The sequence below is a fragment of the Psilocybe cubensis genome, chromosome 4 (genome assembly GCF_017499595.1).
Source record: "Psilocybe cubensis strain MGC-MH-2018 chromosome 4, whole genome shotgun sequence".
Classification (NCBI taxonomy): domain Eukaryota; kingdom Fungi; phylum Basidiomycota; class Agaricomycetes; order Agaricales; family Agrocybaceae; genus Psilocybe; species Psilocybe cubensis.
In genome coordinates, this window is record NC_063002.1 from 7712 (window position 1) to 78797 (window position 71086).

General features: G+C 48.0%; 11 protein-coding genes across 11 annotated transcripts; 4 read left to right on the forward strand and 7 right to left on the reverse strand.

Moving 5' to 3' along the window:
• Nucleotides 1-1720: 1720 nt before the first annotated feature.
• On the forward strand, nt 1721-2879 carry JR316_0004140 (uncharacterized protein; the record flags this gene model as incomplete). Its single annotated transcript, XM_047889909.1, has 2 exons — nt 1721-2602; nt 2676-2879. 2 exons carry the CDS (start codon nt 1721-1723, stop codon nt 2877-2879), a joined length of 1086 nt encoding a protein of 361 aa, XP_047749670.1.
• A 9120-nt stretch (nt 2880-11999) lies between these two features.
• On the forward strand, nt 12000-15530 carry JR316_0004141 (uncharacterized protein; the record flags this gene model as incomplete). Its single annotated transcript, XM_047889910.1, has 2 exons — nt 12000-13187; nt 13476-15530. The coding sequence occupies 2 exons, from the start codon at nt 12000-12002 to the stop codon at nt 15528-15530; spliced, it is 3243 nt and encodes a 1080-aa protein (XP_047749671.1).
• An 8315-nt stretch (nt 15531-23845) lies between these two features.
• JR316_0004142 (uncharacterized protein) lies at nt 23846-24754 on the reverse strand (the record flags this gene model as incomplete). The annotated part of the gene is made up of 1 exon (XM_047889911.1): nt 23846-24754. The coding sequence occupies one exon, from the start codon at nt 24752-24754 to the stop codon at nt 23846-23848; it is 909 nt and encodes a 302-aa protein (XP_047749672.1).
• Nucleotides 24755-30753: 5999 nt separating this feature from the next.
• Nucleotides 30754-32208, reverse strand: JR316_0004143 (putative electron transfer flavoprotein-ubiquinone oxidoreductase, mitochondrial; the record flags this gene model as incomplete). The annotated part of the gene is made up of 4 exons (XM_047889912.1): nt 30754-30993; nt 31046-31217; nt 31248-31543; nt 31600-32208. 4 exons carry the CDS (start codon nt 32206-32208, stop codon nt 30754-30756), a joined length of 1317 nt encoding a protein of 438 aa, XP_047749673.1.
• Nucleotides 32209-32221: 13 nt separating this feature from the next.
• JR316_0004144 (putative electron transfer flavoprotein-ubiquinone oxidoreductase, mitochondrial) lies at nt 32222-32635 on the reverse strand (the record flags this gene model as incomplete). The annotated part of the gene is made up of 2 exons (XM_047889913.1): nt 32222-32322; nt 32380-32635. The coding sequence occupies 2 exons, from the start codon at nt 32633-32635 to the stop codon at nt 32222-32224; spliced, it is 357 nt and encodes a 118-aa protein (XP_047749674.1).
• Nucleotides 32636-32856: 221 nt separating this feature from the next.
• Nucleotides 32857-33419, forward strand: JR316_0004145 (uncharacterized protein; the record flags this gene model as incomplete). The annotated part of the gene is made up of 2 exons (XM_047889914.1): nt 32857-33030; nt 33084-33419. The coding sequence occupies 2 exons, from the start codon at nt 32857-32859 to the stop codon at nt 33417-33419; spliced, it is 510 nt and encodes a 169-aa protein (XP_047749675.1).
• Nucleotides 33420-38958: 5539 nt separating this feature from the next.
• On the reverse strand, nt 38959-39988 carry JR316_0004146 (uncharacterized protein; the record flags this gene model as incomplete). Its single annotated transcript, XM_047889915.1, has 5 exons — nt 38959-38982; nt 39039-39307; nt 39339-39468; nt 39678-39860; nt 39914-39988. 5 exons carry the CDS (start codon nt 39986-39988, stop codon nt 38959-38961), a joined length of 681 nt encoding a protein of 226 aa, XP_047749676.1.
• A 17470-nt stretch (nt 39989-57458) lies between these two features.
• Nucleotides 57459-58367, reverse strand: JR316_0004147 (uncharacterized protein; the record flags this gene model as incomplete). Its single annotated transcript, XM_047889916.1, has 1 exon — nt 57459-58367. The coding sequence occupies one exon, from the start codon at nt 58365-58367 to the stop codon at nt 57459-57461; it is 909 nt and encodes a 302-aa protein (XP_047749677.1).
• A 5999-nt stretch (nt 58368-64366) lies between these two features.
• JR316_0004148 (putative electron transfer flavoprotein-ubiquinone oxidoreductase, mitochondrial) lies at nt 64367-65821 on the reverse strand (the record flags this gene model as incomplete). Its single annotated transcript, XM_047889917.1, has 4 exons — nt 64367-64606; nt 64659-64830; nt 64861-65156; nt 65213-65821. The coding sequence occupies 4 exons, from the start codon at nt 65819-65821 to the stop codon at nt 64367-64369; spliced, it is 1317 nt and encodes a 438-aa protein (XP_047749678.1).
• A 13-nt stretch (nt 65822-65834) lies between these two features.
• JR316_0004149 (putative electron transfer flavoprotein-ubiquinone oxidoreductase, mitochondrial) lies at nt 65835-66248 on the reverse strand (the record flags this gene model as incomplete). The annotated part of the gene is made up of 2 exons (XM_047889918.1): nt 65835-65935; nt 65993-66248. 2 exons carry the CDS (start codon nt 66246-66248, stop codon nt 65835-65837), a joined length of 357 nt encoding a protein of 118 aa, XP_047749679.1.
• Nucleotides 66249-66469: 221 nt separating this feature from the next.
• Nucleotides 66470-67032, forward strand: JR316_0004150 (uncharacterized protein; the record flags this gene model as incomplete). The annotated part of the gene is made up of 2 exons (XM_047889919.1): nt 66470-66643; nt 66697-67032. The coding sequence occupies 2 exons, from the start codon at nt 66470-66472 to the stop codon at nt 67030-67032; spliced, it is 510 nt and encodes a 169-aa protein (XP_047749680.1).
• Nucleotides 67033-71086: the final 4054 nt, after the last annotated feature.

Consider the following 71086-nt stretch of genomic DNA (forward strand, 5'->3'; position numbering starts at 1 on the left):
AACTTGACAATAAACATTGACAGATTTGTGATAGTCGGTAAGATACATGACAGCTGCGCAGCATCACTTCACGCGCTGTCATCGGATGTTCCAGAACATTCCTTCTAAGAATAGCCACTGAAGAGTCTATAAAGACGAAAGGGCTGGCTGCTGATAACAATCAACAGCCCTCTGGCCTTCTTTCCATTTAACTCACAGTTTAAACAAGTCGCTCGCACCTCGCTTCGCTCGGTGCTCGCTCCCCCCCTAAACCCTAAACCCTAAAACCTAAACCCTAAACCCTAAACCCTAAACCCTAAACCCAGGTAAGCTATTTATACTCTTGACATGAGAATATTCCCATGTCACGGTTACTCGGAGCCACGTAACCAGAGTATTTTATATCCATGTGATTCACATCACAGTCAATAACCCACGATGTCAAAGAACAAAAGTGTTGGATCCACTTTTGACAGGTTACCATGTGCCACATCGACCCGTGACACTCTGTTCATCAGAGACCTGTCTAACTTGACAATAAACATTGACAGATTTGTGATAGTCGGTAAGATACATGACAGCTGCGCAGCATCACTTCACGCGCTGTCATCGGATGTCTAGAACATTCCTTCTAAGAATAGCCACTGAAGAGTCTATAAAGACGAAAGGGCTGGTTGTTGGGATCCCCCAACAGCCCTCAAGTACTCGTCCTCTCCCAAACTCCTGCCGCTTGTGCCTTCCCAACTCATCCGGGAGCCCTTTCGTCACTGATCTTGCCCTTGACTCGGGGACGTTTCATCGACATGTTGGCTGCCTCACGGCAAGCGGGGCCCTTTTTCTTTCACTCGCTCACGCCTTCTATGTTGGGTTACGGAGGTCATACAAACTCGTTTTAGTCTAGCTGCGGGGATATCCAGCTATGATGACTTTGTAATTCGAGGGCGCGCAGTTCTTCAATGGGTATGGACATCAGGTGAGAGTACACTGGGGGTTGTCAGGACCAGCTCTGCTGGATACGCTCCTGGCAAGTCGGTTGCAGCCGGCGACACTACCGAATTGCTGGGACGTCCTAAAGCTTGTGGGTACCGCCGACCGCTGGAAACAGCCTAGGCACCGGTGGCGACCGGGTATGGTAACAATCCCCAAGATTCAGCGAAAGCTGGAATGGATAATCAGCAGCGAATCCGTAACGGTCACGCCGACGGAAGCGTTCAACGACTAGGTGGTAGTGGGGTCTTCGGATCTTAAGATATAGTCTTGGGAGTGGGGAAACCCACATCTGGTATCTAAACCGCGCCTCGCTGCTTACGAGGACGGCCCGAAGTCCAGAACCGCTTAAAACGCGGGTGACCCGGCCTCCCCTTAGTAAAGGGAGTTAACACAAGGATGGACAAATAGTTCGTCGCCGGAAATGAACCTGTGGCTGTAATGGCTGATGTGGCGCCCCTTGGTAAAGGGCTTAAAGGGTATTAGCCTGCCATGTCCAATGGCATGAGAGTGTCCCTTGGTAAAGGACTTAATAGGCAATAGCCTGCTCTTTTGTCATGAGCGGTATGTAGTGATCGTTTGCCTGTACGGTAGCGCCCATTGCTTGCACTGGTCCACGCCCGTAAAAAATCACGAGCCGCTGGCCTTCTTTCTATTTCAAACTCACAGTTTAAACTAGTCGCTCGCACCTCGCTTCGCTCGGTGCTCGCTCCCCCCCTAAACCCAACGACTTTGCTATCACCCATCAGTTACCATGTCATCCCAATACTCTGCTGCATTCTCTCGTGCCATGTCCCCTACCCTGGACGCACTCACCCAGGCCGTCGTCAACAACACTGTCTTCGGCGTCAACGATGAAGCAGGCCGCCATAACGCTCTTATCGACGAGCTGGCCACTGTGGTCATCAAAAAAATAGCTGAGTGCCGCTCCGTTGACCAAGTCATAGACTGCGTCTTTTTTGACTATCGTGCTGCCCTCAGGGAGTTTCTCCTCAACCTCGCATCGTGGTGCGACAAGAGGGAAACAGTCAAGGCTAGCCTCGAGCGCCTTGAATCTGCCGTTAGCGCAGGCAACACGCCCAATCGCCTTAAGGTGAAGGCACCCGAGTTCCAACTTACGAAGGAATTCGCGGATGCCGGGTCAGCGGAGGCTCTTCGAGTCTCCACTACGTTCTCTTCCGCTCGTGATGCCTTCCAAAAGGCAATTAACGACGGCGCCGTTCAGGCGAAAAAGGACGAGCTGGCTTTTTGGGATGATAAATGCGCGCTCAACTCTTGCTACGAAGCTGCTGCCCTCATCGTTAAGGCAACTTACGATGATCGCAAATCCAGCTACAAGCTCCCTGTTTTCTCTACAGACAACAAGGGAGTTCGACGTATAGCAGAGTGGGTAGTGTCTCCGCAAAAGAAAGCCGAATGCAGTGCGCTGCAAACTATACTGCCGGCGATCTTTTCTCATATCAAACAGATTGTCAACATGCGCCACCGCGCCTTGGCAATTAAGATTGAGAAAAAGCGGACGACTGCGGCAACAGCCGATGTCGAGATGGCCGATGCGACCAAACCAGGTCCATCGATTCAATCCCTTATTGATAAGGGCTTGAATGCACGTCTCAAAAAGCTCAACCTTGGATCTGTGGGCAAGAAGGCAAGTTTTCGTAACCCTTCACCCATAATTCTGGACACTAATTATTACTCTAATTACCCAGACTTTGTCTGGCCAGAATTCGTCCAAGGCTCCTCAACCTCAGGCCAGGAAAGCTGGCCCTTCGAAACCCAAGTCGTCGTCGACGCCTTCGCAGAGGAAGCCTCAAACCAAGGCTTCCAACAAGGTCGACAACAAGAAGAAAGGGAAGGGGAGAGCTCCCGTCAAGAACAACGATCCAAAGGGAAAGGGAAAGGCAAGAGCCTAGACGCGCGGTCTACTGTAGCATCATTTACGTCGGTGAGACCCGCCTTCCCCAACTCTATTCCTGACGATATACTCACCATGACTAAAACAGACGCAGTTTCTTTTGTACACCTCAATACCCCGATTTCATTCTTATTGGCTGGCCAGTATAGATCTAGTGTACACTGTAGTCCTGGTGTTTCGGTCCCTGTTGATGTAGCAAATGATTTATCTCTTGGACTCAATTATATGTTTTTTACACTGCCTTCTAAAAGTCTGATCATGCAAGCATGGAATGATTTTCAACGAAGAATAAGATGGCGTATCTATTTTTTGTTTAAAGAAGGCATGAATAAACCTTTCGATCCAGACTATGGAGTAAGCTCTAAAAAGAAAGAGAAACCTCCAATGTTACCCGCAATTTATGGAACTTGGCCTTTCAATGGGACGTCGGTACGTTATTAAAACGATCGCAAGTATCCCGGAAGAAGCCCTTAAAGAGATGCGAAAGCACGCGTTCTCTCCTAAAAGGGACAAGATCCAAAAGTTTCTTTTCGATAACAACTATGTTATTACGATGACAGATAAGAATCTTGGCCTCGCGGTGTCTGAACGCGACTGGATATTAAGGAATGAGCTCAATCTTCTTGAAGATGAACGCAACTACGAAGAGTTAGAATTCGAAGTTGCGCAAGAAGTTATGAAGAGCAAAATGATTCAGATGCAAACTCTCGCACGTACCGTCGAAGATGAACATCTGTTTCTATTTGAACTTGGGTTGTCTCGATTCTTTCTATCGAATGTACCGGAAGACGGATCATCGTTCAAGTATCCTCAATTTCATGGTATACCTAAAATCCACAAGAAACCTACTGGATTTAGGCCCATAATTCCGTGTCACTCTGTAGTATTTAATCCTGCAGCCAAGTTTGTATCAAAAGAGCTTAAGCCGATTATTAAATCGACTCCTTCAATCATTCACGGAACGAAGGATCTCTTTACGAGATTAAGCCAATTGCGTATAGACCCCAAACGACAATGGTATTTTGTCACCGGGGATGTAGTTGCTTTCTATCCCAATATTCCGTTGGACTTGTGCATCGAAATCGTTTGTAATATGTACGAGGAATGGTTACTCAACGCTTCGGAAGAAAACACTGCATTAGCCCATATTAATCCAAATTCGTTAGAGAATAACTTGGTTAAATTGGGCATCTTTAAACGTGCTATCGAGATTGGCAATACGCAATTGATAACACAACATGGGTCTAGATATTTTAGACAAAAAAATGGCCTCGCAATGGGCGTCGCGGATTCTCCGGACCTTGCTAACCTCTTTGGAGCCCATTTTGAAATAAAGTCAAAAATCTTAGACCACCCAAACGTGGCCTTCTATGGAAGGTACATCGACGATTGTTTCGCAATTGTTTACGCCGAGTCCGAAGCACTTGCACTTAATCTTATTAAAGAAACAATAAAGTTCGATGGTTGTGTTATCGAATGGGCTGTTTCCTCGTCGGGATGTCAATTTCTCGATGCTTTCATATTCAAGGAGTCTGGAAAACTTCATTGGAAGCCATTTGTCAAGACAGGAAACAACCGAGAACGAGTTCCATGGGTATCACATCATCCTTTGGACGTCAAACGTGGCGTCTACATTGGAGAGTTATCCAGGTTAGCCGTGCTATGTAGTACCAAGGAAATCTACATCGGAGCAATTAGAGACCTTAACGCTCTCTATTTGATGCGCGGTTATCCCGAAAACCTAGTCATGTCTTGGTGTAAGAAGAATATACAAGAACGTTGGGAAAAGCGATTCGCTTTACGAGTCGCAGAGCACGACGAATCCATTCTTGTACTTAAAACCAGATTTGATCAGGTATGGAATTGGTTTTCAGCTGCTGAACTTGGAAAGACTGTTACCGAGTACTGGTCGGCATGGTATGAACATGCCGAGAAAGGTCTGTATAGTGCAGACTCGTCCAGACCCCTTATCAAACCAGATCCAAATTACGTTCACGACCTCGATGATGTTCGCCCGGAGCTGTTCACACAGATCCTCGTGGACGGAGAAACTGAGTTCGTACCGGATTTGAGGAAGATAGGACTACTCGGAAGTCGTTGGATAGTATCGCGAAAGCGCAATACTAATCTTTTCGACCTTGCAAATGTGTGGAAGAAAACAGTCTTTCGTAAACTGGATGAAAACATCGCTGAAAAAGGTGGTGTTGTTCCCGAAACTCAAAACGTTAATGAAACTTATCATTCTGCTCTAGTTGAAGCTGCTGAACAGATAAGTATCGAAAGTGATAACGAGATAATACTTCATAGACGTTCAATCTCACAAGAGAGGGAACATCCAGAATTCGGCAGAATATCCAAATCTTACAACCGATGAAAAGAATACTAGCGCGTAAGGCGTAAAGCATTAGAAAAAAACCCTAACCGTAAGTATTCCTTGCTATAAAGTAACAAACATCTACTTACAAGCAACACTTTGGATTAAATAGCTAAACCTAAACCCTAAACCCTAAACCCTAAACCCTAACCTAACCCCAACCCTAAGCTAACTAAGTCTAACCTTAGTAGGAAGTAAGGTAGGCGTGTGAACTTCCGAACGGCATGTGATTGTGAAGGGCCGGATCTAATTTAGTACATGGGAAAAGTTACTTAGTACTTCGGGAAAAGTTCCTTAGTACCGTGGAAACATTTTTGATGGACCGGATCATGAACTGTCCAATTAAGATTCACAACAATCAATCATTCTATTGTTTGATTGTTAGGTAAGGACCCAGGTAAGCTATTTATACTCTAGACATGTGAATATTCCCATGTCGCGGTTACTCGGAGCCACGTAACCAGAGTAATCTATATCCATGTGATTCACATCACAGTCAATAACCCACGATGTCAAAGAACAAAAGTGTTGGATCCACTTTTGACAGGTTACCATGTGCCACATCGACCCGTGACACTCTGTTCATCAGAGACCTGTCTAACTTGACAATAAACATTGACAGATTTGTGATAGTCGGTAAGATACATGACAGCTGCGCAGCATCACTTCACGCGCTGTCATCGGATGTCTAGAACATTCCTTCTAAGAATAGCCACTGAAGAGTCTATAAAGACGAAAGGGCTGGTTGTTGGGATCCCCCAACAGCCCTCTGGCCTTCTTTCTATTTCAAACTCACAGTTTAAACTAGTCGCTCGCACCTCGCTTCGCTCGGTGCTCGCTCCCCCCCTAAACCCTAAACCCTAAACCTAAACCTAAACCCTAAACCCTAAACCCTAAGCCCTAACCTAACCCCAACCCTAAGCTAACTAAGTCTAACCTTAGTAGGAAGTAAGGTAGGCGTGTGAACTTCCGAAAGGCATGTGATTGTGAAGGGCCGGATCTAATTTAGTACATGGGAAAAGTTACTTAGTACCTCGGGAAAAGTTCCTTAGTACCGTGGAAACATTTTTGATGGACCGGATCATGAACTGTCCAATTAAGATTCACAACAATCAATCAATTGATTGTTAGGTAAGGACCCAGGTAAGCTATTTATACTCTTGACATGAGAATATTCCCATGTCACGGTTACTCGGAGCCACGTAACCAGAGTATTTTATATCCATGTGATTCACATCACAGTCAATAACCCACGATGTCAAAGAACAAAAGTGTTGGATCCACTTTTGACAGGTTACCATGTGCCACATCGACCCGTGACACTCTGTTCATCAGAGATCTATCTAACTTGACAATAAACATTGACAGATTTGTGATAGTCGGTAAGATACATGACAGCTGCGCAGCATCACTTCACGCGCTGTCATCGGATGTTCCAGAACATTCCTTCTAAGAATAGCCACTGAAGAGTCTATAAAGACGAAAGGGCTGGCTGCTGATAACAATCAACAGCTCTCTGGCTACTTTCCATTTAACTCACAGTTTAAATTAGTCGCTCGCACCTCGCTTCGCTCGGTGCTCGCTCCCCCCCTAAACCCAACGACTTTGCTATTATCCATCAGCCACTATGTCATCCCAATACTCTGCTGCTTTCTCTCGTGCCATGTCCCCCACCCTGGACGCACTCACCCAGGCCGTCGTCAACAACACCGTCTTCGGCGTCAACGATGAAGCAGGCCGCCATAACGCTCTGATCGACGAGCTGGCCACTGTGGTCATCAAAAAAATAGCTGAGTGCCGCTCCGTTGACCAAGTCATAGACTGCGTCTTTTTTGACTATCGTGCTGCCCTTAGGGAGTTTCTCCTCAACCTCGCATCGTGGTGCGATAAGAGGGAAACAGTCAAGGCTAGCCTCGAGCGCCTTGAATCTGCCGTTAGCGCAGGCAACACACCCAATCGCCTTAAGGTGAAGGCACCCGAGTTCCAACTTACGAAGGAATTCGCGGATGCCGGGTCAGCGGAGGCTCTTCGAGTCTCCACTACGTTCTCTACCGCTCGTGACGCCTTCCAAAAGGCAATTAACGACGGCGCCGTTCAGGCGAAAAAGGACGAGCTGGCTTTTTGGGATGATAAATGCGCGCTCAACTCTTGCTACGAAGCTGCTGCCCTCATCGTTAAGGCAACTTACGATGATCGCAAATCCAGCTACAAGCTCCCTGTTTTCTCTACAGACAACAAGGGAGTTCGACGTATAGCAGAGTGGGTAGTGTCTCCGCAAAAGAAAGCCGAATGCAGTGCGCTGCAAACTATACTGCCGGCGATCTTTTCTCATATCAAACAGATTGTCAACATGCGCCACCGCGCCTTGGCAATTAAGATTGAGAAAAAGCGGATGACTGCGGCAACAGCCGATGTCGAGATGGCCGACGCGACCAAACCAGGTCCGTCGATTCAATCCCTTATTGATAAGGGCTTGAATGCACGTCTCAAGAAGCTCAACCTTGGATCTGTGGGCAAGAAGGCAAGTTTTCGTAACCCTTCACCCATAATTCTGGATACTAATTATTACTCTAATTACCCAGACTTTGTCTGGCCAGAATTCGTCCAAGGCTCCTCAACCTCAGGCCAGGAAAGCTGGCCCTTCGAAACCCAAGTCGTCGTCGACGCCTTCGCAACGCAAGCCTCAAACCAAGGCTTCCAACAAGGTCGACAACAAGAAGAAAGGGAAGGGGAGAGCTCCCGTCAAGAACAACGATCCAAAGGGAAAGGGAAAGGCAAGAGCCTAGACGCGCGGTCTACTGTAGCATCATTTACGTCGGTGAGACCCGCTTTCCCCAACTCTATTCCTGACGATATACTCACCATGACTAAAACAGACGCAGTTTCTTTCGTACACTTACATACTCCAATATCATTCTTGTTGGCTGGCCAGTATCGTAGTAGTGTACATTGTAGTCCTGGTGTTTCTGTCCCTGTTGATGTAGCAAACGATCTCTCTCTCGGACTTAATTATATGTTTTTCACTCTGCCTTCTAAAAGTCTGATCATGCAAGCATGGAATGATTTTCAACGAAGAATAAGATGGCGTATCTATTTTTTGTTTAAAGAAGGCATGAATAAACCTTTTGATCCAGATTATGGAGTAAGTTCTAAGAAAAAAGAAAAACCTCCTGTATTACCGCAATACATGGAACTTGGCCTTTCGATGGGACGTCGGTACGTGCAACGCACGATCGCAAGTATCCCAGAAGAAGCCCTTACGGAGATGCGAAAGCACGCGTTCTCTCCTAAAAGGGACAAGATCCGTAAGTTTCTTATCGATAACAACTATGTTATTACGATGACAGATAAGAATCTTGGCCTCGCGGTGTCTGAACGCGACTGGATATTAAGGAATGAGCTCAATCTTCTTGAAGATGAACGTAATTACGAAGAGTTAGAATTCGAAGTTGCGCAAGAAGTGATGAAGAGCAAAATGATACAGATGCAAACGCTCGCACGTACTGTCGAAGATGAACATCTGTTTCTATTTGAACTTGGGTTGTCTCGATTCTTTCTATCGAATGTACCGGAAGACGGATCATCGTTCAAGTATCCTCAATTTCATGGTATACCTAAAATCCACAAGAAACCTACTGGATTTAGGCCCATAATTCCGTGTCACTCTGTAGTATTTAATCCTGCAGCCAAGTTTGTATCAAAAGAGCTTAAGCCGATTATTAAATCGACTCCTTCAATCATACACGGAACGAAGGATCTCTTTACGAGATTAAGCCAATTGCGTATAGACTCCAAAAGACAATGGTATTTTGTCACTGGAGATGTAGTTGCTTTCTATCCCAATATTCCGTTGGACTTGTGCATCGAAATCGTTTGTAGTATGTACGAGGAATGGTTACTCAACGCTTCGGAAGAAAACACTGCATTAGCCCATATTAATCCAAATTCGTTAGAGAATAACTTGGTTAAATTGGGCATCTTTAAACGTGCTATCGAGATTGGCAATACGCAATTGATAACACAACATGGGTCTAGATATTTTAGACAAAAAAATGGCCTCGCAATGGGCGTCGCGGATTCTCCGGACCTTGCTAACCTCTTTGGAGCCCATTTTGAAATAAAGTCAAAAATCTTAGACCACCCAAACGTGGCCTTCTATGGAAGGTACATCGACGATTGTTTCGCAATTGTTTACGCCGAGTCCGAAGCACTTGCACTTAATCATATTAAAGAAACAATAATGTTCGATGGTTGTGTTATCGAATGGGCTGTTTCCTCGTCGGGATGTCAATTTCTCGATGCTTTCATATTCAAGGAGTCTGGAAAACTTCATTGGAAGCCATTTGTCAAGACAGGAAACAACCGAGAACGAATTCCATGGGTATCACATCATCCTTTGGACGTCAAACGTGGCGTCTACATTGGAGAGTTATCCAGGTTAGCCGTGCTATGTAGTACCAAGGAAATCTACATTGGAGCAATTAGAGACCTTAACGCTCTCTATTTGATGCGCGGTTATCCCGAAAACCTAGTCATGTCTTGGTGTAAGAAGAATATACAAGAACGTTGGGAAAAGCGATTTGCTTTACGAGTCGCAGAGCACGACGAATCCATTCTTGTACTTAAAACCAGGTTTGATCAGGTATGGAATTGGTTTTCAGCTGCTGAACTTGGAAAGACTATTACCGAGTACTGGTCGGCATGGTATGAACATGCCGAGAAAGATCTGTATAGTGCAGACTCGTCCAGACCCCTTATCAAACCAGATCCAAATTACGTTCACGACCTCGATGATGTTCGCCCGGAGCTGTTCACACAGATCCTCGTGGACGGAGAAACTGAGTTCGTACCGGATTTGAGGAAGATAGGACTACTCGGAAGTCGTTGGATAGTATCGCGAAAGCGCAATACTAATCTTTTCGACCTTGCAAATGTGTGGAAGAAAACAGTCTTTCGTAAACTGGATGAAGACATCGCTGAAAAAGGTGGTGTTGTTCCCGAAACTCAAAACGTTAATGAAACTTATCATTCTGCTTTAGTTGAAGCTGCTGAACAGATAAGTATCGAAAGTGATAACGAGATAATACTTCATAGACGTTCAATCTCACAAGAGAGGGAACATCCAGAATTCGGCAGAATATCCAAATCTTACAACCGATGAAAAGAATACTAGCGCGTAAGGCGTAAAGCATTAGAAAAAAACCCTAACCGTAAGTATTCCTTGCTACAAAGTAACAAACATCTACTTACAAGCAACACATTGGATTAAATAGCTAAACCTAAACCTAAACCCTAAACCCTAAACCCTAAGCCCTAACCTAACCCCAACCCTAAGCTAACTAAGTCTAACCTTAGTAGGAAGTAAGGTAGGCGTGTGAACTTCCGAAAGGCATGTGATTGTGAAGGGCCGGATCTAATTTAGTACATGGGAAAAGTTACTTAGTACCTCGGGAAAAGTTCCTTAGTACCGTGGAAACATTTTTGATGGACCGGATCATGAACTGTCCAATTAAGATTCACAACAATCAATCAATTGATTGTTAGGTAAGGACCCAGGTAAGCTATTTATACTCTTGACATGAGAATATTCCCATGTCACGGTTACTCGGAGCCACGTAACCAGAGTATTTTATATCCATGTGATTCACATCACAGTCAATAACCCACGATGTCAAAGAACAAAAGTGTTGGATCCACTTTTGACAGGTTACCATGTGCCACATCGACCCGTGACACTCTGTTCATCAGAGATCTATCTAACTTGACAATAAACATTGACAGATTTGTGATAGTCGGTAAGATACATGACAGCTGCGCAGCATCACTTCACGCGCTGTCATCGGATGTTCCAGAACATTCCTTCTAAGAATAGCCACTGAAGAGTCTATAAAGACGAAAGGGCTGGCTGCTGATAACAATCAACAGCTCTCTGGCTACTTTCCATTTAACTCACAGTTTAAATTAGTCGCTCGCACCTCGCTTCGCTCGGTGCTCGCTCCCCCCCTAAACCCTAAGCCCTAACCTAACCCCAACCCTAAGCTAACTAAGTCTAACCTTAGTAGGAAGTAAGGTAGGCGTGTGAACTTCCGAACGGCATGTGATTGTGAAGGGCCGGATCTAATTTAGTACATGGGAAAAGTTACTTAGTACTTCGGGAAAAGTTCCTTAGTACCGTGGAAACATTTTTGATGGACCGGATCATGAACTGTCCAATTAAGATTCACAACAATCAATCAATTGATTGTTAGGTAAGGACCCAGGTAAGCTATTTATACTCTTGACATGTGAATATTCCCATGTCGCGGTTACTCGGAGCCACGTAACCAGAGTAATCTATATCCATGTGATTCACATCACAGTCAATAACCCACGATGTCAAAGAACAAAAGTGTTGGATCCACTTTTGACAGGTTACCATGTGCCACATTGACCCGTGACACTCTGTTCATCAGAGACCTGTCTAACTTGACAATAAACATTGACAGATTTGTGATAGTCGGTAAGATACATGACAGCTGCACAGCATCACTTCACGCGCTGTCATCGGATGTCTAGAACATTCCTTCTAAGAATAGCCACTGAAGAGTCTATAAAGACGAAAGGGCTGGTTGTTGGTACCCCCCAACAGCCCTCTGGCCTTCTTTCCATTTAACTCACAGTTTAAACAAGTCGCTCGCACCTCGCTTCGCTCGGTGCTCGCTCCCCCCCTAAACCCAACGACTTTGCTATTACCCAACAGCTACCATGTCTTCCACTTACTCTGCTGCCTTCTCTCGTGCCATGTCCCCCACCCTGGACGCACTCACCCAGGCTGTCGTCAACAACACAGTTTTTGGCGTCAACGACGAAGCTGGCCGCCACAACGCCCTCATCGACGAGTTGGCCACTGTCGTCATCAAGAAAATAGCTGAGTGCCGCTCCATTGACCAGATTGTAGACTGCGTCTTTTTTGACTATCGTGCTGCCCTTAGGGAGTTTCTCCTCAACCTCGCATCGTGGTGCGATAAGAGGGAAACAGTCAAGGCTAGCCTCGAGCGCCTTGAACTTGCCGTTAGCGCAGGCAACACCCCCAATCGCCTTCGGGTGAAGGCTCCCGAGTTCCAACTTACGAAGGAATTCGCGGATGCCGGGTCAGCGGAAGCTCTTCGAGTTTCCTCTACGTTCTCCACCGCTCGTGATGTCTTCCAAAAGGCAATCAACGACGGCGCCATTCAGGCGAAAAAGGACGAACTGGCCTTTTGGGATGATAAATGCGCACTCAATAACTGTTATGAAGCTGCTGCCCTCATCGTTAAGACAACTTACGATGATCGCAAATCCAGCTATAAGCTCCCCGTTTTCTCTACAGACAACAAGGGAGTTCGTCGAATAACAGATTGGGTAGTGTCACCGCAGAAGAAGGCTGAATGCAGCGCATTGCAAACCATTTTGCCAGCCATTTTCTCTCATATCAAACAGATTGTCAACTTGCGCCACCGCGCTTTGGCAATCAAGATTGAGAAAAAGCGGTCGACTGCGGCAACAGCCGATGTCGAGATGGCCGATGCGACCAAACCAGGTCCATCGATTCAATCCCTTATTGATAAGGGCTTGAATGCACGTCTCAAGAAGCTCAACCTTGGATCTGTGGGCAAGAAGGCAAGTTCTCGTAACCCTTCACCCATAATTCTGGATACTAATTACTATTCTAATTACCCAGACTTTGTCTGGCCAGAATTCGTCCAAGGCTCCTCAACCTCAGGCCAAGAAAGCTGGCCCTTCGAAATTCAAACCCTCGTCGACGCCTTCGCAGAAGAAGCCCCAAACCAAGGCTTCCAACAAGGTCGACAACAAGAAGAAAGGGAAGGGGAGAGCTCCCGTCAAGAACGATCCAAAGGGAAAGGGAAAGGCAAGAGCCTAGACGCGCGGTCTAATGTAGTACCTTTTACGTCGGTAAGACCCGCCTTCCCCAACTCTATTCCTGACGATATACTCACCATGACTAAAACAGACGCAGTTTCTTTTGTACACTTACATACGCCGATCTCATTCTTGTTGGCTGGCCAGTATCGTAGTAGTGTACACTGTAGTCCTGGTGTGGTGGTCCCTGTAGATATAACAAATGATTTGTCGCTCGGACTCAATTATATGTTTTTTACTCTGCCTTCTCAAAGTCTGATCATGCAAGCATGGAATGATTTTCAACGAAGAATAAGATGGCGTATCTATTTTTTGTTTAAGGAAGGCATGAACAAACCTTTTGATCCAGATTACGGAGTAAGCTCAAAAAAGAAAGAGAAACCTCCAGTATTACCGCAATACATGGAACTTGGCCTTTCGATGGGACGTCGGTACGTGCAACGCACGATCGCAAGTATCCCGGAAGAAGCCCTTACGGAGATGCGAAAGCACGCGTTCTCTCCTAAAAGGGACAAGATCCGTAAGTTTCTTATCGATAACAACTATGTTATTACGATGACAGATAAGAATCTTGGCCTCGCGGTGTCTGAACGCGACTGGATATTAAGGAATGAGCTCAATCTTCTTGAAGATGAACGTAACTATGAAGAGTTAGAATTCGAAGTTGCGCAAGAAGTAATGAAGAGCAAAATGATCCAGATGCAAACTCTTGCACGTACCGTCGAAGATGAACATCTGTTTCTATTTGAACTTGGGTTGTCTCGATTCTTTCTATCGAATGTACCGGAAGACGGATCATCGTTCAAGTATCCTCAATTTCATGGTATACCTAAAATCCACAAGAAACCTACTGGATTTAGGCCCATAATTCCGTGTCACTCTGTAATATTTAATCCTGCAGCCAAGTTTGTATCAAAAGAGCTTAAGCCGATTATTAAATCGACTCCTTCAATCATTCACGGAACGAAGGATCTCTTTACGAGATTAAGCCAATTGCGTATAGACCCCAAACGACAATGGTATTTTGTCACCGGGGATGTAGTTGCTTTCTATCCCAATATTCCGTTGGACTTGTGCATCGAAATCGTTTGTAGTATGTACGAGGAATGGTTACTCAATGCTTCGGAAGAAAACACTGCATTAGCCCATATTAATCCAAATTCGTTAGAGAATAACTTGGTTAAATTGGGCATCTTTAAACGTGCTATCGAGATTGGCAATACGCAATTGATAACACAACATGGGTCTAGATATTTTAGACAAAAAAATGGCCTCGCAATGGGCGTCGCGGATTCTCCGGACCTTGCTAACCTCTTTGGAGCCCATTTTGAAATAAAGTCAAAAATCTTGGACCACCCAAACGTGGCCTTCTATGGAAGGTACATCGACGATTGTTTCGCAATTGTTTACGCCGAGTCCGAAGCACTTGCACTTAATCTTATTAAAGAAACAATAAAGTTCGATGGTTGTGTTATCGAATGGGCTGTTTCCTCGTCGGGATGTCAATTTCTCGATGCTTTCATATTCAAGGAGTCTGGAAAACTTCATTGGAAGCCTTTTGTCAAGACAGGAAACAACCGAGAACGAGTTCCATGGGTATCACATCATCCTTTGGACGTCAAACGTGGCGTCTACATTGGAGAGTTATCCAGGTTAGCCGTGCTATGTAGTACCAAGGAAATCTACATCGGAGCAATTAGAGACCTTAACGCTCTCTATTTGATGCGCGGTTATCCCGAAAACCTAGTCATATCTTGGTGTAAGAAGAATATACAAGAACGTTGGGAAAAGCGATTCGCTTTACGAGTCGCAGAGCACGACGAATCCATTCTTGTACTTAAAACCAGATTTGATCAGGTATGGAATTGGTTTTCAGCTGCTGAACTTGGAAAAACTGTTACCGAGTACTGGTCGGCATGGTATGAACATGCCGAGAAAGGTTTGTATAGTGCAGACTCGTCCAGACCCCTTATCAAACCAGATCCAAATTACGTTCACGACCTCGATGATGTTCGCCCGGAGCTGTTCACACAGATCCTCGTGGACGGAGAAACTGAGTTCGTACCGGATTTGAGGAAGATAGGACTACTCGGAAGTCGTTGGATAGTATCGCGAAAACGCAATACTAATCTTTTCGACCTTGCAAATGTGTGGAAGAAAACAGTCTTTCGTAAACTGGATGAAGACATCGCTGAAAAAGGTGGTGTTGTTCCCGAAACTCAAAACGTTAATGAAACTTATCATTCTGCTTTAGTTGAAGCTGCTGAGCAGATAAGTATCGAAAGTGATAACGAGATAATACTTCATAGACGTTCAATCTCACAAGAGAGGGAACATCCAGAATTCGGCAGAATATCCAAATCTTACAACCGATGAAAAGAATACTAGCGCTTAAGGCGTAAAGCATTAGAAAAAAACCCTAACCGTAAGTATTCCTTGCTATAAAGTAACAAACATCTACTTACAAGCAACACATTGGATTGAATAGCTAAACCTAAACCTAAACCCTAAACCCTAAACCCTAAGCCCTAACCTAACCCCAACCCTAAGCTAACTAAGTCTAACCTTAGTAGGAAGTAAGGTAGGCGTGTGAATTTCCGAACGGATGTGATTGTGAAGGGCCGGATCTAATTTAGTACATGGGAAAAGTTACTTAGTACTTCGGGAAAAGTTCCTTAGTACCGTGGAAACATTTTTGATGGACCGGATCATGAACTGTCCAATTAAGATTCACAACAATCAATCAATTGATTGTTAGGTAAGGACCCAGGTAAGCTATTTATACTCTAGACATGTGAATATTCCCATGTCGCGGTTACTCGGAGCCACGTAACCAGAGTACTCTATATCCATGTGATTCACATCACAGTCAATAACCCACGATGTCAAAGAACAAAAGTGTTGGATCCATTTTTGACAGGTTACCATGTGCCACATTGACCCGTGACACTCTGTTCATCAGAAACCTGTCTAACTTGACAATAAACATTGACAGATTTGTGATAGTCGGTAAGATACATGACAGCTGCGCAGCATCACTTCACGCGCTGTCATCGGATGTCTAGAACATTCCTTCTAAGAATAGCCACTGAAGAGTCTATAAAGACGAAAGGGCTGGTTGTTGGGATCCCCCAACAGCCCTCTGGCTTCTTTCCATTTTAACTCCCAGTTTAAACTAGTCGCTCGCACCTCGCTTCGCTCGGTGCTCGCTCCCCCCCTAAACCCAACGACTTTGCTATCACCCATCAGCCACTATGTCATCCCAATACTCTGCTGCTTTCTCTCGTGCCATGTCCCCCACCCTGGACGCACTCACCCAGGCCGTCGTCAACAACACCGTCTTCGGCGTCAACGATGAAGCAGGCCGCCATAACGCTCTGATCGACGAGCTGGCCACTGTGGTCATCAAAAAAATAGCTGAGTGCCGCTCCGTTGACCAAGTCATAGACTGCGTCTTTTTTGACTATCGTGCTGCCCTCAGGGAGTTTCTTCTCAACCTCGCATCGTGGTGCGATAAGAGAGAAACAGTCAAGGCTAGCCTCGAGCGCCTTGAATCTGCCGTTAGCGCAGGCAACACGCCCAATCGCCTTAAGGTGAAGGCGCCCGAGTTCCAACTCACGAAGGAATTCGCGGATGCCGGGTCAGCGGAGGCTCTTCGAGTCTCCACTACGTTCTCTACCGCTCGTGACGTCTTCCAAAAGGCGATTAACGACGGCGCCATTCAGGCGAAAAAGGATGAGCTGGCCTTTTGGGATGATAAATGCGCACTGAACTCTTGCTACGAAGCTGCTGCCCTCATCGTTAAGGCAACTTACGATGATCGCAAATCCAGCTACAAGCTCCCTGTTTTCTCTACAGACAACAAGGGAGTCCGACGTATAGCAGAGTGGGTAGTGTCTCCGCAAAAGAAAGCCGAATGCAGTGCGCTGCAAACTATACTGCCGGCGATCTTTTCTCATATCAAACAAATTGTCAACATGCGCCACCGCGCCTTGGCAATTAAGATTGAGAAAAAGCGGACGACTGCGGCAACAGCCGATGTCGAGATGGCCGACGCGACCAAACCAGGTCCGTCGATTCAATCCCTTATTGATAAGGGCTTGAATGCACGTCTCAAAAAGCTCAACCTTGGATCTGTGGGCAAGAAGGCAAGTTTTCGTAACCCTTCACCCATAATTCTGGACACTAATTATTACTCTAATTACCCAGACTTTGTCTGGCCAGAATTCGTCCAAGGCTCCTCAACCTCAGGCCAGGAAAGCTGGCCCTTCGAAACCCAAGTCGTCGTCGATGCCTTCGCAGAGGAAGCCCCAAACCAAGGCTTCCAACAAGGTCGACAACAAGAAGAAAGGGAAGGGGAGAGCTCCCGTCAAGAACAACGATCCAAAGGGAAAGGGAAAGGCAAGAGCCTAGACGCGCGGTCTACTGTAGCATCATTTACGTCGGTGAGACCCGCCTTCCCCAACTCTATTCCTGACGATATACTCACCATGACTAAAACAGACGCGGTTTCTTTCGTACACTTACATACTCCAATTTCATTCTTGTTGGCTGGCCAGTATCGTAGTAGTGTACATTGTAGTCCTGGTGTTTCTGTCCCTGTTGATGTAGCAAACGATCTCTCTCTCGGACTAAATTATATGTTTTTCACACTGCCTTCTAAAAGTCTGATCATGCAAGCATGGAATGATTTTCAACGAAGAATAAGATGGCGTATCTATTTTTTGTTTAAGGAAGGCATGAATAAACCTTTTGATCCAGATTATGGAGTAAGCTCTAAGAAAAAAGAAAAACCTCCTGTATTACCGCAATATATGGAACTTGGCCTTTCGATGGGACGTCGGTACGTGCAACGCACGATCGCAAGTATCCCGGAAGAAGCCCTCACGGAGATGCGAAAGCACGCGTTCTCTCCTAAAAGGGACAAGATCCGTAAGTTTCTTATCGATAACAACTATGTTATTACGATGACAGATAAGAATCTTGGCCTCGCGGTGTCTGAACGCGACTGGATAATAAGGAATGAGCTCAATCTTCTTGAAGATGAACGCAACTACGAAGAGTTAGAATTCGAAGTTGCTCAAGAAGTTATGAAGAGCAAAATGATTCAGATGCAAACGCTCGCACGTACTGTCGAAGATGAACATCTGTTTCTATTTGAACTTGGGTTGTCTCGATTTTTTCTATCAAATGTACCGGAAGACGGATCATCGTTCAAGTATCCTCAATTTCATGGTATACCTAAAATCCATAAAAAACCTACTGGATTTAGGCCCATAATTCCGTGTCACTCTGTAGTATTTAATCCTGCAGCCAAGTTCGTATCAAAAGAGCTTAAGCCGATTATTAAATCGACTCCTTCAATCATACACGGAACGAAGGATCTCTTTACGAGATTAAGCCAATTGCGTATAGACTCCAATAGACAATGGTATTTTGTCACTGGAGATGTAGTTGCTTTCTATCCCAATATTCCGTTGGACTCGTGCATCGAAATCGTTTGTAGTATGTACGAGGAATGGTTACTCAACGCTTCGGAAGAAAACACTGCATTAGCCCATATTAATCCAAATTCGTTAGAAAATAACTTGGTTAAATTGGGCATCTTTAAACGTGCTATCGAGATTGGCAATACGCAATTGATAACACAACATGGGTCTAGATATTTTAGACAAAAAAATGGCCTCGCAATGGGCGTCGCGGATTCTCCGGACCTTGCTAACCTCTTTGGAGCCCATTTTGAAATAAAGTCAAAAATCTTGGACCACCCAAACGTGGCCTTCTATGGAAGGTACATCGACGATTGTTTCGCAATTGTTTACGCCGAGTCCGAAGCACTTGCACTTAATCTTATTAAAGAAACAATAAAGTTCGATGGTTGTGTTATCGAATGGGCTGTTTCCTCGTCGGGATGTCAATTTCTCGATGCTTTCATATTCAAGGAGTCTGGAAAACTTCATTGGAAGCCTTTTGTCAAGACAGGAAACAACCGAGAACGAGTTCCATGGGTATCACATCATCCTTTGGACGTCAAACGTGGCGTCTACATTGGAGAGTTATCCAGGTTAGCCGTGCTATGTAGTACCAAGGAAATCTACATCGGAGCAATTAGAGACCTTAACGCTCTCTATTTGATGCGCGGTTATCCCGAAAACCTAGTCATATCTTGGTGTAAGAAGAATATACAAGAACGTTGGGAAAAGCGATTCGCTTTACGAGTCGCAGAGCACGACGAATCCATTCTTGTACTTAAAACCAGATTTGATCAGGTATGGAATTGGTTTTCAGCTGCTGAACTTGGAAAAACTGTTACCGAGTACTGGTCGGCATGGTATGAACATGCCGAGAAAGGTTTGTATAGTGCAGACTCGTCCAGACCCCTTATCAAACCAGATCCAAATTACGTTCACGACCTCGATGATGTTCGCCCGGAGCTGTTCACACAGATCCTCGTGGACGGAGAAACTGAGTTCGTACCGGATTTGAGGAAGATAGGACTACTCGGAAGTCGTTGGATAGTATCGCGAAAACGCAATACTAATCTTTTCGACCTTGCAAATGTGTGGAAGAAAACAGTCTTTCGTAAACTGGATGAAGACATCGCTGAAAAAGGTGGTGTTGTTCCCGAAACTCAAAACGTTAATGAAACTTATCATTCTGCTTTAGTTGAAGCTGCTGAGCAGATAAGTATCGAAAGTGATAACGAGATAATACTTCATAGACGTTCAATCTCACAAGAGAGGGAACATCCAGAATTCGGCAGAATATCCAAATCTTACAACCGATGAAAAGAATACTAGCGCTTAAGGCGTAAAGCATTAGAAAAAAACCCTAACCGTAAGTATTCCTTGCTATAAAGTAACAAACATCTACTTACAAGCAACACATTGGATTGAATAGCTAAACCTAAACCTAAACCCTAAACCCTAAACCCTAAGCCCTAACCTAACCCCAACCCTAAGCTAACTAAGTCTAACCTTAGTAGGAAGTAAGGTAGGCGTGTGAATTTCCGAACGGATGTGATTGTGAAGGGCCGGATCTAATTTAGTACATGGGAAAAGTTACTTAGTACTTCGGGAAAAGTTCCTTAGTACCGTGGAAACATTTTTGATGGACCGGATCATGAACTGTCCAATTAAGATTCACAACAATCAATCAATTGATTGTTAGGTAAGGACCCAGGTAAGCTATTTATACTCTAGACATGTGAATATTCCCATGTCGCGGTTACTCGGAGCCACGTAACCAGAGTACTCTATATCCATGTGATTCACATCACAGTCAATAACCCACGATGTCAAAGAACAAAAGTGTTGGATCCATTTTTGACAGGTTACCATGTGCCACATTGACCCGTGACACTCTGTTCATCAGAAACCTGTCTAACTTGACAATAAACATTGACAGATTTGTGATAGTCGGTAAGATACATGACAGCTGCGCAGCATCACTTCACGCGCTGTCATCGGATGTCTAGAACATTCCTTCTAAGAATAGCCACTGAAGAGTCTATAAAGACGAAAGGGCTGGTTGTTGGGATCCCCCAACAGCCCTCTGGCTTCTTTCCATTTTAACTCCCAGTTTAAACTAGTCGCTCGCACCTCGCTTCGCTCGGTGCTCGCTCCCCCCCTAAACCCTAAACCCTAAACCCTAAACCCTAAACCCTAAACCCTAATAACAGACGGAGCGCATACTTTAATGCAAATGCAGTCTGTGATGTCATGCTATTGACTGCCATTTCAGAAGACTTTACGAGACGTGCTTACTCCAAGAGTCACAATCTCGATGCAGGTCAACACCAAACAAAAGTAGAACCATCGAAATCTGCACTGTTCAAATCTCAACATTTGTGCACACGGAGGGTTTGCCGCAGTTGCGTAACGGTTGCAAATTGCGAATCGGGACTAGCAAATTTTGGCCCGATGACAGTTATAGTGCGCTGTAAATTTGAAATTGAAGGAGTAATGCATACTTCTTGAACAATTAAACAGTTACATGATTAAATTGAACGAAAGCCATGCGAAAAAGATATTTCCAGTACACTCGTGTTAATGGGTGCTTCAGTTACCACCCCACAACACGCAACAAGCCCACGTCTGCACTCCGTAAGTTAAAGCATACATAGATCAAATACCCCGCCATGCGTGTCAGAGCGGAGTTTGAATGTCCTTGACAACAGCAAGGACAAACAACTGGACACTTGTCATCTTCCACCACCGTGAACTCTCTGTTCCCCCAGCCACTTAAACAACAGCATGAGAATTGTAGTACGTGACTGGGCAGATGTGATGCAGGATAGCAAGGTCAAGGCACAGAGGAGGGAAGAGGAGCGTCGAGGTGAGTGGTTTTTATTCAATGTTTGTTTTTTTGCCTGGAACGGACACACGGAAATCCCTGCAAGCCTCCGCCTCCATCTCTATTACCTCTATCCCCCTCTCTTTCACACACTACTGGAATACACTCTACATCGACGCCAGTGCAGCTAAACTGGGTCCATTTGACAGTTCGTGCGCTGCCTGCGTCGTGTCGGATGATCGAGTCTGTGCTCTCTGGTGCAGTGGAAATGTTGGTTTCGCTATCTCGCTTTCCCTATGTTGTTCCCTGTACAAGTCTATACAGATATTCATGCGTTATATGCTACCCTGTATGTACGACGTCGAGCTTGACATAGACGCCAGCACCTCTCATCCGGTTTCACCTGTTTGCTGTCATCTGTGGGTGTCTTAGTACTGGTCAGTCAGATTGTATCAGAACCATTGTACCTGCACAATCCGGTCCTCCTGAACACAGGCTCAAACAACGGACACTGCCCTTGGTGTCTCTACTACAATACTGTTGGCGTTTCCCCTGCAAGGTCTCGGTTGAGCACACCCTACACCGTTGTATGCCTCCCACATTTGCACTCTAATGAATGTACTCTCCGACCATTGTTTTCCTGATTGTGTCTTATGTGCTCTCCATTGCCTCTACCAGCACCACCTTTCCATCCCCGTCAGCGTCCCCATCCTCGTCTTTGTCTGCTTTGCCCTTCACACAATCTATACTGATCGTACATGCGTCGCATCGTCTTGAACAAGAAGAAGAACACAATACGGCTCGCAAAATCAATGAAAAGGCACATCTAGGGGTAAGATCACCAACAGTAACGCGCGGGGAGACGAGGGTACTGTTTGAAAGACTCGTTGACCTCGAAATGTGCGCATATATGCGCTTCAACATCAAGGGAAGTACATATACAATGATGCTTACGGGTTCAATAGATGTCGTTTGGGTTTAGATGGAGGTGAGGCTGATCGATCCTGTTTAGAAGCTGGGTATGCATCCAGGAGTGTTGCACAATGTCTTTGCAAGTGAGTGGTTCGACTCGCATGCACATCATGATGGGCCTTGAGACACCTTGCTCGCAATTTCATTCGCAGTTGTCACTTTCTGCGGTTCGATGTGTTTTTTGTAAGGGCTGAGCAACCAAAGGCCGCGAAGGAAGAGGATCGCACTTTTTGCAGTTCATTATCCTGCGTGCTTGTACATGTTTGCGAACCATTGTCCAATGTACCCTAAAGCTCAATTCTGGATTACCCACTACAACTCTACAAAATCTGGACTGCAGTGCTGTAACTATTTGACATGTAGCTTGCTCTGAGCGCCCAACCGCCGCTTTGTCAGGTCAGTTCCAGTGTGCGTTGCAACCTATTTGTCAAATATATGCGCAAATTGCTCATCTAGCGAATGGGTGAAACCGTCTGAGAGAGGGTTGCGAATGCTGGCAGGTTTGTGGCAAAGTTGTAAGATGTGTACTTTGGATGCGCAAGGACAGGCGGATTCGTCGTTGTCGTGCAGGGTTGTGAGGCCGTTGGTGCACTTGGCGTCCATTTAGAGTTATAAGTTGTACTCGGATGTGTGGGCATGCACTGACGGTGCATTCACATTCACTGACGTACACTAACCTTCAGTGATGGCACACTGACGATACCAGGGATAGTGTGAGCAAACACAAACAAACACGAAAGCTTCCTCTGCTGCGCGGCGGGGTGGGGGAGTCGGCGGCAGCGGCAGCGGCGGCGGAGGCGCGGGGGTGGCGGTGCAATGACATGCAGCAATGTGTGTGTCGTTGTGGGCGGCGAGCGAAGGTGGTGGGGGCAGCAACAGGCAGCGACGAGCAGTGAACAACAACGACACGCGTCCAGTCAGGTGACCTCTCTAGGTGGGACCGACGCTGGAGGCCGGCCTCCACTCGCGCGTATGACGCGCGTACGAATCGAGGCCGGCCTCAGGTGGCCTCGACGTGTTTATTTTTAGATGGAGGCCGGCCTCCAGTGCCTGTCAAAAATTATTTTTAGACGGAGGCCGGCCTCCAATGCCTGTCAAAGTTATTTTTAGACGGAGGCCGGCCTCCAGTGACCTCCATCTATTTGGAGGCCGGCCTCCAGTGACCTCCATCAATTTGGAGGCTGGCCTTGGTAAAATACACCTTTAATTGCATAGCACCTCCGTATGTACAAAATAAAATATTTTGAAAGTGTATTTGGGGGTTTTTGGGGTCCAGGAATCCGAATCTGCCATCAGATTTCTGGAATTCTGAACAGGAGGCCCAATGCAACAAAGGCCCCCCCTTCGGGGGGGAATAAGCCTAGGGTAAGATGACTAGTTATAAAAAATTTAACAAAATTACAGTACAGCAAGGCCGAGATGTATCAAAGACAAGACAGCAAAATGGCAGCGACAGGAGGCGAGTAGAGGCAGCGCGGCGGCAGCGACAGGCGGCGACGGCGGGACGACAGGCGGCGACGGCGGAATGACAGGCGGGGAGGGGAGGCGGCAGCGGCAGCGGCGGCCCGGTGTGGCGGCGCAACAACACGCAGCAGAGTGCGTGTCGTGGTGGGCGGCGAGTGGACGCGACGGCGGGACGACGCGCGGTGACGTCGTGACGACAGGCGGCGACGGCGGGACGACAGGCGTTGACAGCGGAATGACAGGCGGCGAGGCAGGCGGCAGCGGCAGCGGCGGCCCGGTGTGGCGGTGCAACAACACGCAGCAGAGTGCGTGTCGTGGTGGGCGGCGAGTGGACGCGACGGCGGGACGACGCGCGGTGACGTCGTGACGACAGGCGACGACGGCGGGATAACACGCGGTGACGGCTGAACGACATGCGGCAACGGCGGGACGACAGGCGGCGACGGCGGGACGACACGCGCTGACGGCGGAATGACAGGCGGCGAGGGAAGGCGGCAGCGGCATGACAGGGGACGAGGAGAGGCGGCAGCAGCAGCAGCGGCCCGGGTGTGGCGGCACAACAACACGCAGCAGAGTGCGTGTTGTGGTGGGCGGCGACTAGACGCGACGTCGGGACGACGCGCGGTGACGTCGTGACGACAGGCGGCGACGGCGGGATGACACGCGGTGACGGCTGAACGACAGGCGTCGAGTGGAGGTGGCGGCAGCAGCAGTGGCCCGGAGGTGGCAGCGCAACAACATGCAGTGGCAAGCGCAGGCGTCGGGCAGACGGCGAGCGCAAGCGTTGGGACGGCAAGCGCTGGCGTTGGGACGGCAAGCGCTGGCATCGGGACGGCGAGCGCTGGCATCGGGACGGCGAGCGCTGGCATCGGGAGACAGGCGGGAGGCCGGCCTCCAGTGCCTGTCAAAAATTTATTTTTAGACGGAGGCCGGCCTCCAGTGCCTGTCAAAAATTTATTTTTAGACGGAGGCCGGCCTCCAGTGCCTGTCAAAAGTTATTTTTAGACGGAGGCCGGCCTCCAGTGGCCTCCATCAATTTGGAGGCCGGCCTCCGTAAATTACACATTTAATTATGTAGCACCTCCGTATGTACAAAATAAAATATTTTGAAAGTGTATTTGGGGGTTTTTGGGGTCCAGGAATCCGAATCTGCCATCAGATTTCAGGATTTCTGAACAGGAGGCCCAATGCAATGAAGGCCCCCCCTTCGGGGGGGAATAAGCCTAGCCTCGACGATTGCTCAACGAATCCACACACCGTGTTGCAGGTGTTTTAAAGAGGTCAGTAACTACATTCTGAAGCCATTTTCATACTCACTCACATTTTGTTTGACGTGCCGCCACCTTTGGATGATACTTTGCACGGAAGGTCAATGTTGTTGAAAGCCCTTGAGAAGGTTAGCAACCCTGTCAATCTCGTTTTAACACCGTACTCACTGACGTGTCCAGCCTGAATGCCTCATCTCGCGTTGAACGTGGCCCACCGACGTGTCCTCCATCCATCCCAGCTCGCAAATGACGCGTTCAAGTGCTCGTCTCGTTCTGCAATTCACCTGTGTCTCGGAGGCTGTCCGCACCACCATCCATTCCCGCACGCCCGCATGCTGTGCCACCTCGTGAAGACTTGCTTGTAGAACATTGAAGGGGCTTCAAACGGTGAGTAACTATGTGCGCATCATATTAATATTCTACTCACCAATATGGCCAGCATACCCGGCTGATGTTGTGTTGGACACACTCCGCCAACACAGGCTGCATGCATCCCGCCACATCCGCATGCTGTTCCTCCTCGAAAACATGTCGAACGTTGAAGGACCTTGAGAAGGTCAGTGAGGTGTTAATGTTGTCATGATGCCGTACTCACCAACATAGCCAGCGTACTCGCACCATGCCGTGTTGTGTTCAACAAGGTCCGCCCACCCACTCATTCACCTGTGTCCCGCCTTGACAACAACATGATGGAATCACATTGAAGCTTCTCGCACGCCGTCCCGTCTTGACAACGATACATTTTCCAACATCCAAGAACGATGGAAAGTCTGTAAGCACTCACCAAACTTGACATCTGAATCTATTGACACCTCCCCAAAGTCAACTTGCATCGCTATCCACCATGTACCCTGCATTTTGCGAGTGTTTTGAGCTTCCGTTTCTTCCGAAAATTCCCATTTGCAAAGTGCAAATGAGACCGAGTGCTGCTCACCTAAAGCCGTCTGGTCTACATTGCATTGCAGTGTAGTTGTGATTAGTCAAACATATGTGTAATTTCATGAATATTTTGCCACCATTCAATGACGACCATGGTTAGATGTCTGGGACAATGGGAATATGGAGATGGGAGGAGGGGAGCGAGAGCGAGAGCAATGAAGTGGCGTAGGTGGGAGACAAAGGCACTGCGTATATGCATCATAGTACGCACATGCAAGGTGGTGGATGACGTGTCTCAACAGGTGGACTCAATGCGCGGAGGATGGACACTGAACTGCACTGACACCTTACAAAATGTACAGAGGAGCTGCAGGTTCGGAGTTTGAATGTCCTTGACAACAGCAAGGACAAACAACGCGACTCTTGGGCGGCGAGTGTCGGCGGTGGCGGGGGCTGCAACTGCGGCTGCGTGGGGGTGGCAGTGCAACGACACACAGCAGAGTGTGTGTCGTTGTGGGCGGCAAGTGGAGGCGGCGGCAGGACGAAAGGTGGCAAGTGGAGGCGGCGCGGCGGCAGCAACAGGCGACGAGTGGAGGCCGCGGTGGCAGAAGCGGCCCGGAGTGGCGGCACAATAACACGCAGCGGCAAGCAAAGGCGTCGGGACGGCGAGCGCAGGCGTCGGGCAGGCGGCGAGCGCAAGTGTTGGGACGGTGAGCGCAGGCGTTAGGAGACAGGCGGGAGGCCGGCCTCCACTCGTGCGTACGACGCGCGTACAAGTCGAGGCTGGTCTCAGGTGGCCTCGACACATTTATTTTTAGACGGAGGCCGGCCTCCAGTGCCTGTCAAAAAATATTTTTAGACGGAGGCCGGCCTCCAGTGACCTCCATCTATTTGGAGGCCGGCCTCCAGTGACCTCCATCAATTTGGAGGCCGGCCTCCAGTGGCCTCCATCAATTTGGAGGCCGGCCTCGGTAAAATACACATTTAATTACATAGCACCTCCGTATGTACAAAATAAAATATTTTGAAAATGTATTTGGGGGTTTTTGGGGTCCAGGAATCCGAATCTGGCATCAGATTTCAGCAATTCTGAATAGAATGCCCAATGCAACGAAGGCCCCCCCTTCGAGGGGGAATAAGCTTAGAACGCAGGTAAGCTACGCTGTCCAATACATAAAAAAGAGCTGACATACCCGAAATGCGATTGCATGGGCAGACACCGCCGCCGGAGCTCACCAATCGACTTTTCACACTCTCTATCAAAGCTTGCACGTCAATAAGGGACCCCGCCATGCAGAAAGATTTCTAAAGGCTGAATACGGATTGACATACCAACCAGTTGATACACGCTTGCCGCGGCGCTGACGGTGTGCTCGACATTGACAGAACAACTTCAAGGATGCACCATGGTGAGTTGCATTCCATGAACGACGTGCTGGATGCTCACCTCCCGCTCATTGCTGGGTCACATTTCCATTTCCCAAGTACACATTTTCCCCTGCAAAAACCGTTGAGTTGTTGATATTGCTGAATTTTGCATTGGTGAATGCTTGAAATCCTGCGATGGTAAATGGCGCTGTGAGAAGATTACTCGACCTACAAGTGAAAACCTCGACATGACACCCTACCTGTCGGAGTCATCGAATGACTCAAAGTGCTCATTTATGGCGTGCTTTGATATTCGATGGTAATGTAGAGGTATTGTCTGTATTGTTTGTTAAGAGATATTATGAGGTGCGATGGTCTCCTGCTTGATTCCATGCTTCATTTAAACACCCTTGTTGAGTCGTGTGGGTGTTGTAAAAATAGTCCAAGTGTAGTGTCATTTGCCACCCAATTTGGAAAGCTTTGTTGCATACTGACACGGCCTGTCGAAGTTGCTTGATGGTTGACAAAAGCGACAAGTATATGACAAGCAGTTAAAATATATTTGTTCAGAATATTCGCTAAATTGACAGACAGCTGCCACGGCTACGTCTAAGATTTGAGTTCACCTTGTTCTGAATCGTATAATGCATTGTATCCACCCCAAATTCAGTGGTCGATGTGCACAATGTAGACGTCGCACCTGTGCACAAGGTTCATGTTGTTACATTGAATCTTAACATTCCATCTAAATCTGTTTTTATTGCTTATACGCGCAATGTAATACTTATTCACCTTGTACATCTGTCATGGATTCGTGTTTCGTAGGTGAATCTGTCCCTGAGTAGCATAGCCAGACAGCTGGCCAGACAGTTAAATGACGGAGGAGTCGAAGAGGTTCTGCCACACGCTTCTGTATAACACATCACACATCATTGGGACGAACAGACAAGCAGACAGACGCACAAACATGCAATGAACAGCCGGCTAGACACACGGACACACAACCACTCACCCAGAACAAGTACAAGTTACGAAAGGTAAATACATACAATCCAGAAGAACACCGACAACGCGTGTCGCGTCGTGTTTAGCTTACCCCGCTGCGTACCCGGATCAGCGTCTAGGTGCCGGCGTTAGGAAATTTAAGTTCGGCGTCCTGTGCATAGACGCCTAGCCAGATGCATAGATGCACGAGGGTCTGGTTTTTCCAGCTAGCCAGCAATGCAGCGGCCAGAGACGAAGCGACTCAAAGCTAGCCATACAGACTACGACGAGACAGCGATACAGTGTCTGCCTCTATTTGCGAATCAAATTTTCCACTTGTACTAGAACAAACCCCAAATAGCAACAACAAGGAGATTCGGCGACGACCACCACCACGCAAGGGCTGCATCCGATTCCAAGTTCGAGATTTATTCAAAGGTAAGAGTTGCACAGAGAACGTACATATCGTGTTCCTGGTCATAGAGAGGCGTTGCAGGTAATCGGGCATTGAGCATATAGTGGGCAGGTTCAGGTTTGAGCGTGGAGAGGCGGACGGTGGACAATGGAGCACGCAGAGCCAGTACAACACGGAGCAGAACACGAAATTGAAAGAAAGCAAGCTCATTAATGCTCCCACGGTGCTCCGTTGCTAGATACAGACGGATAGCGCTCTGCCCCGCACGCAATGGCAAGCGACAACCCAGAACATTGAGAATGTCGAGCCATAGGCGGTTAGTGGTGTGTATGAGAGCCGAAACATTCACTTACAAAACCATCGTTCCAACCTCCTAGCACTTACACCCCGGCCTCTCGCCGGGATCAACCACATCTCCATCTCTATCTGCACCCCAGACCCCGGCTTCAAACCCGTGCACATCAACGCATGTGCACTGCCCTTCTACATAGAGGTGCGTTTATTTACCTTTGTTAATCATTCCATCAACCCGACTCCTGTCATCTTACATCTACCTATCAATCCAGTCGTCGCCGTTGCGCACATCTGCATACACAAACAGAGAAGTGCGGTGCTCACCATTACTCCGCATCCCTTCTCTCTGTGACTACCGACCGAGAACCGCCGCCCATGTGGTGGTCTGCATGGTGGAGGTCGAATGCTGCCGAATATGTCCACTCGTACCTACGTGCCAGGCAAACTAGGCACCCAAGAGGAGGTGGCGCGTGTCTGATTGTGTTGTGTGAGGTGTCGGCGATGTGTGATGGAGCATGGGTTCGTCGACGAGGCTGTTTTCACGATGAAGAATGGGTAGCGGGTACTCACTTTGTCATTTCTCCCCCGCTCACTGTCTCCATCTATTCCATCAATGCTGAGCACGATGCAAACACCCGACAACGAGGACATCAGGATGGGGATAGTGTGTTGTTGTGCGAGAAAGTGAGTACTCACTTTGTAAACGCGCCATTATCCCACCAACGAGATGCAGTGTTTTCTTCTAGTGGGTACTCACTTGGTTACGGCGCTGTCATATATCCCTCCCAGACTATTGTCATCAACGCTGAGATCTTTGCTGTCTACGGCGAGGTCTATGACAAGCTTAGGGTAGGCATTAGCAGTGTTATTCTGCGAGTGTGTACTCACTTGGTCACTGTGCTGTCATATCTCACTCTCAGCCTCCAGCTAGTCCCCCTATCCCATCAACGACAAGGTCGACGACAAGCCTAAGGTGGACATTAACAGTGTTACTCGACAAAAAGGCGGTACTCACGTTGTTACTGCCCCTATGCACCTCTGTGAACAACCAATGCCGAGTCTAGGGTGCCTCCACACACTGGCATTACCATTCTGTGCGTCTTTTGCTGATACAAGTCTGTCCAGTCGGTTGAGCTCTGCCAATAACGAGTCTAGGCATCAGCAGTCATTCCCCAAGGTATCGGCGCTCACGTCTTCACTGCGCTGTCGTCCCCTCGCTCCCTGCCTCCAGCTATTCACTATGGAACCCCTAAGCAAATGACGTGGCGCACGATGACGTACGTGCTTTAAGGTCTGTGCCAACGGCCAACGCCGTGTCTAGGCAACAGCGGTCGTTTCGCAAGGGTGTCGGTACTCACGTCGTCACTGCGCTGTCCTGCCCTCACTCCTGCTATTCACTTTGGGAACCCCTGAGCAAGTGACATGACACACAAAGAGGTGCGTGCTCACCCTCAGATACATGTAGCCACTATACCATCGTCATTTCGCAGAAATGGTGGGGGCAATCACCTGGTCAGTGAGTCGGGTGTCCCTGTTTCGTCGGCGGTGGCGGCAGTCTGCAGAATGAGTGACACCGCGACCCGTCGAGCGACAAACACTTACCATTCCTTTGTGCAGGTGCGGCCGGAGAGTGGTGCACTGTAACGCTGCCACGTCATTGTCAGTTTGTGGTCCTCAACAAAAGGTGTGTTGACTTGCCATGAAAGACTGCAATGACTGTCAGCTCGCTGTCCAGTTCAGATGCGATGCTGGATAGAGATGTGAGGATATCCGACATGACGCAGACCAAATTGGTCTTAAAGGTGATTCGGAGCCAGGGCGCCTCAAAGGGTGGGTATTCAATGGGCATATGGTTTCCAGCGGGCTCGGTTAAAGAAGAATCTAGCGATGATGTCGAGTCCTGTATACAATATGTTAGAAAACATCGTCACAGAATGAAATGTACAGCTTACAGGGTTCTTTGTTTTGCCTTTCGGTCCGTGGTGCTTGAATGTCCAGAGTACCCGTCCCTTTAAGATTAACGAATCGATTCCCGAATAGATAATTCCACCCCATAGCCACAAACGCGTTCCGAACGATGGCCGCAAGTTGCGCACTTCATGCAGATCCTTCTGCACCCATGACCTGTGCAACGTGTGCAACGAAGTATCCTACGATGACATGTCAGCAGCGGCTGCAACAGTGCCATCTGACGATTCCGCTTCACTAGGGTGCACAGCGTTCCAAGCAGCTTTGGCGGCAAGAATGCCGCTCTTCATCGCGTTATGGGTTCCTTTAATCTTTGCAATGTTGACGAATCCAGCGGAGAAGCCGACGAGAGCACCACCAGGGAAGTTTAGCTTGGGCACGGACTGCAAGCCTCCTTCGTTCAACACGCGCGCAGCGTAAGAGAGGCGTTCGGCTTTGGGGAATGTGAGGAGAGCGCGGAAGTATGGGTGGTGTTTCATGCGCTTTCGAGGGATGCTTCGTTAGCTATGAAAAAGGAATATCGCGCAAGAAAGCGCACCTGGAATTCACAATCCGGGCTCAGCCATGGATTTTTGTAATCCAGCCCAATTACTAGCCCCAGACTGACGAGCCCTCCATCCATGTGGTACACCCATCCACCGCCGTAAGTGTCTTTGTCTAGAGGCCATTCGAGCATGTGCACGACCTCTCCGGGTTTATGTTTCTCCGGATCGACACGCCAAACCTCCTTCAGACCGATTCCATACGTCTGGGGCTCTGCCTCCTTGCGAGGATTGTGCAAGATAATAGCTTGCTTCGACAGACTTCCGTGAGCACCTTCGGCAAGAAGAGTTACCTTTGCACGGAACGCCATCCCAGGCTCAAACGAAGATTTCATGCGATAGTTCTTCGTCAAGCCAACTTCGTTGGTGATCACGCCCTGCACGCTACGAAATTTGTTGCCCCATGGATTGGTGGAATCGGGTTCGTCGCTGAGAAGTAGCTGCGTGCCTGCGAAGCCGGGATATATCTCGACGCCGTATTTGTTCTCGGCCACGCCGGCGAGCCACCTGGTAAATTGTGAGAGCGAAGCAACGTAGTTGCCCTTGTTAGACATTTGTGGGGGGTGGGGTATTGGCAGAGAGATTTTGGGGGTAAGGAAGAGCATTTTTGAAGAGGGTTTAGGGTTGTGTAAGAGGGTGGTCAGACATGGATGTCCAGTCTGGCAGCAATTCATCCAGTGCGCGAGGTTCAATCACAGCACCAGAGACAATATGGGAACCTACACGAGATCTTCAATGCCCTGAGATAAGAACGGCGAGTTTCTGACTGCACGCACCTATTTCAGTGCCCTTCTCGAGCACAACAACACGGATTTCGTTCCCTTTTTCACGTTCGATCTGCTTCAGGCGAATCGCAGCACTGATACCAGCAGGTCCACCACCGACAATGCAGACATCGACCTCATCCTCCGCCCGCTCGACTGCGGCGGCGTTGAATGGCGCTGCCGAGGAGTCGTTCCTGTGCCAGACTGAGGTCTTGAAGGACCTTACCAGACTCAAAGCTGGCTTCAACGGTTTCCTGTACCGCAACATGGGATGTGGAACGAAGGAAGGGTATGATTTCCACCATAACCTATTGGCTGGGTGTCACATGATTATCTGGCGCGACGTTGGCCCGCGTTCCGGCGAGTCATCTCGACAACCCTTCAACTCTCCATCCACATCTGTTATCAGGGGTTCTGAAAGAGTTCTGACAACCGTGGTATACTCTCAAATCAAGGTTCTGCGATGGGCGTCCCTTCAACACGACCCACATGGCCTACCGCTGCTCGCATCCAGAGGTTGAGCTCAAGGCCCTCGATATCTTCAACACCAAATCCGATAGAGACCAGCATAACACCCTCCTAGATCTCCTCGATGTGTACCCTGACTGGGTTGTATGGGCTCCGAAGCTGGATCACGCACGACTGGTCGAACATTTTCGTCGGGTACGGCTTCTTCACGATTCAGGAGTGGATTCTGGCTGATCCATAACATCCAGATGGAAAGCATACCATCTAAGAGGAATGAAGTCCCTCCATTGCGTATGTTGCAAGTGTCACTTGAACGATTCGTGCTTCAGGCGCTCATCGACATTGCAGTTTCGTCGAAGCCCTCACTTACCTCAGCGAAGATGATGATTCAGAATTGCACACCGACACAACGGCATACTGGATGCACCAGCGATTCGGGGTGTCTCCCTTATTCTTCAGAGCGGTACTCTCTAGAAATTTCACTGGAAACGCCTGTCTCCTCCGCACTGAAGGAGGAAAACGGATTTCTCTCGGTTCTTCCCTTGTTTGCTGCCATTCTTGACTTACCTCAATCGATGTCCTAGATGGACTATACCGCTTCAGTTCCGGTCTAGGAGCTCTTATGAGCCGCGTCAGGTTCTCGCACAGTCTTCGCACAAATAGGTCCTCTGTGCTCTCTGGCTCTTGTGGCAGTGGTACCAAAGTCGCGTAGACGCAAAGTCTCTGGGGCTGGAGAACCGGCTGACTCTTGTTGACGACACTCATGGTACCTCGGAGAAGGATTTAGAAGCTTTGTTGGGTTAAGAGGGTATAACAATTTTTCTAGCTTTGTATTAACTGTATCTCGCAGATTGAAAGATGTAACACGACTTTATACCGGACAACGTTAGCAATACTAAACGGTGCCTCTAAGCTGTCTGACTATGCAAAGGGGTGGTGACTAGGTCCATGCAAATTTTCAGGAATCCTCGAGCCTGCCGGCTGCGAACGACGCTATATCTTTATCGTTCTCTGCGTTGGCGTAACAATGCGCTTGCCGCTTGTTTACAAACTTTCCCCCACAGATTTTAATGTACAGTGGTGAGTTCATCCCTGCCAAACCGAAACTACCGACACCTGTCCAAGTGTATCATTCTTTCAATAAATCTGAACTTGTCAACTGGTAAACCCCTAGTATTGGATTCTGGTCCATCTGTCAGTGACTCATTTTCCTCTATTAGCCTGTAGACAGTTAGTCCGACAATTTAAAACACAAATTACAGAATAGCCAGGATCGGTGATAATTAGTCTACCTTGTTGTTGAAGGAGTCCTAGTCTCGTCTGTGATACAACCGCCCCTCGCATTCTGAGCCGCTCCTGACCATCTCCCTTGTAGGAATGTGTATGACAACGAGTGGAGGATCTGGGAGGTAGAAGTCAACGACGCACGGTGAGTCCACTCGATCGTATGTACGTCCACGCGAATGGAATGTCAATTTGTTCTCCAGATTCAAATCAATCCGAACAGGCATTGGAGAACAACAAACAGAAGCGACTTTACCATGCCAATTTCGCGACGGGGCGTTTATCAAATCAATATGCCGCTCCTCGTCTCCCCATCCGTTTTTACACCACTTCTCAAACATATGTATTCAGCTTAATTCTATAGTATATGGACTAGTGCTAATTATCTGCGTAGCGTTGCCTTGAGAAACTACTTGGATTATGGAGTATGTCTTATTCGAAGGAGATACGTGGAGGCTCTCTTGGGCCATTTCAACACATTTTGGCGACTCAAAAGATGTCTAATTAGCCATGCCCCTATGTCAGTATGTAATAAAAACTGATGTATATTGAGAACCTTCTTTATTGCTCGCGTTTTCGCGCGAACGGACATGCAGGTACACACCTTTTAAATGTGTTTCTGTGTATGTATTACCATTTAAACGAACATACGGTCCTTTGCAACCGTTTAGATAGATGCCGTGAACATATACAATTTAGTTGAAATTCTGCTAATGAAATGATAAGCGCCCAGACGCGTCCTGGGCTTTACATTTGATTTTCCAGGTATGAAAAGTGATAATACACTGCGACTGATGTCTTAAATCATACCATCACTCCTATACATCCTTCAAAGATGCCCGATACCATCAATGTCCACCCACAATGGCGTAATGTCACCATAACGTATGCACACATCCTCCTCCCCAAATTCCGCATTTTGCACCCATTGCAGCCGCTTCCTTTTCTTTGCGACATCCTTTCCCGATAACGTAAGACTAATCGGCTCGGACACAGCCTACCTTGAGACCTAGAAGCACGCTGGAAATGAGCTGCGACGAGATGCTCTTTGACGGAGAATACTTACGTGGCGTGCGTTTCCGCCTTGTGGGAGCGTTTTTGACCGGGTTTGTGTGTATCTTTGGAGTTTACAGGGGTTGGATGGGATGTATCTGTTCTCATATGGTCACAATTTCAGGTGCTGGAATGCAATTTGTGAAACTGACGACATATTGTTGCTGCGACTTGTAGATATCAAAATACGTCGTTTGGGACAAATTCAGAGATGGATACGTTGAATATGGGTATGTGAGATGTAATTTCTACTAGTATGTATGTGAGTTCACTGTTCTGGATGCATCGAATTGAATACAAGGACCCACAACGACGTTAAGCGCCTGACAAAGAAACAAGGAATAGGATTGAAAACCGTGAAATAGAAAGACATAGTACAGGACAGGGTTACCCAATGAGTGCATGCTAATCCCTCTTTACAGTCATATCAACCCACACAGGTCAATTTTTTCAACAAACTCACCAACAATTACACCAATGCACCTATGCACATCCTCCCCGCATCCCGATTCGCGATTCGAGCCATCCCAATTGCCTCCATTCCACACGGCACATCCCGCTCTTACCACCTAACTACTCGGCTCCGCTAGCGAGCTTTAAAATTTTTTTGTTCTTCAAATCCCTAGAAGATTTGTGAAATGAGAAACAACGACACTCATTGCAGCATGGTACGTACGTGGAATCCGGTTCTGCACTGTTCTCGCGGATTGGAGGGGTGGGGAATTTTGGATGGTGCATTTGGGTGGGTGTGAATAGGAGATCTTGGTGTGGATGTGAGGTTGGTGTAGTGTAGAAGAGATGCAGGTGTCTTGTACGTGCCCTCATCGTCTAATCAACACTCTTACTCCAATATGCTGATGTTCAGGAGCCCCTGAGGGATGTTGTTTGCTTGATTCAGTCCGTGAGTGAGTGTTAAAGTTGTACTGCAGCTGCTAATCCGTTGTGGAAATCAATATTGTTGAGTTGCATGCAGTTAAGCGCCGAAATAAACAAGTTCTATATACATATAATTGAATGCACAAATCTCGTATAAAAACGATCCATATACCTACCAGCATACCAAAGATTTTCAAACACTCCAAGGCATCCGCAAAGCACAACTGATTGTGCAATTCCATCCCATGTAACAGGATTCTCTCCTCGCCCAAATTGCCGTTTCACGACATTTCAATGCATTTATTTTCGATTTCGATCCGATATAGTACTAGGCTCGGCTATTCATAATGTCAGATGCACTAGTGGGGACACTATGTTCAATTTTTTGCATCCAGAAGATGGAATATGTACGCACTGCAACGAACACGAAATGCGCAAAGCATCAATTTCTGCTCGTAGTGTACGTACATACATACGAGTCTTGAATGCGTGAATTGAATACCGCATTCCACAAATCGCAGTAAATCAAACATAGCAGTTTACCAACTGCACCAGAACGCCGTGAAATGCACATTGGATACATTGGTACATACACACCAATCCTAACCTGCTACATATATAATTGTATTTACCAACCCTAACCAGCCTAATCTGTGCTTTTATGGTATTATCAAATCCCAACCAACCCTAAAATCTAAACCCTAACCAACGCTAATATGTGCTTTGTGGTGGTGTATATCGCACATTTTTGTTGTCTGAGCAGTTCAATAGTGTATTTAGAGTGCTAGAGTCGTGGAATAGGGTACTCAGTACCTGAATCAATGCTTCAATTAAGTGTTGTACGGCTGAGCAAGGTTAGAAATATCAAAATATGTTAAGCGCCCGAATACACTTTCAACACAATGAGGCAGAAACAAGAGAATACCTCAATGTTAAAGCCAATACTCAGATACTACTGTACGTTTGTATAATACTCTATACCCTACAGTACTCCTATGACCCATACCAAGTCAACAATCACAAAAAATATATCAAAACTTCAACTCACATACATGTCCACATCCTCCCCCTCCCCCAATTCTCAATTCCAGCCTGTTTCCAACGTTTCCTTTCGTTATGGGTCTTTTCGGGCAATAGCGGGGACCTGCTCAGCTCGGATAAACTGCCGTTATGCAACCTAGAAGGTCTGCGAAATGAGAGAAATGACATCCGTCCCTTAGCATTTGGAGGATTCAACGTACGTGGCGTGCCATTCTGCGTCGTTTCCGCGTCTTTCCCGGAAAAAGGAGCTTCAGTGTACGTTGGTGGTCATGTAATTCCGCCGATTAAGCCCAGAGTAATGCTTGGTAGGTCAGAAATTTTGTTCTATTTGCGTTCTGTCGTGGGGAGTCATGCCCTCATTATTCAAATAATGTTTTTACCTAGAATACGTCTGTTTCAATATAAAGCCTCCCCTCATTGAAGTGAAATTTACCTAAACTGTCCGTATGTCTTTGAGATTTACTGTGCCCGGAATGTGATATACAACATTGCATTGAATGTAACCATCAATTAAGCGCCGAAAATGCGCATCTTTGCATACAACAGAGATCACATACCTGTACTCGGCTGATATAGACGTCAGCAAACCCCTACTACACCCCTCTAAACCACCATCCCAGCTGAACATTTCCAACAGCCTACTCAATCCCCATCTAACCGGATCCGCTCCTCCTCTCCCAAATCAGCATTCCACCCCATTTCAATTGCATTCTTCAACTTCGGCTCCGACACGACACTAGCTTGAGAACCCTTGGCTATCCATAACGGCAGATCGACTAGCTGAAGCAGCGGCGTTCATTTGTTGCTGCTCAGAAGATGGATTCGCTGGGTCAACTCCAAGACAATTGTCCGCACACCAGGAGTGCTAGAACGCCATTTCTGCGTCGATTTGATTAATTGGGTGTTTCAGGTGAATGTTTCTCAGTACGTACGAGTTCCCGAGTGAAGAAAATTTGTAAAATTTTGAGAGATTGTTTGAGATACATTGAGATTTGGGTATCCGCTCTTTGGGATATTTTGATTATCAGGGCGTATACAACAAATTACAAGCTTTGGACATAGCTTCTACAATACTTATCTGTATCCTGTTGTTCTGCATGACTTGTGCTTATGCACTAAATAGTCCTGTCGAGTGTTTTTTCAATCTGCTCAAACATGTTAGCTCAGGAAGACTGAGGGATGCAACATGCACGTCACTCAAAGCTGGATTTATTCCATGAAGCACGAACACTTGCTGTCAATTTGCGTCGTTCATGAAGCATCATACGAGAATCTCTGTTGTGGGCAGAGAGCTAGAGGCTGTGCACAATAAAGGGCGCCTACTTCGGTGAGTTTTATTCGTGTGTGTCTTGACGATGACGTTGAAAATGATTGCTAGCACGGTGCAGAAGGTTGTGGCGCGACGAGGATCCGTGGAGATGGGCGAAGGAAGGTGTTGTAGGGTGCTGTATGCGACAGGAGATGAGCTAGAGAACATTGTTACTGCAGGTATGTACCGTTGACTTGGTGAATGACCCAGGCTGACAGCGAAATTGAGGCGCGAGTGATTGCTGTCGATACGCCTTGACTGCGACCTCGTACCATGGGGGTTGGTAAGGTCCTTGTCGGGCTCGTGTTGTTGAGGTTGAGGTGATAATGAGAGTGGAAAGAGGGGATGCCCGGATGTTGTGGGGTGTTGTGGCTGTCTGTGTGAGTGTTCTTTGTGGATATCGAGTGCAGGCTAACTGTGCAGTTCCTTAACACCACGACGGCGCACTGAACACTGCCCGTCAAATTTATGCTGACGTTGTCACTGGGTGGTATGTCAGCCTGCTGAATGTGCGTTGTAAAACACAACGATGGGTCGTGGTGCTGAAGGGCAAGCAGGTGTTATGGGTATCGTATGGGCAGTGTCTGCTGACAAGAGATGAAATGAAGGTCTGGGAAGCTTTGAAAACGATGTGACGTACATTTAACGCAATCAATGTTGAGCAGTACGAGGCTGACAGAAGAATTGAGGTGCGAGGCGTTTCAATAGTCAACAGTTGACGACTGGCGGTGTTTGTACCAAGAGGACGGGTGAGTTCCTTGTCGGGCACGATGTGACAGTTGGTAAACACGATGGCTAGTAAGTAATGTGCGACGATGGACCCAGTATGCGTTCGGAACAGGTCGAGTGAGAGCAAGTGTTGTGGGTATTGTATGAGAAGTGTCTCCAGCCGGGGGATGAGTTGGGCGTCTAGAAATCGTTGAATGACAACGGTACGTACCTTTTTCGCAGTCGATGTCGAGTACCAGGCCGAAAGCAAGGTTGAGGCGCAATGACTCGCTCTTGATCAGGAATTGTCCATCGGCGAGGTCGTACAATGAGGATCTCTGTTGTGGGCGGAGAGCTTGAGCCTGTACATAATGAATGGCGCCTACGTTGGTGAGTTTTATGCTTTTGCATGCCGACAACGATGTTGAAACCGATGAGCAGCACGATGAGCAAGGTTGAGGTGTGAGGATTGGTAGAATTGAGGTGGAGGCATGTTGTGAAGTAGCAGGTGGAGTGTCTGTTGACAGGGAATGAATTGGACACCTGGAAACCTTTGAATGACAGTACGTACCTTTATCACGATGGATGTTGAATACCAGGCTGACAGAAATAAAAAGGGTTGCTCATCGTTGACCAGCGACCATAAAGACGGCTGTCGGTAGTGTCGAGGGTTAATGAGAGAGGGAGGGAAGTGCGCAATATGAGTTTTAGGTGAGTTTTTACGGTTGTACATGGAAGGCCACATAGCGATGCACTAAAGTAACAAGGAGTGTAAGATGCAGATGGAGGGTATGGGTGACGAGTCACCTGTCTCAACGGGTGACGATGGAGAGGTGGTGGAGGGTGACCGGTGAAGAGCCAAGTGGGATAGACAATGACCATTGTATACAGTAAAATGACAAGGAATAATAGGAGAGTGAATAGATATGATTCAAGCACATCTATTCAATGAATGGGAATAGCAGCGCTTCTTTCACGCACCTGTGCGCCCATCAAAAACACATTTCTTTCATCCCGTCATCAAACTCTCCCTCACCCTGAGCTCACTGGCGCCAACTCACATTCTGGATCCCCACAGGACCATGCACCAGCGCACGCAAAAGTCTCGTTACAGTCTAAGCGGCATGGAGCGCTTGTCCTGGGCCTTGTTTTCGACAGCGTGCCTCGAGGAGTGGGGATCAGGACAGCCGTGTATGTGATTCTGATAGAGGTGCACCAGGTGATAGACTACGGACGACGTATTCTCAGAGAAGCCTCAGCAATTGGATGACGGTTGGTGGTTGTAGTGAGGGCTTGGAGATTGGTAGAGAGAGATAGAGGGTAAGACAATATTTACTCACTCATATCCATACACGCACACGCTCGCCCTCTACAAAAAGCCCTCTTCATACCCAACAAGCAGTTTTCCACACCCCACACCTGCGCACGGGTGCACGCACTAGGGGACCACTGCTCAATGGGCCCCGCCAGACGCTGCGTCTACACGCCACTCGTCGTCGAATCCGTACTCGTCAATATCAAGGCCGATGTGTTCACGCGCATACAGTCCATCAGCATCGAGTTCAGGGAGCCTTGCAGGGGGCTCAAGCGGGAGCTCAGTTGGCAAGTGTGAATATTTCAATGAGCATCGACAACCACATCGTGGCGGAGCGCGGAAGCTCCTCTCCTCTCCACAGCGAGTCCAATGGCCTTGTTTCCCTATCGAGCTCGCTGCTGGAATTGTCTTGAAAACAGGTGAGCTCGAGCTGTTGAATAGCGCGCAGTCACTTACCACGTCGTTCTCAGCCACCCGACATGCTTCAAAGGTGAGTCGACACGCCCAGCGACCTCACCCTATCGTTGTAAACAACCCGCTACAGGTACAGACACAAACGTAACCAACCCTAACCGGACTAATCTGTGCTTTTGTGGTATATCGAGTCCCAACCAACCCTAATGCTAAACCCTAAACCATCCTAATCTGTATTTTTGTGGTCACCACCAACCCTAAACTATAAACCCTAACCAATGCTAATATGTGCTTTGTGGTGTAGGTGTTACAATTGTTGTCAGGTATGTTCACCTTGCATCCATCCACACGGATTACTTGCTTGATTCGCATAGCACCATCTCATATCTAGTGCAAATACCCTGTTAGACTAGCCTAGTGACATTTGAAACACACCTGCGAGTAATTCAATGCCCCATTTTCTCTGTGAGGCGAATGCAAAGTGGCACCACATACATCTCCTCCTGCCCCAAATCACAAAATACAATGATTCTGAACATTCTCTGCATCTACCTAGCATTCAAGCGTTACATAATGACACCGGGAGCCTCCGTCGTTAATATGTAAAGAAGTTGGATGTACTTGAATCAAAGTTGAACATGGATCAAAGCCACACACTCGGTTTCAACGTACCTGGGCAGTAAACGAAGGAATACAGTTGTTCCATGAATATTCTGTGTAGTAGCATACTATGGGCCGATGTGGAATATGTAATATAGAGAGAATCAAACACTCAGACGTCATTTGGGTGAGAAATGAGAGTGGCATTTGTTAAGCGCCCAAACCAACAACCTTGTATATTTCAAACACAAAGAAGATATTTCTCGCACAATCGATTATCAAACGGTAATACAGAGTAAGGGACTGCATTACTAACATGATATGTCGAGACAGAACTGACTTGAATGAGATTTGCAAACAGGATGACGAGAACCAGTCGATGGATCTCATGCGGCCTCGTCCTCCAGCTCCAATTCCGCGTTTCTAGCGTGAAGGACGCCATTTCCTCGCATCTCATGCTGTCATTAATAAACATACGCCGTGAGTACTAATACGACATTAGGGGCGACATTTGGAAAGCGAGAATGCATTGAATGGACGGTACGGGAATCATATACCTCGTATTTCCCATCCATACTTTGCACGTATGGGGAGTAATGACTGGATTACATGCCTCTGACATATTACAAGTCAATGTTAATTGAGAATATGAGTATGTTCCATGAAATGAAAGTTCAATGGATACTCGCCATAATCACTCCTCCACTCGTCATTTTCTAGATTCGTGTTAATAACACATTCAGGAGAGATAATTAAGAAGCATTTGATACCACTCACACATGGAATAGCAGTCCCATCCTACAACCATAGTGGGACTCGAGACAAGAACCCTAAATGCGAAGTCAACTAACCAGCCTTCTCCTCCTGCCCTATTTCGCCGTTTCTCACCTTTTCAAACGCTGTTCCTTCTTGAACACATATGAGTATCTCTGCATTTCACCATATGTATCCGAGTGACATGAGTTGGGATGCTGTGTAGACGGTCAATACATGAGTTGGGATGCTGTGTAGACGGTCAATTAGTGGACTTGACATTTAAAGCGAATGAAGGCACACATATGTTATCCTTGTTTTCTGGAACTCCAAGCGTGTTTGCATAATATTTTCTTGTTTGAGTGAGGCTGGGAGAATGTATCGTATACTGAATGATGTACAATGGCTGATAACGACCTCAGGAATTCTGCGAAAACTAATCGTCGTGATACGCACCTAATATCCATGATTTTGTATGTACATACCATTCTCATACGGCCGCCACGCGTTCAAAGTATCTAGGTATTCAATTCAGTGTATTGAGGTCGTATGAGAATGGTATTTCAAGTTGATACACAACTCACTGGACTTGGATATCTGAATCTCGATTCCCAACCCTCCTCCATCCCCCATTCACCCTAGCTCTCGTTTGCAAACGATTGCTTCGCTTCCGGGTGTTTTAGATATTCCCATCAGTCCTAAACATAATTACGACACCCATCAGTAGAGATGTAACTGAGAACCAAGAAAATTCCAGCATAAATTTTTATGAGTGTGCGGAGAACCTGGACAGCGGTTCTGAATGGAGAACGGTGGTTATGGTTGTAATTGAGGTGTGGTGCGTGTTTGGCAGACTTTGGGGTTACGATACCGTTATCCGGGTGGCGTTTATGGGGGATCTAGAGCTAAGTGCAGTCGAAATTGAACCGACACCTGTTTGAAGTTGAAGCCCAATGCACAAGTAGGAAACTCCTAAAATACACGCAATTGACATAATATCCGTGCCAGAAGAACATAGCAGCACCGTCTAACAAGCAATAGTAAGAGTGCTTCGTCACTTGATACCACAAAGGAAACTCCAAGTCGTCAAGATACAAATGTGGAGAATGACATGCCCGTGGTCTTCCACCCCCAACTCGTCCATTTTCCGTGTTCCAAACGCTCGTTTCTCGCGCGGACCTGAGTTCCTTTCATCACAGAGTTACATTTCAGGGGTATCGGGTTCTGACACTATGACCAATGCTCAGAAGACAAAATATCAACGGCGAATCAAGATATTTGGATATAATGTATCCTCGTCTCCTTTCCCAGCGCGATTTCGCCACCTCCTGCATTCATTCGCTTTCCAGCGGTGCACTCAACGTAAGGTACTCTATGACGTACGTTATTGACATGTTTTGAACCTAGAAAATGCCCAGCGATAGCGGTAATCGCAACAAAGATAGGAAGTTTGCAACTCACCGTGAAGAAAGTAATACATGCATTTTGCCATGTATATCTTAGGTAGACACTTGCAGATACAATGGATTAGTGAACGACATCTGTGTGCACTATAAGTGAGTCGAAATGTATTAATACACGTTGGAATTGTCAAGTTTTATTGAGATGTATCTACACGATGAGGTCTACTTCCAACGCAAATTAGAGTTCAACACAGTGATATGCAGCTAATGATTAACGCGGAGAAGCTTGGAATATCATGTCCATACAAGTCTGGACTTTCCAAACATCCGTCAAGTGCTCCAAATAACATAAACGACATACACGTATATGCAAATACAACATAAATACACCCGTAAAACAGCTAATACGAGATACATACCTACATTCCCCACCCATCCCAACCCAAACACACAGACCCAGACTGCTCGCATGTTGAATAGACCGCGTACAATGCTGACACTACATTCTCTCCTCCTCCCCATTTACACATTTGCAGGTCATTCGAACCGCTCCCTTTTCACTCCCGTCGCGTTTCAGACCCATTACGACACCTTTACACACCTGATTGAACTATCTGTCAAAGAGAAATGAGAGAAAGACGCAGTGAACTCGACAAACCTTGGTATGAGCTAGCAGCACCTACAGCGCGAAATACGCTGTTTGGGACGTGTCTGTGGACATGTAGGGGATACCTGGGTACTTGAGTGATATCCGGAAATTGTTTATGGGGGTTACTAAAGCTGTGTATCGTCAATGGATTAGTTTCATGTGTGTATGTTGCAATTATCCGTTTGCACTGATTACACTCACATAAACACCTACCTGTGTCTTTGGAAATGTTGAGTGTAGGTATAGGGTCAGTGTATAACCATAATTAAAATCTCAATTTGAGGATTGTGAAAGCAATTCCAATACTCATTGAAATGAGACCTATACGTACCTCGGAACTCGTTCTCCTCCATCCCGAATCCACCGCTCTTCTCTCAAATTTCGAGCTGGATTCATATCAGCCCTTAATTTATCAATAGATACTAGTAACACTCACGTAGTACGTAGTCTCATAATTTTCAAGTTGCAACATGAAATTTTTTATCCATCCCCGGAGAACACCACTCAATGAATGCAACAATACAATGCTAGAGCAAAAAACAACGTACAAGCGGTAGCTTAGTCATATATCAAATCCATCCTAGTCCCTTCCGGATGCTCAGAACCATCTCCAAGTTTGAGCTTTTGCAACACAACTCACCAAGTGCACATGAACGGGATACGACACTACCACACCTTCCCCGTCCCAATCTTCCAAAAGAACGCGGTTTTAATCGTCTGGAAATTAGGTCGTCAGGGTCCTATTTGGGTGATGTATTGTCAACGTCAGGTCTAGCGGCGTCTTGAAAAAAAAGTTGGAAACTAGAGCTCAAAGGAATTGGTGGAGATGATCTGTAATTCAATGAATTAGCTTGTTTCCATTGAGAATTTTATTATACATACCTCTCTAACGCGATGGGAGTAGTATACCATGTAGCAGAATGAAGTGGGTACTCTGACCAGAGTTTCACGGTATGAGGAAAGTTATCATTGCATGAGCTGCCCGATTTTAACTTGAAACAAAATATCGAAATCAACATGAAATGAACAAACTGTGTGCTCAACAAAACATGAAAACATATCTATTCAAGATCTACAGACAGACAGGAGTGTAAGATACAGAAGCACAGTGTACATACACTCGGCTAACGCTCGGTTCGCGCTCAAATCGTCTGTTGATCCCAAAATTGGACCCTGAAAGCAGCACGGTACAACCCAAAAATGGATAGCGTAGTGGGTGTATGTACAGCGGCGTGTTTGGGGACTATAAAAGGGACCGTGAGTCGACTCAATTTTTCTCATCCCGCTCCTCCTCCTCTGCCCAGCTCAGGGGGTCTCTCCCCTCTCTCCTCTGCTCTCCAATTTTCTCCTCTTCGCTCCGCGTCCTCTGGTAACCAACGTCATCGTGTGAGCTGGGGGTTTGCCGCCGCGACTGACGACTTTTTTTGTTGTTTGAATGCCAGGTCATCACCTGTGAAGACCCAAGGTAAGCAAACCAACACAGACGCGTCCAGCGACTCACCTTGACACCCACACAGGCCCCTCGACTCGACGGTGACTTCACCCAAATGCGCCGTGTCGCCGTCATTGGTGAGTCCCAGTCATACGAAGTGCCCACTGACCTCATCCCAACGTGTCTCTTCCAGTCAGCGGCATCTGTGTTGTCTGACACCCATTGGAGGTAAGTAATCGTGCATAGACGTGTCCAGCTACTCACATTGACGAACCCACGTTGACACATGCAAGCCTCTTTGAAACACACGAGACCCTTCACACGACACCTTGACTATCACCAACTGCACTCGTTGGTGAAGATGCACCGGGGCGCTGTTATTGGTGTGGTGAGTCCAAGTCACAGTAAACCGAACATGCCGACTGACTCACCTCATCCGACGCGTCTGTTCCTGCCGCGGTCTTCTTGAATGCCAGGTGCGCCTAGAGGTGAGTAGTCCACGACAGATGTGTCCGACGCACACAAAACCCCTCGAAAAAATGACCTTGACTATCACTGACCAGCGTTCGCTGTTGAAGATGCACTTCGACGGCGTCATTGGTGAGTGCCAGTCACAATTAAACGGACACGCTCACTGACTCACCTCATCCCGACGCGCCTCTTTCAGCCAGCGGCTTTGTGAATGCCAGGCCATAGTGTCATCTGGTGCCCAGAGGTGAGTAGTAGTCCAGCGCAGACGTGTCTAGTCACTCACCTTGACAGAGATCCGACGTCAACACAGGCAAAGCCATCCATCCTGTCGTCATATTACAGAACCACCACGCCGTTTACGTGTCCTCCAGCCCGTCGCTATTGTCTGTCAGTATGATACTGAGGGTGAGTGTCCGTGCTGTGCATCTGGCTAGGTCCTGCGGATGCGCATCGGCGACGGTGGAGTGGGAATAACCGTGAGTAACGATGTAGAAAGACACATGCAACTACTCACCGTCTGCAAGATGCGCTACTGCCCAGCATCCCATCCTGCTCAACCCCGCTTCCCTTGTTCACTACAAGATTGCGCCCATCCAACTACCCCTGACGGGTTTGGGAAAGTATGGCGCCGGGTGCGAGCAATAGCAAAGGGTGGGGAGAGGATGGTGTGTGGTGATGGTGGTTTCTGTGGTTTCATGTAAAAGCAATGGAGGGCATGTAAAGCACTCACCGAACTTGACATATCAATCCTTTGTCCCCTCTGCATTTCGCGAGTGTTTCAAGCTTTCCTTCCTTGCAAAGACGCCAGTTCGCAAAGTGCAAATGAAACTGAATGCTACTCACCTAGAGCCAGGTTTGTTCTGAGGGTTCACATCAATCACTGGCTAGCTATGAAAGCCGTCCGTTTTGCGTTGTGTTGCAGTGAGATTGGTATTAATCAAATATATGCGTCATTTGAGACCATGGTTTTGTGAACCCTGAAGCGCACGATTGACACGGGAGGGTCGGAGTTTGAATGTCCTTGACAACAGCAAGGACAAACAACATGACTCTGGGGGTCGAGGGTCGGCGGCGGTGGCGGCTGCGAGTGCGGCTGCGTGGAGGTGCCGGCACAACGACACGCAGCAGATTGCATGTTGTTGTGGGCGGCGAGTGGAGGCGGCGGCGGGACGACAGGTGGCGAGTGGAGGCGGTGCGGCGGCAGCAACAGGCGACGAGTGGAGGTGGCGGCGGCAGCAGCGGCCCGGGTGTGGCGGCGCAACGACACGCAGCAGAGTGCGTGTTGTGGTGGGCGGCGACTAGACGCGACGGCGGGACGACGCGCGGTGACGTCGTGACGACAGGCGGCAACGGCGGGATGACACGCGGTGACGGCTGAACGACAGGCGTCGAGTGGAGGTGGCGGCAGCAGCAGCGGCCCGGAGGTGGCAGTGCGACAACACGCAGCTGCGAGCGCAGGCGTCAGGCAGGTGGCGAGCGCAGGCGTCGGGATAGCGAGCGCAGGCGTCGGGAGACAGGCGGGAGGCTGGCCTCCACTTGCGCGTACGATGTGCGCATGACTCGAGGCCGGCCTCAGGTGGCCTCGACGTGTTTATTTTTAGTTGGAGGCCGGCCTCCAGTGCCTGTCACTTTTTATTTTTAGACGGAGGCCGGCCTCCAGTGCCTGTCAAAGTTATTTTTAGACGGAGGCCGGCCTCCAGTGACCTCCATCAATTTGGAGGCCGGCCTCCAGTGGCCTCCATCAATTTGGAGGCCGGCCTCCATAAATTACATATTTAATTATGTAGCACCTCCGTATGTACAAAATAAAATATTTTGAAAATGGATTTGGGGGTTTTTGAGGTCGAGGAATCCGAATCTGGCATTAGATTTCAGGAATTCTAAACAGGAGGCCCAATGCAACGAAGGCCCCCCCTTCGGGGGGGAATAAGCCTAGAGTGGCATTCGTTAAGCGCCCAAAACAACGACCTTGTATATTTCAAACACAAAGCAGGCATTTTGTGCACAATCAATTAAAAACGGTAATACAGAGTAGGGAGGTACATTACCAACATGATATGTGGACAGAGAATTAATGTGAATGTGATTTGCAAACAGCATGACGAGAACCAGCCGATGCATGCCATCCGGCCTTGTCTCCAGCTCCAATTCCGCGTTTCTAGCGTGAAAAACACCATTTCCTCGCATATCGGACGGGCATCACAGCATGCTTTCATTAATAGACATATGCCGTCAGTCCTAATGCGACATTAGCGGCGACATTAGGAAAGCGAGAATGCACTGAATTGAGGTACGGGGATCATATACCTCGTATTTCCCGTCCGTCTTTTGCACGTATAGCAAACATTTTGCAGACTCCCCTGTACAAGTAGACTACGCAGTACACCCCTTGGTACTCATACCATTCATAGCAAGTCAACAATCACAAAAGTTTTATCAAAATTTTCAACTCACGTACATGTCCACATATTCTCCCTCCCCCAATTCGCAATTCCAGCCTGTTTCCAATGTTTCCTTTCACTACAAATCTTCTCGGGCACTAGCGGGGACCTGACTTCAAATTAAGACCCACACGGGCACTGACGACAATGTCTTGCACCCAACGTGGTACACAGCGAGGAATTCTCTGGCAAGGTTTGTCAGCGCCGTCTACAATAATCATGGTGCGTCTACTCACTGTCATGCTCCCAGTGTACTTTAGCCTCAGATACATTCGACGCGTCCAACATCAATCCAACCGCATTACATTACGAATCGACTCACCATGGCGTCGCATTCTGCGGACACACAGCAGACGAGCCTGGTTGGGAGGACGTGATGTCAAGGTGCGTCATTACCATTCCACGTGGTGGGTAATGGGCGACTGTGCAGCGAGGAACGGGGTCAGCACCAGGGTGTCGGATGAAAAATTAGCTCTTATCGCTCACCATGACATCGTGCTCAGCGGGAACGGCTGCCGACGAGATGGACGCGACGAGAGGACTTCGGAGGGCACGTACACTGGAGGCCCGCTCAGACGGCAATGTTTCGTCAAGACAAAGACAGGGGACAAGTAGTGGGTTGGGTTGGTTAACAAGCCATGGGGGCGGTTTGTCTGCGCAACATCAGATGTGTCATCCTGTGCGGTGCTACACACGTTCTGCCATGGTCCGTCAACGCTGTCAAGGATAATCATGCTGCTAATGCTCACCGTTGTGTGTTATGTTTCTTCTAGTATCCAACATCAAACCATGTCCCGTACATCACGAGTCACTCTCCACAACCGCGTGCGCACGCTGGACAAGGGTACAAACGAAATCGCCACTTGAAGATCGAGGTGTGGGTGGTGGTGGCATCGAATCAGCGAGTTGATAATAGTGGGGCGGCCGGCTTACCCACGTGTCGGCATTGTGAATTGTGTTGTATGTTGGAAATACAGGGTTCGAGGCGCTAGAATGTGCGCAATGGCATTAATGACATTGAAGGGTGAGTTGCATACTCGAATTCGTATCTTCAATCTGACTATTGCGAAACTACAGACATCCTAGTCTATAGATATATTACCATACCGCAGAGACCTTCAACAAGTCTGCGAATCAAACGAGCACTCCGAGGATTGCAGATCTTGATTTGTGAATGGGATGACTCGGACCTCGTTCGCTGCGTCGAGAAATCTCGACATGATCTCTCGTAGCTGACATGTCGTTATCTCGCTAGGAGACACACGGGGACCTACTTACGTTGCGGCATAAACTATCTGTGGTGTGATGTCTGGAAACACCGTGATCTTGGAATGCGGGTAGGAGGGTTGCTTCCACTAGCTCGAGTCCAAGGATCCATCGACTTGTAATTCGGTGTGTTGGGACGTAATGAATATGTTCTGGTGACGATGGTGAGTTCTCAATTCATTCTAGGCCTTGTTTCCGATGTTTGAATATTGGTGTTTTGAGCAGGTGTGTTGTTATTCGAACCTGGATGTGTCGTACTTGAACACTTTCTCGTGTTTATTGCAAACCTGGATCCGAAATTTTGTGATTACGGTATGTACTAGTCTCGTTTCCAAGACCGATTTATTGCACTGATAGCAATCCCGGTCGATTTACAACTCGAAGATGTCGAGATGTGAATGGATGAGAGGTTCGTACAAAGGTATTGTGCGAATATACGGGTAGGTTCTGAGCTCTGTATTCTGGGAATACTAACTTTGTTTTTCTAAAGGTCTTTGTGTTTGATATGCATGCGTTGAACGATGCATTCGAGCATACTTTGTTTTGGAAAGATATGCTCTGCTCTTTGTGTGGTATGGCTCAACATACTCATTCTCAGCTGAACCACCGTTCTCATTCACAGAAGTATCCCTCACAGATTGTTCATTAAACGTACATATTTCTTCACTCCTCAATTACCATGTTTTCGCTCTTTCTCAATTCCACAGAAACTCTATGTACGTGCTTGTCCGATTCATCTTTTACATTCTAAACTAACACTCTTCGTTGCCAAATTGCTTACGACAGCCCCTTGATGGCGCTAGCACCGCAAAGGATTGGGCAGGCGAACAGGAACTTGCGTTTCCAACGGCGAACTTGGGTGATTTGGGGGAGGAGTACATGTCGGAATGGGATGTTAACTTGTAAGTTTACATTGTTGAATCTTCCCTTTCCACTCGCTGTGTGGATATACCTGGTATGTACGATTAGGGTGTTGTTTCTGCAGTGCGCTAACGGATACCGTTGTGTGTACTCGACTATTTAGAAGTGTATGTGCAGTTTTTCATTTACAACGACTTTGATTTGATTGAAGAAATTCTACAACTTGCACCTCGTCTATCCGTATTCAAACCTACTGTGCATTTACAGACCGCCTTTCCATTCCCCCTCAAACTCTTAGAAGGTCAGGAAACCTTTAATTACGCTTAAACAAACCCGGTGAGTACATTCCGCACCATCATAGCTCATATGCATCAGGATGTATTTTGCCTTCTTATTTACGTTTGACAGGACCCTACATACGGCATGCACACAGGAGTCGAGGGTTGTGTGTTAACTGGGTGCGTTCTGAGCGGGATACGGCGATTTGAACATTGAGACGAAGAGGGCCGTGTCAAGATGTTTGCAAGATTCTTTTCACTGCTGACTAGTTATGTGCATTGCATACATATGTAGTACGTAGATACATTGAAATATAGCTGATATTTGTGTATCTACTAATCTGAATTGAATGAGATGAAGAAATGAACGTGGAATGTGTTGCACCTCATTGAAATTCAACTTTCGAGAGTCGTATCTCCACACTGGAGTTGATTCAGCTCAAACGGTTGCAACCACATCTGTAACCTACCTATACCTACCCTCTCAAATACTGCAAACTCTCCCAAATGAACTGAACCGGCGGAAACGCCCTATTCAGCACACCACACCTCCAACGTTACCTTCCAATTTCCGTTCGCTTCTGAGTCAAAAATGCAATATATTAGCATGGAGACTAGTGATTACATCACTTACGACATATGCAGAGGCCGTTGAATGTGCAGGGGTGCAGTGGAAACGCGCGTTTTTGAGCAGATTGACCCGAGAGGAGGGGTGCGAGGAGAAGAAGTTGACATACGCCGACAACCGAATTTTGCGCTTGGTTCGGAGGTGGCCTTGGAGGACAGGTGGTACGTCAGCGCCGATTACAATTGTCCTGGTGTTTGCTACTTACCATCGTCGTTCCAGTGGCCATCCTGTCAAACCAACGCTTTCGCATCATGAATGAACTCGCTGTCGCGTTCTGCGGGAATGTTGCTCATGAAAGGTGCGTCAGATGGGGAGCATTGTGAGCACACTGTCTTGCAAGGGAAAATGTCGCGTTGACGCTGCGAGGAGGCGTGTCAGCACCAGCATGTCGGGTGTTCTTACTACTCACCATGGCATCGCGTTTGACGGGCGTGGCTGCCGACGAGAGGGGCTTGGATGGACACGACAAGAGGGTGTTCTGTCAAGGTGCGTCAGGTGTTGTGTGACTGCAAGGATTACCTTGCGAGGCGGAAATGTTGCGTGGAGCTGTGTAGCGACGAGGCAGGTCAGCACCACTGCATCGTTGACCGTTTGAAACTTACCGTGTCGCGGTCAACTGTGTGTCGTTGACTCGCTGTTGGTAACGCCGTCAGCGCTGTCGTCATCAGAAGACAGGCATCAAGACTTACCGTGATGATGCAGATGCTATTGGAGACGAGAACGCTGGGGGAAGAGGTTGTGAGACTGGACAAGGTAGAGAAGCCATTTTGTGTGTTTGGCTGTGCCAAACAACCATTGTTAATGTGCACGGTCGCCACTCTTGAGCCACATCGTTCAATAAGTTCTTGTCTTGCTTTTCTTTTTTACACAATGCTGACAATTCTCTGCAAAGTGTGATTCGATTTTTGGACGTCCGCGGTGCGCCATTGCGAGGTTAAACAAAGGTATGTCCCGTCTGTGACTTTGCTGATCCATTATTGACACGATGTTGTAGTTTTATCTCGACGCTATATATCGATTTCCCGTTAACAGGACAGCAATTTTGAGGTCATATCAACTGTAAGTTGAAGTCTCGTACTTGTTTCAAGCCGCCCTTAACCTTTTTACTCAGATTTTGCACTCATGATGCTCTGACGCAACATAACAAACGTCCGCCGAGCTGGGGTGTCGTGCCGCGGCCCTTGCTTCTCAAGACAATGTATGAAATTTCCCTGAGCCTCTGTATGTGTACGACAGCATATGATTTGGTAAGTACTCGGTGTCATATTTTTCCTGACCTATACTTATGCTCTTGTCACAGTTTTAACCCAAGACGATGTATTGACATCTGCTGAGCCGTTTGGTGCTGGTATGCTGACTATATCATGTGTATCGAGCTTCTGTTTACCTGGAATTGTTAGTTATGTTCCCGACGCACTGTATGGCTTTCCGGCGGCCTGGATTGACTTATTACGGGTGAGTTGAATCTATTATTTGTATTGAACCTCTGTTTACCTGGAACTATGGTCATGATCTCATTTTGCGTATCGCTTTCCGGCGGCCTGGATATTGGGTCCATGGCGATATCAAGCGGTACGCGCTGCGCCTTGTAATGACGAATCGGGCGTTCTCAATGGCATGCTTCTCAACATCACATTATGAATCCGGCCCATCGTCATCGTCAACCCCCAAATTAAGAACATCAACTGTTCACTCCACTACAAGGAGTGTTCAAGCCGTCTTTGTTAATCATGCGGAATTGTGTTTGGGTGCGTATTCCCCTTGTCATCATGCTCTCTCTGAAGAGCCTTATATACAGATCTTGCGCAGCATGTGTTTGTGCTAAACAACACCACCTCCCTGCTCTGCGTGCGCAAATTGTACAATAACCATGCTCGCTATCAACGTCACTGTCGTCATTCACATTGGAGGAAGAGCGGCATTGACAAATAATGTCGATTGTTGAAAATTGAGAAGTTGGATAAAGTGTGCGTATTTTGTGTTTTTGTAATACAAAAAGAGTCACATATCTGATAATGCCCCTCCTCCCTCATCTAGGTACACTCGTCGCCGAATACCGCTTCTCAAAAGCAATCAGTACCCTCCCGCGCGGACCCTCTAAATACACTCTGAAAAAAATTCGGCAGAAACCATTGACAATATGACGCCAACGAATGACGTATTGACTCGGTGCTCCAGAGCCCAGAAGGCCACTGAACGTCGTTTTCGATTAGATTCATTCCAGTTTGTAGCAACAACATGGCAGGCGTAGCGCGGCTGTGTGCTGCATTTCCGTTGTTTGAGGGGCTCTATCATGCTGGTATAGATAATAGAATGCGTAGTTGAAGAGGTGGCAGTGCGTTGTGATGAGGAAATGGCGATACTTTTGAAATATTCGTGCCGGGTCTTCAAATTGCGTATATCCCACATTTTCATTGTCTGCGACATTCTGTGGTAGGTTTGAAGCACTGAATAGATAGGATAGTATTTATAGTACTTGATTAAATGTGAAAATTAAGTTCTGCGGTGTTGAGGAAAGTCGGACATGTCAAAAATTGTGGATACATGGTACATACACACCAACCCTAACCAGCCTAATCTGTGCTTTTATGGTATTATCAAATCCCAACCAACCCTAAAACCTAAACCCTAAACCATCCTAATCTGTATTTTTGTGGTCATCACCAACCCTAATCCCTAACCCTAACCAAGGCTAATATGTGCTTTGTGATGTAGGTGTTACATTGTGTTAATTGTATGTTTGTGAATGTGAATATGGATTGTAGATAGATGACACTAAATCCTTGAATATGTATTGACTGTGAATATGTGCATTGAATGCAACTATACAGACGGAGCGCATACTTTAATGCAAATGCAGTCTGTGATGTCATGCTATTGACTGCCATTTCAGAAGACTTTACGAGACGTGCTTACTCCAAGAGTCACAATCTCGATGCAGGTCAACACCAAACAAAAGTAGAACCATCGAAATCTGCACTGTTCAAATCTCAACATTTGTGCACACGGAGGGTTTGCCGCAGTTGCGTAACGGTTGCAAATTGCGAATCGGGACTAGCAAATTTTGGCCCGATGACAGTTATAGTGCGCTGTAAATTTGAAATTGAAGGAGTAATGCATACTTCTTGAACAATTAAACAGTTACATGATTAAATTGAACGAAAGCCATGCGAAAAAGATATTTCCAGTACACTCGTGTTAATGGGTGCTTCAGTTACCACCCCACAACACGCAACAAGCCCACGTCTGCACTCCGTAAGTTAAAGCATACATAGATCAAATACCCCGCCATGCGTGTCAGAGCGGAGTTTGAATGTCCTTGACAACAGCAAGGACAAACAACTGGACACTTGTCATCTTCCACCACCGTGAACTCTCTGTTCCCCCAGCCACTTAAACAACAGCATGAGAATTGTAGTACGTGACTGGGCAGATGTGATGCAGGATAGCAAGGTCAAGGCACAGAGGAGGGAAGAGGAGCGTCGAGGTGAGTGGTTTTTATTCAATGTTTGTTTTTTTGCCTGGAACGGACACACGGAAATCCCTGCAAGCCTCCGCCTCCATCTCTATTACCTCTATCCCCCTCTCTTTCACACACTACTGGAATACACTCTACATCGACGCCAGTGCAGCTAAACTGGGTCCATTTGACAGTTCGTGCGCTGCCTGCGTCGTGTCGGATGATCGAGTCTGTGCTCTCTGGTGCAGTGGAAATGTTGGTTTCGCTATCTCGCTTTCCCTATGTTGTTCCCTGTACAAGTCTATACAGATATTCATGCGTTATATGCTACCCTGTATGTACGACGTCGAGCTTGACATAGACGCCAGCACCTCTCATCCGGTTTCACCTGTTTGCTGTCATCTGTGGGTGTCTTAGTACTGGTCAGTCAGATTGTATCAGAACCATTGTACCTGCACAATCCGGTCCTCCTGAACACAGGCTCAAACAACGGACACTGCCCTTGGTGTCTCTACTACAATACTGTTGGCGTTTCCCCTGCAAGGTCTCGGTTGAGCACACCCTACACCGTTGTATGCCTCCCACATTTGCACTCTAATGAATGTACTCTCCGACCATTGTTTTCCTGATTGTGTCTTATGTGCTCTCCATTGCCTCTACCAGCACCACCTTTCCATCCCCGTCAGCGTCCCCATCCTCGTCTTTGTCTGCTTTGCCCTTCACACAATCTATACTGATCGTACATGCGTCGCATCGTCTTGAACAAGAAGAAGAACACAATACGGCTCGCAAAATCAATGAAAAGGCACATCTAGGGGTAAGATCACCAACAGTAACGCGCGGGGAGACGAGGGTACTGTTTGAAAGACTCGTTGACCTCGAAATGTGCGCATATATGCGCTTCAACATCAAGGGAAGTACATATACAATGATGCTTACGGGTTCAATAGATGTCGTTTGGGTTTAGATGGAGGTGAGGCTGATCGATCCTGTTTAGAAGCTGGGTATGCATCCAGGAGTGTTGCACAATGTCTTTGCAAGTGAGTGGTTCGACTCGCATGCACATCATGATGGGCCTTGAGACACCTTGCTCGCAATTTCATTCGCAGTTGTCACTTTCTGCGGTTCGATGTGTTTTTTGTAAGGGCTGAGCAACCAAAGGCCGCGAAGGAAGAGGATCGCACTTTTTGCAGTTCATTATCCTGCGTGCTTGTACATGTTTGCGAACCATTGTCCAATGTACCCTAAAGCTCAATTCTGGATTACCCACTACAACTCTACAAAATCTGGACTGCAGTGCTGTAACTATTTGACATGTAGCTTGCTCTGAGCGCCCAACCGCCGCTTTGTCAGGTCAGTTCCAGTGTGCGTTGCAACCTATTTGTCAAATATATGCGCAAATTGCTCATCTAGCGAATGGGTGAAACCGTCTGAGAGAGGGTTGCGAATGCTGGCAGGTTTGTGGCAAAGTTGTAAGATGTGTACTTTGGATGCGCAAGGACAGGCGGATTCGTCGTTGTCGTGCAGGGTTGTGAGGCCGTTGGTGCACTTGGCGTCCATTTAGAGTTATAAGTTGTACTCGGATGTGTGGGCATGCACTGACGGTGCATTCACATTCACTGACGTACACTAACCTTCAGTGATGGCACACTGACGATACCAGGGATAGTGTGAGCAAACACAAACAAACACGAAAGCTTCCTCTGCTGCGCGGCGGGGTGGGGGAGTCGGCGGCAGCGGCAGCGGCGGCGGAGGCGCGGGGGTGGCGGTGCAATGACATGCAGCAATGTGTGTGTCGTTGTGGGCGGCGAGCGAAGGTGGTGGGGGCAGCAACAGGCAGCGACGAGCAGTGAACAACAACGACACGCGTCCAGTCAGGTGACCTCTCTAGGTGGGACCGACGCTGGAGGCCGGCCTCCACTCGCGCGTATGACGCGCGTACGAATCGAGGCCGGCCTCAGGTGGCCTCGACGTGTTTATTTTTAGATGGAGGCCGGCCTCCAGTGCCTGTCAAAAATTATTTTTAGACGGAGGCCGGCCTCCAATGCCTGTCAAAGTTATTTTTAGACGGAGGCCGGCCTCCAGTGACCTCCATCTATTTGGAGGCCGGCCTCCAGTGACCTCCATCAATTTGGAGGCTGGCCTTGGTAAAATACACCTTTAATTGCATAGCACCTCCGTATGTACAAAATAAAATATTTTGAAAGTGTATTTGGGGGTTTTTGGGGTCCAGGAATCCGAATCTGCCATCAGATTTCTGGAATTCTGAACAGGAGGCCCAATGCAACAAAGGCCCCCCCTTCGGGGGGGAATAAGCCTAGGGTAAGATGACTAGTTATAAAAAATTTAACAAAATTACAGTACAGCAAGGCCGAGATGTATCAAAGACAAGACAGCAAAATGGCAGCGACAGGAGGCGAGTAGAGGCAGCGCGGCGGCAGCGACAGGCGGCGACGGCGGGACGACAGGCGGCGACGGCGGAATGACAGGCGGGGAGGGGAGGCGGCAGCGGCAGCGGCGGCCCGGTGTGGCGGCGCAACAACACGCAGCAGAGTGCGTGTCGTGGTGGGCGGCGAGTGGACGCGACGGCGGGACGACGCGCGGTGACGTCGTGACGACAGGCGGCGACGGCGGGACGACAGGCGTTGACAGCGGAATGACAGGCGGCGAGGCAGGCGGCAGCGGCAGCGGCGGCCCGGTGTGGCGGTGCAACAACACGCAGCAGAGTGCGTGTCGTGGTGGGCGGCGAGTGGACGCGACGGCGGGACGACGCGCGGTGACGTCGTGACGACAGGCGACGACGGCGGGATAACACGCGGTGACGGCTGAACGACATGCGGCAACGGCGGGACGACAGGCGGCGACGGCGGGACGACACGCGCTGACGGCGGAATGACAGGCGGCGAGGGAAGGCGGCAGCGGCATGACAGGGGACGAGGAGAGGCGGCAGCAGCAGCAGCGGCCCGGGTGTGGCGGCACAACAACACGCAGCAGAGTGCGTGTTGTGGTGGGCGGCGACTAGACGCGACGTCGGGACGACGCGCGGTGACGTCGTGACGACAGGCGGCGACGGCGGGATGACACGCGGTGACGGCTGAACGACAGGCGTCGAGTGGAGGTGGCGGCAGCAGCAGTGGCCCGGAGGTGGCAGCGCAACAACATGCAGTGGCAAGCGCAGGCGTCGGGCAGACGGCGAGCGCAAGCGTTGGGACGGCAAGCGCTGGCGTTGGGACGGCAAGCGCTGGCATCGGGACGGCGAGCGCTGGCATCGGGACGGCGAGCGCTGGCATCGGGAGACAGGCGGGAGGCCGGCCTCCAGTGCCTGTCAAAAATTTATTTTTAGACGGAGGCCGGCCTCCAGTGCCTGTCAAAAATTTATTTTTAGACGGAGGCCGGCCTCCAGTGCCTGTCAAAAGTTATTTTTAGACGGAGGCCGGCCTCCAGTGGCCTCCATCAATTTGGAGGCCGGCCTCCGTAAATTACACATTTAATTATGTAGCACCTCCGTATGTACAAAATAAAATATTTTGAAAGTGTATTTGGGGGTTTTTGGGGTCCAGGAATCCGAATCTGCCATCAGATTTCAGGATTTCTGAACAGGAGGCCCAATGCAATGAAGGCCCCCCCTTCGGGGGGGAATAAGCCTAGCCTCGACGATTGCTCAACGAATCCACACACCGTGTTGCAGGTGTTTTAAAGAGGTCAGTAACTACATTCTGAAGCCATTTTCATACTCACTCACATTTTGTTTGACGTGCCGCCACCTTTGGATGATACTTTGCACGGAAGGTCAATGTTGTTGAAAGCCCTTGAGAAGGTTAGCAACCCTGTCAATCTCGTTTTAACACCGTACTCACTGACGTGTCCAGCCTGAATGCCTCATCTCGCGTTGAACGTGGCCCACCGACGTGTCCTCCATCCATCCCAGCTCGCAAATGACGCGTTCAAGTGCTCGTCTCGTTCTGCAATTCACCTGTGTCTCGGAGGCTGTCCGCACCACCATCCATTCCCGCACGCCCGCATGCTGTGCCACCTCGTGAAGACTTGCTTGTAGAACATTGAAGGGGCTTCAAACGGTGAGTAACTATGTGCGCATCATATTAATATTCTACTCACCAATATGGCCAGCATACCCGGCTGATGTTGTGTTGGACACACTCCGCCAACACAGGCTGCATGCATCCCGCCACATCCGCATGCTGTTCCTCCTCGAAAACATGTCGAACGTTGAAGGACCTTGAGAAGGTCAGTGAGGTGTTAATGTTGTCATGATGCCGTACTCACCAACATAGCCAGCGTACTCGCACCATGCCGTGTTGTGTTCAACAAGGTCCGCCCACCCACTCATTCACCTGTGTCCCGCCTTGACAACAACATGATGGAATCACATTGAAGCTTCTCGCACGCCGTCCCGTCTTGACAACGATACATTTTCCAACATCCAAGAACGATGGAAAGTCTGTAAGCACTCACCAAACTTGACATCTGAATCTATTGACACCTCCCCAAAGTCAACTTGCATCGCTATCCACCATGTACCCTGCATTTTGCGAGTGTTTTGAGCTTCCGTTTCTTCCGAAAATTCCCATTTGCAAAGTGCAAATGAGACCGAGTGCTGCTCACCTAAAGCCGTCTGGTCTACATTGCATTGCAGTGTAGTTGTGATTAGTCAAACATATGTGTAATTTCATGAATATTTTGCCACCATTCAATGACGACCATGGTTAGATGTCTGGGACAATGGGAATATGGAGATGGGAGGAGGGGAGCGAGAGCGAGAGCAATGAAGTGGCGTAGGTGGGAGACAAAGGCACTGCGTATATGCATCATAGTACGCACATGCAAGGTGGTGGATGACGTGTCTCAACAGGTGGACTCAATGCGCGGAGGATGGACACTGAACTGCACTGACACCTTACAAAATGTACAGAGGAGCTGCAGGTTCGGAGTTTGAATGTCCTTGACAACAGCAAGGACAAACAACGCGACTCTTGGGCGGCGAGTGTCGGCGGTGGCGGGGGCTGCAACTGCGGCTGCGTGGGGGTGGCAGTGCAACGACACACAGCAGAGTGTGTGTCGTTGTGGGCGGCAAGTGGAGGCGGCGGCAGGACGAAAGGTGGCAAGTGGAGGCGGCGCGGCGGCAGCAACAGGCGACGAGTGGAGGCCGCGGTGGCAGAAGCGGCCCGGAGTGGCGGCACAATAACACGCAGCGGCAAGCAAAGGCGTCGGGACGGCGAGCGCAGGCGTCGGGCAGGCGGCGAGCGCAAGTGTTGGGACGGTGAGCGCAGGCGTTAGGAGACAGGCGGGAGGCCGGCCTCCACTCGTGCGTACGACGCGCGTACAAGTCGAGGCTGGTCTCAGGTGGCCTCGACACATTTATTTTTAGACGGAGGCCGGCCTCCAGTGCCTGTCAAAAAATATTTTTAGACGGAGGCCGGCCTCCAGTGACCTCCATCTATTTGGAGGCCGGCCTCCAGTGACCTCCATCAATTTGGAGGCCGGCCTCCAGTGGCCTCCATCAATTTGGAGGCCGGCCTCGGTAAAATACACATTTAATTACATAGCACCTCCGTATGTACAAAATAAAATATTTTGAAAATGTATTTGGGGGTTTTTGGGGTCCAGGAATCCGAATCTGGCATCAGATTTCAGCAATTCTGAATAGAATGCCCAATGCAACGAAGGCCCCCCCTTCGAGGGGGAATAAGCTTAGAACGCAGGTAAGCTACGCTGTCCAATACATAAAAAAGAGCTGACATACCCGAAATGCGATTGCATGGGCAGACACCGCCGCCGGAGCTCACCAATCGACTTTTCACACTCTCTATCAAAGCTTGCACGTCAATAAGGGACCCCGCCATGCAGAAAGATTTCTAAAGGCTGAATACGGATTGACATACCAACCAGTTGATACACGCTTGCCGCGGCGCTGACGGTGTGCTCGACATTGACAGAACAACTTCAAGGATGCACCATGGTGAGTTGCATTCCATGAACGACGTGCTGGATGCTCACCTCCCGCTCATTGCTGGGTCACATTTCCATTTCCCAAGTACACATTTTCCCCTGCAAAAACCGTTGAGTTGTTGATATTGCTGAATTTTGCATTGGTGAATGCTTGAAATCCTGCGATGGTAAATGGCGCTGTGAGAAGATTACTCGACCTACAAGTGAAAACCTCGACATGACACCCTACCTGTCGGAGTCATCGAATGACTCAAAGTGCTCATTTATGGCGTGCTTTGATATTCGATGGTAATGTAGAGGTATTGTCTGTATTGTTTGTTAAGAGATATTATGAGGTGCGATGGTCTCCTGCTTGATTCCATGCTTCATTTAAACACCCTTGTTGAGTCGTGTGGGTGTTGTAAAAATAGTCCAAGTGTAGTGTCATTTGCCACCCAATTTGGAAAGCTTTGTTGCATACTGACACGGCCTGTCGAAGTTGCTTGATGGTTGACAAAAGCGACAAGTATATGACAAGCAGTTAAAATATATTTGTTCAGAATATTCGCTAAATTGACAGACAGCTGCCACGGCTACGTCTAAGATTTGAGTTCACCTTGTTCTGAATCGTATAATGCATTGTATCCACCCCAAATTCAGTGGTCGATGTGCACAATGTAGACGTCGCACCTGTGCACAAGGTTCATGTTGTTACATTGAATCTTAACATTCCATCTAAATCTGTTTTTATTGCTTATACGCGCAATGTAATACTTATTCACCTTGTACATCTGTCATGGATTCGTGTTTCGTAGGTGAATCTGTCCCTGAGTAGCATAGCCAGACAGCTGGCCAGACAGTTAAATGACGGAGGAGTCGAAGAGGTTCTGCCACACGCTTCTGTATAACACATCACACATCATTGGGACGAACAGACAAGCAGACAGACGCACAAACATGCAATGAACAGCCGGCTAGACACACGGACACACAACCACTCACCCAGAACAAGTACAAGTTACGAAAGGTAAATACATACAATCCAGAAGAACACCGACAACGCGTGTCGCGTCGTGTTTAGCTTACCCCGCTGCGTACCCGGATCAGCGTCTAGGTGCCGGCGTTAGGAAATTTAAGTTCGGCGTCCTGTGCATAGACGCCTAGCCAGATGCATAGATGCACGAGGGTCTGGTTTTTCCAGCTAGCCAGCAATGCAGCGGCCAGAGACGAAGCGACTCAAAGCTAGCCATACAGACTACGACGAGACAGCGATACAGTGTCTGCCTCTATTTGCGAATCAAATTTTCCACTTGTACTAGAACAAACCCCAAATAGCAACAACAAGGAGATTCGGCGACGACCACCACCACGCAAGGGCTGCATCCGATTCCAAGTTCGAGATTTATTCAAAGGTAAGAGTTGCACAGAGAACGTACATATCGTGTTCCTGGTCATAGAGAGGCGTTGCAGGTAATCGGGCATTGAGCATATAGTGGGCAGGTTCAGGTTTGAGCGTGGAGAGGCGGACGGTGGACAATGGAGCACGCAGAGCCAGTACAACACGGAGCAGAACACGAAATTGAAAGAAAGCAAGCTCATTAATGCTCCCACGGTGCTCCGTTGCTAGATACAGACGGATAGCGCTCTGCCCCGCACGCAATGGCAAGCGACAACCCAGAACATTGAGAATGTCGAGCCATAGGCGGTTAGTGGTGTGTATGAGAGCCGAAACATTCACTTACAAAACCATCGTTCCAACCTCCTAGCACTTACACCCCGGCCTCTCGCCGGGATCAACCACATCTCCATCTCTATCTGCACCCCAGACCCCGGCTTCAAACCCGTGCACATCAACGCATGTGCACTGCCCTTCTACATAGAGGTGCGTTTATTTACCTTTGTTAATCATTCCATCAACCCGACTCCTGTCATCTTACATCTACCTATCAATCCAGTCGTCGCCGTTGCGCACATCTGCATACACAAACAGAGAAGTGCGGTGCTCACCATTACTCCGCATCCCTTCTCTCTGTGACTACCGACCGAGAACCGCCGCCCATGTGGTGGTCTGCATGGTGGAGGTCGAATGCTGCCGAATATGTCCACTCGTACCTACGTGCCAGGCAAACTAGGCACCCAAGAGGAGGTGGCGCGTGTCTGATTGTGTTGTGTGAGGTGTCGGCGATGTGTGATGGAGCATGGGTTCGTCGACGAGGCTGTTTTCACGATGAAGAATGGGTAGCGGGTACTCACTTTGTCATTTCTCCCCCGCTCACTGTCTCCATCTATTCCATCAATGCTGAGCACGATGCAAACACCCGACAACGAGGACATCAGGATGGGGATAGTGTGTTGTTGTGCGAGAAAGTGAGTACTCACTTTGTAAACGCGCCATTATCCCACCAACGAGATGCAGTGTTTTCTTCTAGTGGGTACTCACTTGGTTACGGCGCTGTCATATATCCCTCCCAGACTATTGTCATCAACGCTGAGATCTTTGCTGTCTACGGCGAGGTCTATGACAAGCTTAGGGTAGGCATTAGCAGTGTTATTCTGCGAGTGTGTACTCACTTGGTCACTGTGCTGTCATATCTCACTCTCAGCCTCCAGCTAGTCCCCCTATCCCATCAACGACAAGGTCGACGACAAGCCTAAGGTGGACATTAACAGTGTTACTCGACAAAAAGGCGGTACTCACGTTGTTACTGCCCCTATGCACCTCTGTGAACAACCAATGCCGAGTCTAGGGTGCCTCCACACACTGGCATTACCATTCTGTGCGTCTTTTGCTGATACAAGTCTGTCCAGTCGGTTGAGCTCTGCCAATAACGAGTCTAGGCATCAGCAGTCATTCCCCAAGGTATCGGCGCTCACGTCTTCACTGCGCTGTCGTCCCCTCGCTCCCTGCCTCCAGCTATTCACTATGGAACCCCTAAGCAAATGACGTGGCGCACGATGACGTACGTGCTTTAAGGTCTGTGCCAACGGCCAACGCCGTGTCTAGGCAACAGCGGTCGTTTCGCAAGGGTGTCGGTACTCACGTCGTCACTGCGCTGTCCTGCCCTCACTCCTGCTATTCACTTTGGGAACCCCTGAGCAAGTGACATGACACACAAAGAGGTGCGTGCTCACCCTCAGATACATGTAGCCACTATACCATCGTCATTTCGCAGAAATGGTGGGGGCAATCACCTGGTCAGTGAGTCGGGTGTCCCTGTTTCGTCGGCGGTGGCGGCAGTCTGCAGAATGAGTGACACCGCGACCCGTCGAGCGACAAACACTTACCATTCCTTTGTGCAGGTGCGGCCGGAGAGTGGTGCACTGTAACGCTGCCACGTCATTGTCAGTTTGTGGTCCTCAACAAAAGGTGTGTTGACTTGCCATGAAAGACTGCAATGACTGTCAGCTCGCTGTCCAGTTCAGATGCGATGCTGGATAGAGATGTGAGGATATCCGACATGACGCAGACCAAATTGGTCTTAAAGGTGATTCGGAGCCAGGGCGCCTCAAAGGGTGGGTATTCAATGGGCATATGGTTTCCAGCGGGCTCGGTTAAAGAAGAATCTAGCGATGATGTCGAGTCCTGTATACAATATGTTAGAAAACATCGTCACAGAATGAAATGTACAGCTTACAGGGTTCTTTGTTTTGCCTTTCGGTCCGTGGTGCTTGAATGTCCAGAGTACCCGTCCCTTTAAGATTAACGAATCGATTCCCGAATAGATAATTCCACCCCATAGCCACAAACGCGTTCCGAACGATGGCCGCAAGTTGCGCACTTCATGCAGATCCTTCTGCACCCATGACCTGTGCAACGTGTGCAACGAAGTATCCTACGATGACATGTCAGCAGCGGCTGCAACAGTGCCATCTGACGATTCCGCTTCACTAGGGTGCACAGCGTTCCAAGCAGCTTTGGCGGCAAGAATGCCGCTCTTCATCGCGTTATGGGTTCCTTTAATCTTTGCAATGTTGACGAATCCAGCGGAGAAGCCGACGAGAGCACCACCAGGGAAGTTTAGCTTGGGCACGGACTGCAAGCCTCCTTCGTTCAACACGCGCGCAGCGTAAGAGAGGCGTTCGGCTTTGGGGAATGTGAGGAGAGCGCGGAAGTATGGGTGGTGTTTCATGCGCTTTCGAGGGATGCTTCGTTAGCTATGAAAAAGGAATATCGCGCAAGAAAGCGCACCTGGAATTCACAATCCGGGCTCAGCCATGGATTTTTGTAATCCAGCCCAATTACTAGCCCCAGACTGACGAGCCCTCCATCCATGTGGTACACCCATCCACCGCCGTAAGTGTCTTTGTCTAGAGGCCATTCGAGCATGTGCACGACCTCTCCGGGTTTATGTTTCTCCGGATCGACACGCCAAACCTCCTTCAGACCGATTCCATACGTCTGGGGCTCTGCCTCCTTGCGAGGATTGTGCAAGATAATAGCTTGCTTCGACAGACTTCCGTGAGCACCTTCGGCAAGAAGAGTTACCTTTGCACGGAACGCCATCCCAGGCTCAAACGAAGATTTCATGCGATAGTTCTTCGTCAAGCCAACTTCGTTGGTGATCACGCCCTGCACGCTACGAAATTTGTTGCCCCATGGATTGGTGGAATCGGGTTCGTCGCTGAGAAGTAGCTGCGTGCCTGCGAAGCCGGGATATATCTCGACGCCGTATTTGTTCTCGGCCACGCCGGCGAGCCACCTGGTAAATTGTGAGAGCGAAGCAACGTAGTTGCCCTTGTTAGACATTTGTGGGGGGTGGGGTATTGGCAGAGAGATTTTGGGGGTAAGGAAGAGCATTTTTGAAGAGGGTTTAGGGTTGTGTAAGAGGGTGGTCAGACATGGATGTCCAGTCTGGCAGCAATTCATCCAGTGCGCGAGGTTCAATCACAGCACCAGAGACAATATGGGAACCTACACGAGATCTTCAATGCCCTGAGATAAGAACGGCGAGTTTCTGACTGCACGCACCTATTTCAGTGCCCTTCTCGAGCACAACAACACGGATTTCGTTCCCTTTTTCACGTTCGATCTGCTTCAGGCGAATCGCAGCACTGATACCAGCAGGTCCACCACCGACAATGCAGACATCGACCTCATCCTCCGCCCGCTCGACTGCGGCGGCGTTGAATGGCGCTGCCGAGGAGTCGTTCCTGTGCCAGACTGAGGTCTTGAAGGACCTTACCAGACTCAAAGCTGGCTTCAACGGTTTCCTGTACCGCAACATGGGATGTGGAACGAAGGAAGGGTATGATTTCCACCATAACCTATTGGCTGGGTGTCACATGATTATCTGGCGCGACGTTGGCCCGCGTTCCGGCGAGTCATCTCGACAACCCTTCAACTCTCCATCCACATCTGTTATCAGGGGTTCTGAAAGAGTTCTGACAACCGTGGTATACTCTCAAATCAAGGTTCTGCGATGGGCGTCCCTTCAACACGACCCACATGGCCTACCGCTGCTCGCATCCAGAGGTTGAGCTCAAGGCCCTCGATATCTTCAACACCAAATCCGATAGAGACCAGCATAACACCCTCCTAGATCTCCTCGATGTGTACCCTGACTGGGTTGTATGGGCTCCGAAGCTGGATCACGCACGACTGGTCGAACATTTTCGTCGGGTACGGCTTCTTCACGATTCAGGAGTGGATTCTGGCTGATCCATAACATCCAGATGGAAAGCATACCATCTAAGAGGAATGAAGTCCCTCCATTGCGTATGTTGCAAGTGTCACTTGAACGATTCGTGCTTCAGGCGCTCATCGACATTGCAGTTTCGTCGAAGCCCTCACTTACCTCAGCGAAGATGATGATTCAGAATTGCACACCGACACAACGGCATACTGGATGCACCAGCGATTCGGGGTGTCTCCCTTATTCTTCAGAGCGGTACTCTCTAGAAATTTCACTGGAAACGCCTGTCTCCTCCGCACTGAAGGAGGAAAACGGATTTCTCTCGGTTCTTCCCTTGTTTGCTGCCATTCTTGACTTACCTCAATCGATGTCCTAGATGGACTATACCGCTTCAGTTCCGGTCTAGGAGCTCTTATGAGCCGCGTCAGGTTCTCGCACAGTCTTCGCACAAATAGGTCCTCTGTGCTCTCTGGCTCTTGTGGCAGTGGTACCAAAGTCGCGTAGACGCAAAGTCTCTGGGGCTGGAGAACCGGCTGACTCTTGTTGACGACACTCATGGTACCTCGGAGAAGGATTTAGAAGCTTTGTTGGGTTAAGAGGGTATAACAATTTTTCTAGCTTTGTATTAACTGTATCTCGCAGATTGAAAGATGTAACACGACTTTATACCGGACAACGTTAGCAATACTAAACGGTGCCTCTAAGCTGTCTGACTATGCAAAGGGGTGGTGACTAGGTCCATGCAAATTTTCAGGAATCCTCGAGCCTGCCGGCTGCGAACGACGCTATATCTTTATCGTTCTCTGCGTTGGCGTAACAATGCGCTTGCCGCTTGTTTACAAACTTTCCCCCACAGATTTTAATGTACAGTGGTGAGTTCATCCCTGCCAAACCGAAACTACCGACACCTGTCCAAGTGTATCATTCTTTCAATAAATCTGAACTTGTCAACTGGTAAACCCCTAGTATTGGATTCTGGTCCATCTGTCAGTGACTCATTTTCCTCTATTAGCCTGTAGACAGTTAGTCCGACAATTTAAAACACAAATTACAGAATAGCCAGGATCGGTGATAATTAGTCTACCTTGTTGTTGAAGGAGTCCTAGTCTCGTCTGTGATACAACCGCCCCTCGCATTCTGAGCCGCTCCTGACCATCTCCCTTGTAGGAATGTGTATGACAACGAGTGGAGGATCTGGGAGGTAGAAGTCAACGACGCACGGTGAGTCCACTCGATCGTATGTACGTCCACGCGAATGGAATGTCAATTTGTTCTCCAGATTCAAATCAATCCGAACAGGCATTGGAGAACAACAAACAGAAGCGACTTTACCATGCCAATTTCGCGACGGGGCGTTTATCAAATCAATATGCCGCTCCTCGTCTCCCCATCCGTTTTTACACCACTTCTCAAACATATGTATTCAGCTTAATTCTATAGTATATGGACTAGTGCTAATTATCTGCGTAGCGTTGCCTTGAGAAACTACTTGGATTATGGAGTATGTCTTATTCGAAGGAGATACGTGGAGGCTCTCTTGGGCCATTTCAACACATTTTGGCGACTCAAAAGATGTCTAATTAGCCATGCCCCTATGTCAGTATGTAATAAAAACTGATGTATATTGAGAACCTTCTTTATTGCTCGCGTTTTCGCGCGAACGGACATGCAGGTACACACCTTTTAAATGTGTTTCTGTGTATGTATTACCATTTAAACGAACATACGGTCCTTTGCAACCGTTTAGATAGATGCCGTGAACATATACAATTTAGTTGAAATTCTGCTAATGAAATGATAAGCGCCCAGACGCGTCCTGGGCTTTACATTTGATTTTCCAGGTATGAAAAGTGATAATACACTGCGACTGATGTCTTAAATCATACCATCACTCCTATACATCCTTCAAAGATGCCCGATACCATCAATGTCCACCCACAATGGCGTAATGTCACCATAACGTATGCACACATCCTCCTCCCCAAATTCCGCATTTTGCACCCATTGCAGCCGCTTCCTTTTCTTTGCGACATCCTTTCCCGATAACGTAAGACTAATCGGCTCGGACACAGCCTACCTTGAGACCTAGAAGCACGCTGGAAATGAGCTGCGACGAGATGCTCTTTGACGGAGAATACTTACGTGGCGTGCGTTTCCGCCTTGTGGGAGCGTTTTTGACCGGGTTTGTGTGTATCTTTGGAGTTTACAGGGGTTGGATGGGATGTATCTGTTCTCATATGGTCACAATTTCAGGTGCTGGAATGCAATTTGTGAAACTGACGACATATTGTTGCTGCGACTTGTAGATATCAAAATACGTCGTTTGGGACAAATTCAGAGATGGATACGTTGAATATGGGTATGTGAGATGTAATTTCTACTAGTATGTATGTGAGTTCACTGTTCTGGATGCATCGAATTGAATACAAGGACCCACAACGACGTTAAGCGCCTGACAAAGAAACAAGGAATAGGATTGAAAACCGTGAAATAGAAAGACATAGTACAGGACAGGGTTACCCAATGAGTGCATGCTAATCCCTCTTTACAGTCATATCAACCCACACAGGTCAATTTTTTCAACAAACTCACCAACAATTACACCAATGCACCTATGCACATCCTCCCCGCATCCCGATTCGCGATTCGAGCCATCCCAATTGCCTCCATTCCACACGGCACATCCCGCTCTTACCACCTAACTACTCGGCTCCGCTAGCGAGCTTTAAAATTTTTTTGTTCTTCAAATCCCTAGAAGATTTGTGAAATGAGAAACAACGACACTCATTGCAGCATGGTACGTACGTGGAATCCGGTTCTGCACTGTTCTCGCGGATTGGAGGGGTGGGGAATTTTGGATGGTGCATTTGGGTGGGTGTGAATAGGAGATCTTGGTGTGGATGTGAGGTTGGTGTAGTGTAGAAGAGATGCAGGTGTCTTGTACGTGCCCTCATCGTCTAATCAACACTCTTACTCCAATATGCTGATGTTCAGGAGCCCCTGAGGGATGTTGTTTGCTTGATTCAGTCCGTGAGTGAGTGTTAAAGTTGTACTGCAGCTGCTAATCCGTTGTGGAAATCAATATTGTTGAGTTGCATGCAGTTAAGCGCCGAAATAAACAAGTTCTATATACATATAATTGAATGCACAAATCTCGTATAAAAACGATCCATATACCTACCAGCATACCAAAGATTTTCAAACACTCCAAGGCATCCGCAAAGCACAACTGATTGTGCAATTCCATCCCATGTAACAGGATTCTCTCCTCGCCCAAATTGCCGTTTCACGACATTTCAATGCATTTATTTTCGATTTCGATCCGATATAGTACTAGGCTCGGCTATTCATAATGTCAGATGCACTAGTGGGGACACTATGTTCAATTTTTTGCATCCAGAAGATGGAATATGTACGCACTGCAACGAACACGAAATGCGCAAAGCATCAATTTCTGCTCGTAGTGTACGTACATACATACGAGTCTTGAATGCGTGAATTGAATACCGCATTCCACAAATCGCAGTAAATCAAACATAGCAGTTTACCAACTGCACCAGAACGCCGTGAAATGCACATTGGATACATTGGTACATACACACCAATCCTAACCTGCTACATATATAATTGTATTTACCAACCCTAACCAGCCTAATCTGTGCTTTTATGGTATTATCAAATCCCAACCAACCCTAAAATCTAAACCCTAACCAACGCTAATATGTGCTTTGTGGTGGTGTATATCGCACATTTTTGTTGTCTGAGCAGTTCAATAGTGTATTTAGAGTGCTAGAGTCGTGGAATAGGGTACTCAGTACCTGAATCAATGCTTCAATTAAGTGTTGTACGGCTGAGCAAGGTTAGAAATATCAAAATATGTTAAGCGCCCGAATACACTTTCAACACAATGAGGCAGAAACAAGAGAATACCTCAATGTTAAAGCCAATACTCAGATACTACTGTACGTTTGTATAATACTCTATACCCTACAGTACTCCTATGACCCATACCAAGTCAACAATCACAAAAAATATATCAAAACTTCAACTCACATACATGTCCACATCCTCCCCCTCCCCCAATTCTCAATTCCAGCCTGTTTCCAACGTTTCCTTTCGTTATGGGTCTTTTCGGGCAATAGCGGGGACCTGCTCAGCTCGGATAAACTGCCGTTATGCAACCTAGAAGGTCTGCGAAATGAGAGAAATGACATCCGTCCCTTAGCATTTGGAGGATTCAACGTACGTGGCGTGCCATTCTGCGTCGTTTCCGCGTCTTTCCCGGAAAAAGGAGCTTCAGTGTACGTTGGTGGTCATGTAATTCCGCCGATTAAGCCCAGAGTAATGCTTGGTAGGTCAGAAATTTTGTTCTATTTGCGTTCTGTCGTGGGGAGTCATGCCCTCATTATTCAAATAATGTTTTTACCTAG